General features: G+C 44.8%; 1 protein-coding gene across 3 annotated transcripts; it reads right to left on the bottom strand.

Moving 5' to 3' along the window:
* Positions 1-28216: 28216 nt before the first annotated feature.
* Positions 28217-47827, bottom strand: LOC125539335 (protein argonaute 1B). Of its 3 annotated transcripts, none has more exons than XM_087544666.1 (23): positions 47620-47827; positions 33952-34796; positions 33651-33871; positions 33427-33576; positions 33212-33345; positions 32819-32928; positions 32624-32730; positions 32393-32531; positions 32156-32272; positions 31592-31699; positions 31430-31501; positions 30721-30843; positions 30453-30618; positions 30256-30377; positions 30046-30183; positions 29798-29940; positions 29653-29715; positions 29521-29584; positions 29278-29413; positions 29115-29188; positions 28949-29043; positions 28836-28867; positions 28217-28734 (listed from the first exon to the last, which is right to left on the bottom strand). In XM_087544666.1, the coding sequence occupies exons 1-23, from the start codon at positions 47660-47662 to the stop codon at positions 28532-28534; spliced, it is 3405 nt and encodes a 1134-aa protein (XP_087400792.1). In that variant the 5' UTR covers positions 47663-47827; the 3' UTR covers positions 28217-28531. The 3 variants fall into 3 exon arrangements, with proteins under 3 accessions (XP_087400792.1, XP_048558727.2, XP_048558728.2); XM_048702770.2 differs by lacking the exon at positions 47620-47827 and adding an exon at positions 39511-39745; XM_048702771.2 differs by lacking the exon at positions 47620-47827 and adding an exon at positions 39511-39735 and having other exon boundaries at positions 33952-34799.
* Between the last annotated feature and the right edge of the window lie 24262 nt (positions 47828-72089).

The raw sequence follows: 72089 nt of genomic DNA, 5'->3' as shown, positions 1-72089 counted from the left end.
TACAAACCACATGACTAGTGACAAGAATCTATTGATGGATGCTCCATTATCTCCGTCAGATCTGAAGCATATCATCTTTGCTGACAAAGGCAAAAGTCAGGTATTTGGTCTAGGTAAGGTTGCGATTACAAAGAATCGACACATGGACAAAGTCATGCTTGTTGAGTCCTTAGGATACAACCTTATGTCTGTCTCAATGCTTTGTGATCTTGATATGGTTGTTGTCTTTGGCAAGTACCGTTGTGTTGTGGTTATGGAAGCTGACAATTCCAAAGTCTTCGAAGGCTTTAGGAGAGGAGACATGTATATTGTTGATTTCTCTACAGGACCACAACCAGCCGTGTGCTTACTTGCAAAAGCTTCAGAAGGCTGGCTCTGGCATCGACGACTTGGTCATGCAGGCATGAGGAATTTGCACACGCTTGCGAAGAAGAAGCATGTCATTGGCATCGAGAATGTCAAATTCCTCAAGAATCACCTATGCGGAGCCTGTGAAGCTGGGAAGATGACCAAGGCCAAGCATCCAGCGAAGACTATCATGACCACCACTCGCCCATTTGAATTGCTTCACATGGATCTCTTTGGTCCTAATCATTATTCTGCTATTTCAAATGAAGCATCTCAAATGGCTTTGTTATTGTTGATGATTATTCTCGCTACACATGGGTACACCTTGTTACTTACAAACATGAAGTGCACGAAGTCTTCAAACGATTTTCCTCGAGGGCATCAACCAACTTTGGTGCGAAGATCAAGCACATCAGAAGTGACAATGGCACTGAGTTCAAGAATTCTGGTCTCGGTGATTATCTTGATGAACTTGGTATTACTCATGAGTTATCTGCTCCTTATACTCCTCAGCAGAACGGCGTCGTGGAGTGTAAGAACAGGACTCTTGCTGAGATGGCTCGCACTATGCTTGATGAATACAAAACGCCTCGTCGTTTCTGGACTGAGGCAATTGATACTGCGTGCCACATCATCAACAGAGTATATCTTCACAAATTCTTCAAAAAGACTGCCTATGAACTCCTCACTGATAAGAAACCCAATGTAAGTTATTTCAAAGTCTTCGGTGCTAAATGTTGGATTAGAGATCCTCATCACAACTCAAAATTTGCACCGAAAGCACATGAAGGTTTTATGCTTGGTTACGGAAAGGACTCGCACACCTATAGAGTCTTCAACAACGTTCTTCACAAAGTTGTTGAAACTGTAGATGTGCGGTTCGATGAAACTAATGGCTCGCAAAGAGAGCACCTACCTACTGTGATAGATGAACCAGCACCTGAGGAAACTATCAAGTTCAAGGCTACTGAGGATGTCATTCCTACTGAAGAATCTGCTGAAGAATTCATTCCAGAACATGAAGAATGTCGAGCTAATGCACCTGAAGAAAATGCTGAAGAAAATGGTGCTGAAGAAAACGCTGATCAAATTCTTCAACGGCAACCAGCTCATCCTCGCATTGCAAAAGAAGTGCAAGTTGAAAAGATCATCAATGACATCAAAGCGCTAGGTCCTCTCACACGCTCAAAAGCTTCACATTTGTCTAACTTTTTTGGGCACTATGCTTTTGTCTCTATTACAAAGCCCACTAAGGTAGATGAAGCATTTCTGGAGCCTGAGTGCATTCAGGCCATGCAAGAAGAATTACATCAGTTCGAGCTCAACAATGTCTTGGAACTGGTCAAACGTCCAGATCCTCGCAAGCACAATATCATCGGCACAAAGTGGATCTACCGCAACAAGCAAGATGAAAATGGCCTTGTGGTGAGGAATAAGGCACGGCTTGTAGCTCAAGGCTACACACAGGTTGAAGGAATTGATTTCGATGAAACTTTTGCACCTGTTGCTAGACTTGAGGCTATTCGCATATTACTTGCTTATGCTAACCATCATGATATCACTTTATATCAAATGGATGTGAAAAGTGCATTCCTCAATGGTAATCTTGAGGAAGAAGTATATGTTGCTCAACCCCCAGGTTTTGAAGATCCAAAGAATCCTGACAAAGTCTTCAGACTCAACAAGGCCCTCTATGGCCTCAAGCAGGCCCCACGGCCTTGGTATGATACTTTGAAGGAATTCCTCATGACGAAAGGCTTCAAACCCGGTTCACTCGACCCTACCCTTTTCACTAAATCTTATGATGGTGAATTGTTTGTGTGCCAAATATATGTTGATGATATTATCTTTGGCTGTACTGACCAACGTTATAGTGATGAATTTGCCTATATGATGAGTGAAGAATATCAAATGTCTATGATGGGAGAGTTGAAATTCTTCTTAGGTCTTCAAATTCGTCAACAACGCAATGGCATATACATATCTCAGGAGAAATACCTCAAGGATGTACTGAGGAAATTCGGCATGCAAGATTGCAAAGGCGTCAAAATTCCTATGCCCACAAATGGCCATCTGTGCACTGATGAAAATGGTATTGACTTCGATCATAAGGTATACCGCTCCATGATAGGTTCTTTATTGTACTTATGTGCATCTAGGCCAGATATAATGCTTAGTGTTTGCATGTGTGCCCGATTTCAAGCTACACCGAAGGCATCACACCATAAGGCTGTGAAGCATATTCTTCGATATCTAGCTCACACACCAACACTTGGATTATGGTACCCCAAGGGCTCAGCTTTTGATCTCATTGGATATTCTGACTCTGACTATGCTGGTGATCGTGTGGATCGCAAGTCAACATCTGGTACATGTCATTTCCTCGGACGATCTTTGGTCTGTTGGTCCTCGAAGAAACAGAACTGCGTATCACTATCTACTGCTGAAGCTGAGTACATTGCCGCTGGTTCTTGCTGTGCCCAATTGCTATGGATGAAGCAAACTCTGAAGGACTACGGCGTCAACATGAAGAATGTGCCTCTCTTCTGTGACAATGAGAGTGCCATCAAGATTGCTCACAACCCAGTTCAGCACTCGAAGACAAAGCACATTGAGATTCATCATCATTTTCTTCGTGATCATGTGTTGAAGGGTGACATTTCTATTGAGCATGTGAAGACTGAAGAACAGCTAGCCGATATCTTCACAAAGCCCTTGGATGAGAAGAGATTTAGCAAGTTGCGGTATGATCTAAATATCCTAGAATCTTCGAATGTTCTTTGAAAAGGACACTCATCCTAACACTTATGCAAAATTGATGACTTAGATGTGCAACACATGAAGAAACGTTTTTCTTCAATCAATGAAGAATAACACTCTTTGTGTGAAGAAATTAATGAAGAATTTGATTCTCAGAATCCTACGATAATTGTACGCGGTGTCTGAAATCATCATTCTTATACGGTGGATCACGCCACCACCAGAAGTTGAAATTCCTCAAATTATTCATATTCTTCAACTTTGCATAGTCTTCACTGGTTCCGTCGTTTTTCTTCATTGGCTATATATATATATATATATATATATATATTATATATGAGTTTATGTCCTCTACAGCATTCACTTATTGCTATTTCTTCAAGTTGGTTTTCTGCTAAGTGAATGTGATCGGACCCTTCACCTCTATGCTATACTCAACCCAATCTGTTCACAAATTCTTCATGTGCGTTCTATTTGAAACTCGTTCAAAATCTTCACTGTGTCCTTGTCAGCTGAAGAAATTGCGAACGGAACTTTAAAACCTATCTTATCGAAATTTTCGGCTTTGCCGCTCAAACCGTTTCGCATCCCACGATAAACTTATCCACTCACCCACGATCTAACACGATCTCCACCTCTCACTACGTGGGTGACACATGTCATGCGAATGAGAAGGGTCAGGGGCACATTCGTCCAATTTCTTCGGGCGAGCAGTTTTTCACCGTGGCTATAAATACCCCTCCTTCCCTTCCTCACTTCTTTTACTCCGCTCGATCTCTCTCCAGCTCGAGCTTCTCAAACCCTAGCACCGCCGCTACTTCATCGCCGCCGGTGAGGAAGAGCTTCACTGCCTCGACCTCATCGCCGACGTACTCGCGCCGACCGCGGAAATCTTCACTCCGCCGCCGCCGTAGCCGTCTTCCTCCGCCAAGTTAGGGCGTGGAAGATCTGCACAGACGAACTTCACATCTCCTCACTCCAGTTCGTCGTGTTCTTCATCCAGGGTAATTAAAAGTTACTTTTACTACCCTTGTTGATTCGAATGATTATCTTCAAAATCTTAAAAGGTGTTTTTCTTCATAGATTCACACACTAAACACCTCACAGGTCATCTGTTCTTGATTCGTTTCTCTAAGCCATGTTTTTATTCAAGATTCCTCAAATGTGTGGATTTTTAATCTACACATCTCTGGAACCTAAGACAAAGAACGCTTAGTGAAATTCTTCAAGACTCATCTGGTCAAATTCCTCTAACTTGTTCTTTTTGCAAAACCTTCTGAGAACGCATATGACCTCTCCAAATTCCTCGCAACTATACTCTGTTCACAGGTACACATGTCAGCTGCTGAATCACTAGGTTCTCATCAACTTAACTCATTTGCAGCGTTCCTCGAAGAAAAGTTGCATACTTCTTCAGAGAATTCAATTGCTCATATTCCTCGACTGAAGAAAATGGATGATGGTAAGAAGCCACAGAAGGGAGGAAAGAGGCCTGAGGTAAATACAACGTTTGAGATCCCTGAAGAAAATGGATGACTGGGTACTGCACACCTACTGAGGAAACCAAGAATGAGCGCAAAGTGCGGATCCAGAAGATAGAGAGGAGATGGGCAAGAGAGTGGAGGGAATACAGATATGTCACTCCTAAGTACATGAAGAAATTCGCACTCAATCCTCCATGCCCAAGACCTCCATTGGCACCTGGCCAAATCGCTGATCCCACCAGCCTCAAGCGCGGTGAGTAATATCCTGATGAATGGGCCAAGCGCCAAGCCAAGTTGGCTAAGCAAGCCAGAGAAGCAGTGAGGAAATTCAATGAAGACTCTGCTGCTGATGCTGCCTCTGCTGAGGCCTCTGCTGTCAAGCCAAAGAAGGCTATGTCAAAGAAGCCTGCGCGCAAGCCAAGTGCTTCACCAACAATGCCCTCAAGGCCAAGTTCCTCAGCAATGCCCTCCCGGCCAAAATCCTCAAAGCCCTCACGGCCAATTCCTCATGCTGCTCCTATTCCTCCAAAGTCCTCAGCTCCTCGGCCAAAGCCCTCAGTTGTTCCGACTAAATCCTCAGCACCTGTGCATCTCGCCTCGTGCCGAAGGACTGCAGGCATCTCCATTGCCTCAGGTGTCTCAGCTAGTTCCTCAGCTGCACCAAGTTCCTTAGCTGGCCCCTCACTGCTGAAGACAAAGGCCATTGCTGGACGAGGTCCTCGCCCAAGTCCTCAAAAGAAACAAGTCGTTTTCCAAGTACCATGTGAAGAAGACGAAGCTGATGATGATGAACTTGCAGAAATCATCAGAGACAGGCAAGTCAGGGCCGCTAGAGCCAAAGGATCAGAGGTGCAACTGCTTTTGGATCCCAAGTTGATCCTCGACTACATTGATGTCTGGCACAAGGACCCCAACACTCCCTTGCCTGACTTCAAGCTGACTCCTGGCCAGAGTCACATGCTGACCCACTTCATTCAAGAAGAAAAGTGAAAATTTGAGAAGGCCAGGCAGATCAAGAAAGCGCAGTACAAGAAAGAGCCCTATCTGAAGAAAAATGTTGTCTCTATGACAACTGAAGAACTTGTCACTATTTAGACTGAGATTAAGAAACTTAGTGATGACTTTGATGCATATCGCGCTGATTGGCTTGGAGCCAAGGTTCGTTTTGTGAAACTTGCGGATAACTGAAGTTCCAATGTTGCAGCCCCAACGCAACAGGAAATTCCTCAGGCTGAAGCACCTGCTCAGCCTACTGAAGAAAATGCCAGCACCACTGATGACAATCAGGCTGCTGAAGAAAACGTGAGTTCCAGGGCTGATGACTGCATTCCAGCCACTGAAGAAATTGCCAGGGCACCCACTAGTGGTCCTCCTGAAGAAACTGAATATTCAGGACAACTGCATCAGTTGTGCCTGAAGAAAATCAACCAGATTCCTCAGCTGCTCCTGCACCAACTTCAACTCCAATCCTTCCATCTGCATCGGATGTGAAGAAACCAAGGCTGCAGAGCGTGCTGCAGTGAAGAAAAGGAAAGCATCAGCTGCTTCAGATTCTTCAGCTCTGAAGAAAATGAAGCTTATGACAAGTTCATTTGCAAATCCGATTGATGCTGTTCCCATCTCAACCAGGCCATCAAAGGACCTTGTTCCTTTTGATGAAGAATATGTGATCCCCAACGGATCTGATGAAGAAACTCCTGCTGCTTCATCTGAACCGTTGGATGAAGAAATTGAAGTGGATGCGATCCCTTCAACACCTATCATCTCCTCGCCTATGCCTCAGTTCACAGCTGAAGAGGCTGGCGTTGAAGAAATGGAAGATGAAGATGTGGACATTGGCTGCTCCACACCCGTAATCAGTGATGAATTCTGGGAAAGTCAGCATCCAAACTCACCAATGTTCACCGCTCTACAGCAAATTCCTCAGTCCCCCGCACAAACTGTACATATGGGCTCTGAAGAAACTCATCCCACTGCATCTGTCCATGCGGAAATTCCAGTCACTAGCGCTGAAGAAATTGCTACTGCTGAACAACCAACGACGCAGACTGTCACTGAGGAGGAACCAGAAATTCCTCAGCCTGAAGAACCTGCGATTGAGATTCCTGAGGTCGTGATGCAACTCACTGACACTCCTCTGCCGAAGCCAAAGGACCCATTCTCACGCAAGCAAAAGTTCAAGGCTGATGGTTTCTTCGGCGAGCACGTATTCTTCGAAGATTACAACCCATATAACTCTGGTTGCATTAGGAAGAGGCGTTTATGGACTGCTAGTCAAGCCAATTTCTATTCCTCAGTGTTGTTCAACAAGGAGAAGGTCTTCTACCATGAGCATATTCCTCAGATGGCCAATATTGCACTGTCTCTGTTTGAGCTGAAGCCTTATGCATCTTGGATTATGGGATTCCTCAGGACAAGGTATTCACTCAACTACAAAGCTGATTTCCAAAATCACCTCAGCTACTTGCCCCCAATTGAAGTCCTCAAGCAGACATATTCCTCAGTTGATGGAAAGGGCAAGGCACTAGCTGTAATAGATGAAGGCATTCGTCCATTGGATGGTCAGTTTCGCAAAGCTGCATCTTATTCCACCAATGATGACTCTGCCACACATGACTCTGCCAATGCACCCAAGTCCACTCCTTAAGCCACTGCTCCGCGCGTGATGATTGACCGTGAACTTCTGCTTAGTCTTCACCAGAAGGTGGATCAAAATCACAAATGGGTTAAGCGTCAGTTTGGTTCACTTCTTCACAACATGACTGCCACACACAATGCAGTGAAGAAAAACCACTACTACCTCCATCAAGTCTTCGGTCGCACCTGGGAAATCCTGTCACATCTGTATGGTGAAGAAGATCTGAAGAACATGGGTCTCAAAGAAGATTTTGACTGGTCTGCACCTCCACCGAAGAAATTCAAGAAGGTCAAGGTTCCTTCTCTGGTGGCCAGCTCATATTCTTCATCGCGTGACACTGATGAAAATGAAGACTTGGACGACACTGCGGCAGGCCCTACTACAACAAACGACCCCAACAACGCTGGCGCTCCTTCATCAACTTGATATTCTTCAGGGGCGTTAGTCCTCATATTCGTTCCTTTTGGTCATTTGATGACAAAGGGGGAGAATTTTGAGTTATTCTTCAAGCGGGTCTTTCTATATGGGTGTTTTTTGTTAAGTTACAACTCTCGTTCTTCTGCGACTTTATTGGATCGAGTTGTAAACTTAAACCTGATGGTGCTCTGATACTCTTGATACGTTTTTTTGCATGCTTATTCCTCGTTAATATTATTGCACGCATGCTGAATTACATCAGTCACCATATTTCATCATGCATTTCAAATTCTTCACTGTTATATATCAAATGCGTGTACGAATTACAAGATATAGGGGGAGATCTCCATGATTCAACTCTTCAAGTGTGCATTGCTTCCAAAGCAAATTCCTCACTATGCACATCTTCAGGAGGAGTTCTTCTATATCTTGCAATCAAATTCCTCAATATTAGTAGTTACACTTCATATGTTTATCCCCGTTGAAAACTTAACCTATATTGTCATCAATCACCAAAAAGGGGGAGATTGTAAGTGCATCTGGTGCCCCTTAGTGATTTTGGTGTATTGAAGACTTATAGGTTAAGGGACTAATGTGTTTATGAGTGTACACAGGTCTATAAGTCTATGAGGAGTTTGATATTTACAGAGAAAGTCGACCCCTAAAATGAAGTTCTTCGTCTGAAGACTTTGGTATTCTGAAGACTTTCTAAAGACTTTGAAAGTGGAGAAAATGGTGTGACCGTGAAGACTTGGTATTCATTCGAGGAACATGAAGCGTGAAGACTTTTGTTTTCGTAGTTTCATTTTCTCTTTCTTGAGTCATAGGAAACACCGTACTGTTAAAGGGGGTCGAGGAAATACTAAGGAAAAATTTCCATGTGATGCTCAACTCAAAATCCTACACCTACCAATCCCTTTGAGTGAAGCCATTGGAAATCTCATACAGTTCAGTCAATTTTCTTGAGTGACAGAGGCGAAGTTCTTCTGGTCTCCGAGGAATTTTTCCTGACTGAGGAGTTCGGAATTCGCCAGTGCGGATTTCCTACACAGTGAGGAACATGATAGCCCTGAGGATTTTGCTACTCAAAATTCTGACCGTTGTTGTGCTATGCGCCAGCTGTCCCAAAATATCTATCCACCTAACGGTCATATCATTGAAGGGCATTTATGTCTTATCATGTCGGGCTGCTCCCTAGGCTATAAATAGCCGCGCCCCTACAACCACTAGCTGGTTGGCTGCTCCGAGGGAAACTGACACTTGTCATTTGAGAGCAACCCATCCTCCGAGGACTTTGAGCGAAAATCATCAAGTGAGGAAAAACCCAAAACCCAAACACCTACAAACCCCAAGTGATTGAGCATCACTGAAGAGATTGATCCTGCATGGATCCGACGCTTGTTACCTTTGAAGACTGTGCTTCTTCCAGACGGTTAGGCGTCATGGTCTAGAGCATCCAAGAGGAATTGTGGATCGCCGAGTGACCAAGTTTGTGAAGGTTTGGAAGTCGCCTGAAGACTTACCATGAGTGATTGGACGAGGTCTGTGTGACCTTAGTTCAAGGAGAATACGGTGAGGACTGGGTGTCCTGAGCTGCGTGTTCAGGACTGGGTGTCCGGGACTGTGTGTCCTCGAGTTTAAATACTCAGCCGCTCCAACCAGACGTACAACTGAGACAGCAGTTGGAACTGGTCTGCCAAATCATTGTCTTCACCAAGCTTACTAGTTCTATTCCCTCAACTCTTTCATTTCCTCATAACTGTGTTGTGTGTTTGTTCATATCTGTGTTTGAAGACTTTGACTGAAGACTTTCTCAATTTCCTCAGTTCAATTTCTTCAGTCTGTTTGTCTTCATCCTGTGTTATCCTGTGATTACGCTTCCTGTACTCTGTGCGTGTCTTCATTTCATCATGATGACTATGCTTGTATTCTGTTATGTTTACTTTTGAGTACTTATTCCGCTGCTAGTAGTTCTTCGCTAAGGAATTTCCTCACCGGCAAATTCCTCAGTGAAGAATTTCATAAAAATCGCCTATTCACCCCCGCCCCTCTAGTCGATATAACGCACTTTCAAAACATGGAGGAACAAATTCTTCCTGAGAAGCGATGATATGTTGAGCAAGTAATGAATCGCGCTCCTTCTGAAGATCTTCATAACTCACTCTTAGCTTTTCAAGATCTTGCTTTCTTTGAAGAAATTCATAAGAAAGCTTCTCATGATCAGATAAGAGAGTGTTATGATGACTTTGAAGATTGTCAAACCTAGTCTAAAATCTCTGAAGATTTTCAGTAAAGGCTTTAGTGCGATCCATTTCTTCACCCAACATATCATCACTTTTGTCTAGCATGTTTTGAACCTTTTCTGAAGCCCTTTGTTGTTTTACAGCAATCTTAGCAAGTTTCGAATAGTTGGGCTTAAGGTTTTCATCAGATTCATCCTCACTTGATTCAGATGAGGTATATTTGAGTACCTTGGCACCCTTTTCCATGAAGCAATAGGTGGGAGCATAGTCATCATCCCCTTCATCAGCTTTGTTGGTGAGGTCATTTTGTTCAGTGTTGAAGATAGACTTGTTGACGAATGCAGTAGCGAGAGCTAGGCTCGCCACTCCGGATTCGGACTCCTTAGATGACTCCTCTTCCTCATTTTCTTCAGATTCAGCCTCAGAGTCCATTTCCTTGCCAATGAATGCCCTGGCCTTCTTGGAGCTGCTCTTCTTGTGATATGAAGGCCTTGAGGATTTTGATGATGAGGATTTTGTGGATTTCTTCTTTTTCTTCGCATCATCAGAACTGTAATCCTTGTATTTCTTCTTCTTTGATTCCTTTTCCCATTGAGGACAATCTTGAATGTAATGTCCAGGCTTCTTGCATTTGTGGCAGAGCCTCATCTTGTAGTCACTGGATGAGGAATCACTGCTCCTTGAGGGTCTTCCAAGGCGACCACGTCTTGAGAACTTTTGGAACCTCTTCACAAGTAGAGCCAGATCATGGCTTAGTTCTTCAGGATCACCAAGGCTGCTACCAGAGTCTTCATCTTCGGACTCAGATACTGCCTTGGCCTTCAGTGCACGTGTTCTGCCATAGCTTGAACCATAGAGATCTCTCTTTTCAGCAAGTTGGAACTCATGAGTATTTATCCTTTCGAGAATGTCAGCGGGATCAAGTGACTTGTAATCAGCACGTTCTTGTATCATCAATGCCAGAGTGTCAAATGAGAAATCAAGCGATCTCAGCAATTTCTTCACCACCTCATGGTCGGTGATGTCAGTGGCACCAAGTGCTTGAAGATCATTTGAGATATCAGTGAGGCGATCGAAGGTTTGTTGAACATTTTCATTGTCGAGTCTTTTGAAGCGGTTGAAGAGATTGCGAAGAACATCAACTCGAGAGTCACACTGAGTTGAGACTCCTTCATTCACTTTGGACAACCTGTCCCAGATAAGCTTCGCTGTCTCCAAAGCACTCACTCTACCATACTGTCCTTTGCTCAGATGGCCACATATGATATTCTTCGCTTGAGAGTCGAGTTGCTTGAATCTCTTCACATCAGCAGCATTCAGAGAAGGTGTGACTGAGGGAACACCATTTTCCACAACATACCAGAGATCATTATCAATTGCTTCAAGATGCATTCGCATCTTATTCTTCTAGTAGGGGTAGTCCGTCCCATCGAAGGTAGGACACCCAGCAGAGACCTTGATCATACATGCGGTCGACATAACTAAAACTCCAGGCGGTTAAACCAAAATCACACAGAACAAGGGAGTACCTTGCTCTGATACCAATTAAAAGTGTGTTATATCGACTAGAGGGGGTAAATAGGCGATTTTTATGAAATTCTTCACTGAGGAATTTGCCAGTGAGGAAATTCCTTAGCGAAGAACTACTAGCGGCGGAATAAGTACTCAAAAGTAAACATAACAGAATACAAGCATAGTCATCCTGATGAAATGAAGACAGGCACAGAGTACAGGAAGCGTAAGCACAGGATAACATAGGATGAAGACAAACAGACTGAAGAAATTGAACTGAGGAAATTGAGAAAGTCTTCAGTCAAAGTCTTCAAACACAGATATGAACAAGTACACAACTCAATTATGAGGAAATGAAAGAGTTGAGGAAATGGAACCAGTAAGCTTGGTGAAGACAATGATTTGGTAGACCAGTTCCAACTGCTGTATCAGTATTACATCTGGTTGGAGCGGCTGAGTATTTAAACTCGAGGACACACAGTCCCGGACACCCAGTCCTGAACACACAGCTCAGGACACCCAGTCCTCACCGTATTCTCCTTGAACTAAGGTCACACAGACCTCGTCCAATCACTCGTGGTAAGTCTTCAGGTGACTTCCAAACCTTCACAAACTTGGTCACTCGGCGATCCACAATTCCTCTTGGATGCTCTAGACCATGACGCCTAACCGTCTGGAAGAAGCACAGTCTTCAAAGGTAACAAGCGTCGGATCCATGCAGGATCAATCTCTTCAGTGATGCTCAATCACTTGGGGTTTGTAGGTGTTTGGGTTTTGGGTTTTTCCTCACTTGATGATTTTCGCTCAAAGTCCTCGGAGGATGGGTTGCTCTCAAATGACAAGTGTCAGTTTCTCTCGGAGCAGCCAACCAGCTAGTGGTTGTAGGGGCGTGGCTATTTATAGCCTAGGGAGCAGCCCGACATGATAAGACATAAATGCCCTTCAATGATATGACCGTTAGGTGGATAGATATTTTGGGACAGCTGGCGCATAGCACAGCAACGGTCAGAATTTTGAGTAGCAAAATCCTCAGGGCTATCATGTTCCTCACTGTGTAGGAAATCCGCACTAGCGAATTCCTAACTCCTCAGTCAGGACAAATTCCTCAGAGACCAGAAGAACTGCGTCTCTGTCACTGAAGAAATTGACTGAACTGTATGAGATTTCCAGTAGCTTCACTCGAAGGGATTGGTAGGTGTAGGATTTTGAGTTAAGCATCACATGGAAATTTTTCCTTAGTATTTCCTCGACCCCCTTTAACAGTACGGTGTTTCCTATGACTCAAGAAAGAGAAAATGAAACTACGAAAATAAAAGTCTTCACGCTTCATGTTCCTCGAATGAATACCAAGTCTTCAAGGTCACACCAATTTCTTCACTTTCAAAGTCTTCAGAAAGTCTTTAGAAATCCAAAGTCTTCAGTCGAAGAACTTCATTTTTAGGGGTCGACTTTGTCTGTAAATCTCAAACTACTCATAGACTTATAGACCTGTGTACACTCACAAACGCATTAGTCCCTTAACCTATAAGTCTTCAATACACCAAAATCACTAAGGGGCACTAGATACACTTACACTTTGCCACAAATACAATGTCAACTACATGATCATGCAAAGCAATATGACAATGATGGAGCGTGTCATAGTAAACGGAACGGTGGAAAGTTGCATGACAATATATCTCAGAATGGCTATGGAAATGCCATGATAGGTAGGTATGGTGGCTGTTTTGAGGAAGGTATATGGTGGGTGTATGATACCGGCGAAAGGTGCGCGGTATTAGAGAGGCTAGCAATGGTGGAAGGAAGAAAAGTGTGTATGATCCATGGACTCAACCTTAGTCATGAAGAACTCATATACTTATTGCAAAAATCTACAAGTTATCAAAGCAAAGTATTACGCACATGCTCCTAGGGGGATAGATTGGTAGGAAAAGACCATCGCTCGTCCCCGACCGCCACTCATAAGGAAGACAATCAATAAATAAATCATGCTCCGACTTCATCACATAACGGTTCACCATACGTGCTGCTACGGGAATCACAAACTTTAACACATGCATTTCTCAAATTCACGACTACTCGACTAGCATGACTCTAATATTACCATCTCCATATCTTAAAACTATTATCAAGTATCAAACTTCTCATAGTATTCAACACACTCATAAGAAAAAAATTATTAATCTTGAATGCATAACATAATTAAAGAAAATTACCATGCTGTTTTGTAGGACTCTCAAAATAATCTAAGTGAAGCATGAGAGAACAATAGTTTCTATAAAATAAATCCACCGACGTGCTCTAAAAGATATAAGTGAAGCACTAGAGCAAAAACTATATAACTCAAAAGATATAAGTGAAGCACATAGAGTATTCTAACAATTTCCGAATCATGTGTGTCTCTCTCAAAAGGTGTGTACAGAAAGGATGATTGTGGAAAACTAACAAATAAAGACTCAAATAATACAAGACGCTCCAAGCAAAACACATATCATGTGGTAAATAAAAATATAGCTCTAAGTAAAGTTACCGATGGAAGTAGACGAAAGAGGGGATGCCTTCCGGGGCATCCCCAAGCTTTGGATTTTATGTGCCCTTAAATTATCTTGGGGTGCCATGGGCATCCCCAATCTTAGGCTCTTTCCACTCCTTGTTCCATAATCCATCAAATCTTTTACCCAAAACTTGAAAACTTCACAACACAAAACTTAAAGTAGAAAATCTCGTGAGCTCCCTTAGCGAAAGAAAACAAAACACCACTTCAAGGTACTGTAATGAACTCATTATTTATTTATATTGGTGTTAACCCTACTGTATTACAACTTCTCTATGGTTTATAGACTATTTTACTAGCCATAGATTCATCAAAATAAGCAAACAACACACGAAAAACAGAATCTGTCAAAAACAGAACAGTCTGTAGTAATCTGTAGCTAACGCAAGATCTGGAACCCCAAAAATTCTAAAATAAATTTCTGGACGTGAGGAATTTATCTATTAATCATCTGCAAAAATAATTAACTAAATATCACTTTCCAAATAAAAATGGCAGCAGTTCTCGTGAGCGCTAAAGTTTCTGTTTTTTACAGCAAGATTAAAAAGACTTTCCCCAAGTCTTCCCAACGGTTCTACTTGGCACAAACACTAATTAAACACAAAAAAACAACCAAAACAGAGGCTAGATAAATTATTTATTACTAAACAGGAGCAAAAAGCAAGGAATAAAAATAAAATTGGGTTGCCTCCCAACAAGCGCTTTTCTTTAAAGCCTTATAGCTACGCATAATATTTCAATGATGCTCACATGAAAGACAAGAATTGAAGCACAAAGAGAACATCATAAAACAAGTGACAAAAACATCTAAGTCTAACATACTTCCTATGCATAGGCATCTTATAGGCAAACAAATTATCAAGGCAAGCAAAAACTAGCATATGCAAGGAAGCGGAAAGAAACAATAGCAATCTCAACATAACGAGGGGTAATTTAGTAACATGAAAATTTCTACCACCATATTTTCCTCTCTCATAAAAATTACGTGTAGGATCATAAGCAAATTCAACAAAATAGCTATCACATAAAATATTTTCAACATGATCCACATGCATGCAAAGTTGACACTCTTCCAAAATAGTGGGATTAACATTAACTAAAGTCATGACCTCTCCAAACCCACTTTTATCAAAAATTTCATGAGATTGAACATTCTCCAAATATGTGGGATCGAAAGTTGACACTCTTCCAAACCCACTTTCAATAATATTGCAAACACTATTATCAATCTCATATTCATCATGGGGCTTAAATAAATTTTCAAGATCAAAAGAAGAATCACCCCAATCATGATCATTGCAACAAATGGTAGTCATAGCAAAACTAGCATCCCCAAGCTTAGGGTTTTGCATATCATTAACACAACTGACATTAAGAGAATTTATAATAACATCATTTCAATCATGCTTTTCATCGAAGGAACTATTAAGTATGGGTGCAATAGCAACAATCTCATGTTTAACATAAGGAACTATAGCAAATTCATCTTCATAAATATTGGCATCATGGCCACAAGAATAGCAAGCATCATGTTCATCAAGGGATATTTCAATCAAATCATCGGAATCATAATTATCTATATATTCATGCATATCATCATTTTCTTCCGAAGCAACAGTCATTCTTTCAATAAATTCTTTGACATAGACATTATGAGCATACTTTTCATAGCAATATTTAAGTATGTCAAAAAATTTAGATTCATAGAGAGTAATTTCATATTTTTCAATCAAAGAAGCAACTTCATAAGCACCCTTAAAAGCAACAAATTCTTCAATTCGTTCGATATCGTAGTAACTATAAACACCCTTTGCATAAGAAGATAAGATTTCAATATCATTAAACTCACATAGGTAGGGGAGGTGTTTTTTAGGGTTCTTAGAGCAACAAGTAAAATCACAAATTTCACAAAGATTCCAAGCATAACACAACAATCTGTGTATTTGATTCCATAAGAGTCTCCCTTTTTAAGACAAATGGTGACGCACAAAATGAGCATGCTCATCTAAAGATTTCCCATCAACTAGGCTAGTTGGGGTATCGGCACGAGCGCATAAGGATCGAAGATGATCTAAGTAGAACACTTTAAGTGGATCCATATCAATAGATTTTTAGCAAGCAAAGATGCAAGCAAATAGAAGGCACATGGAAACACAAACAAGGATACATACGGGAAGAAGGCAAATAGGGAAAGAGAAGGAGGACGGAGAGAGAGGGCGAATAAAACGGCAAGGGTGAAGTGGGGGGAGGAAAACGAGAGGCAAATGGCAAATAATGTAATGCGGGAGATAAGGGTTTGTGATGGGTACTTGGTATGTCTTGACTTGCAACGGCGCCACAAATGACTCATTGTCGGGAGTCAAATCTTGACTTGTCTTGCGCAAACCTCCCCGGCAATGGCGCCAGAAATCCTTATTGCTACCTCTTGAGCACTGAGTTGGTTTTCCCTTGAAGAGGAAAGGATGATGCAGCAAAGTAGCATAAGTATTTCCCTCGGCTTTTGAGAACCAAGGTATCAATCCAGTAGGAGGCCGCGCACGAGTCACTCGCACCTACACAAACAAATAAATCCTCGCAACCAACGCGATAAGGGGTTGTCAATCCCTACACGGTCACTTACGAGAGTGAGATCTGATAGATATGATGGGATAATATTTTTGGTATTTTTATGATAAAGAGAAATAAAAGATGCATGTAAAATAAATGGCAAAGGAAATAACTAAGTATTGGAACATTAATATGATGGAAGATAGACCCAGGGGCCATAGGTTTCACTAGTGGCTTCTCTCAAGAGCATAAGTATTTACGGTGGGTGAACAAATTACTGTTGAGCAATTGACAGAATTGAGCATAGTTATGAGAATATCTAGGTATGATCATGTATATAGGCATCACGTCCGAGACAAGTAGACCGACTCCTGCCTGCATCTACTACTATTACTCCACACATCGACCGCTATCCAGCATGCATCTAGAGTATTAAGTTCAAGAGAACAGAGTAACGCTTTAAGCAAGATGACATGATGTAGAGGGATAAACTCATGCAATATGTTATAAACCACATCTTGTTATCCTCGATGGCAACAATACAATACGTGCCTTGATGCCCCTACTGTCACTGGGAAAGGACACCGCAAGATTGAACCCAAAGCTAAGCACTTCTCCCGTTGCAAGAAAGATCAATCTAGTAGGTCAAATCAAACTGATAATTCGAAGAGACTTGCAAAGATAACCAATCATACATAAAAGAATTCAGAGAAGATTCAAATATTGTTTCATAGATAAACTTGATCATAAACCCACAATTCATCGGTCTCAACAAACACACCTCAAAAGAAGATTACATCGAATAGATCTCCACAAGAGAGGGGGAGAACATTGTATTGAGACCCAAAAAGAGAGAAGAAGCCATCTAGCTAATAACTATGGACCTGTAGGTCTGAAGTAAACTACTCACACTTCATCGGAGGGGCTATGGTGTTGATGTAGAAGCCCTCCGTGATTGATGCCCCCTCTGGCGGAGCTCCGGAAAAGGCCCCAAGATGGGATCTCGTGGATACAAAAAGTTACGGCGGTGGAATTAGGGTTTTGGCTCCGTATCTGGTAGTTTGAGGGTACGTAGGTATATATAGGAGGAAGGAGTACGTCGGTGGAGCAACAGGGGGCCCACGAGGGTGGAGGGCGCGCCTGGGGGGGTAGCCGCGCCTCCTACCTCGTGCCTTCCTCGTTGATTGCTTGACGTAGGGTCCAAGTCCTCTGGATCATGTTCGTTCCGAAAATCACGTTCCCGAAGGTTTCATTCCATTTGGACTCCGTTTGATACTCTTTTTCTGCGAAGCCCTAAAATAGGCAAAAACAGCAATTCTGGGCTGGGCCTCCAGTTAATAGGTTAGTCCCAAAAATAATATTAAAGTGTATAATAAAGCCCAATAATGTCCAAAACAGAATATAATATAGCATGGAACAATCAAAAAGACGTATCAGAACACCTTGTGTGCTATCAAACGTCAAAACATAACTGGGTGATTATAAATATGCTCTACAGGTGTCTTCGATGGTGTTTGTTGAGTTGGCATAGATTGAGATTAGGATTTGTCACTCCGTGTATCGGAGAGGTATCTCTGGGCCCTCTCGGTAATGCAGATCACTATGAGCCTTGCAAGCAATGTGTCTAATGAGTTAGTCACGGGATGATGCATTACGGAACAAGTAAAGAGACTTGCCGGTAACAAGATTGAACTAGGTATGATGATACCGACGATAGAATCTCGGGCAAGTAACATACCGATGACAAAGGGAACAACGTATGTTGTTATGTGGTTTGACCGATAAAGATATTCGTAGAATATGTAGGAGCCAATATGAGCATCCAGGTTCTGCTATTGTTTATTGACCGGAGATGTGTCTCGGTCATGTCTACATAGTTCTCGAACCCGTAGGGTCCACACGCTTAACGTTCGATGACGATTTATATTATGAGTTATGTGATTTGATGACCGAAGATTGTTCGGAGTCCCGGATGAGATCACAGACATGACGAGGAGTCTCGAAATGGTCAAGAGGTGAAGATTCATATATTGGAAGGTTATATTCGGACACCGGAATGGTTTCGGGAAGTATCGGATAAGTTTTGGAGTACCGGGGGTTACCGGAACCCCTCCCCCCCCCCCCGGGAAGTTAATTGGCCACACATGGGCCTTAGTGAAGGAGAGATGGCCGGCCAGGGAGGTGGCGCCCCCTCCCCCCTTGCCAATCCGAATTGGACAATGGGGTGGGGGCGGCGCCCCCCCCCCTTCCATCTCCTACTCCTCCTCTCTTTTCCTCTTTGCTATTTCGAAAAAGGAAAAAGGAGAGGGGAATCCTACTTGGACTAGGAGTCCTAGTAGTACTCCCCACACCTGGCGCGCCCCCTTGGGTAGGCCACCTCCCCCCCCCCTTATATATGTGGGAGGGGGCACCCCAAAGACACACCAAGTCTTCTCTTAGCCGTGTGCGGTGCCCCCCTCCACAGTTACACACCTCGGTCATATCGATGTAGTGCTTAGGCGAAGCCCTGCGCCGGTAACTTCATCGTCACCGTCGCCACGCCGTCGTGCTGATGGAACTCTCCCTTGTCCTCAACTGGATCAAGAGATCGAGGGACGTCATCGAGCTGAACGTGTGCAAAACGCGGAGGTGCCGTACGTTCGGTGCTTGGATCGGTTGGATCGGGAAGACGTTTGACTAGATCAACCGCGTTACTAAACGCTTTCACTTTCGGTCTACGAGGGTATGTGGACACACTCTCCCCGCTCATTGCTATGCTTATCCTAGATAGATCTTGCGTGATCGTAGGAATTTTTTGAAATACTACGTTCCCCAACACAAACTTCGATCTTGGGCAGCAGGGACACAACGGGCACAACCTGAAGCTTGGCAAGAGCGGCCTCTACACTTGCCAAAAAAACTCCCAACTCGTATAATGCAATCGTGAAGCTCAAGGTGGAGTAGCTCAGTCTGCTCCACGAGGACGGGATGCAACGCCGCATCAACCGGTGTTGCATCAATAACTAATGCAGACGGTGAGGTGGATGGTGGAGCAGCATGTCGTGGTGTCGTAGTCCGGTCGATGCGGTGTTGTGCACAACAAAAACGCGCTTTCTGGCCAAATCGGAGGCATCCCATGCACCAGAATGGGTCCCTGCACTTGTGAGCATGGTGACCCTTGGAGAGCCACTGGGAGCAACGGTCTCTTAGCCACGCTGGTCGAGCAGTGGACGCAAAGCCACTGGAGGGCATGGGAGGTGGCGAGTGGCGCCCTGATATAAGGTGCCACCCATCCAGACTGATATGTCCCAAACATATCTACTTTTCTAAACATTTTTGCTCTTATTTTGGACTCTAATTTACATGATTTGAATGGAACTAACCCGGACTGGCGTTGTTTTCAACAAAATTGTCATGGTGTTATTTTTGTGCAGAAATAAAAGTCCTCGGATTGGGCTGAAGATTTAAGGAGGATATTTCCAGAATATATAAAAATATTGGCGAAGAGAACTACTGGAGGGGGACACCCAGGAGCCACAAGCCCAGTGAGCTTGTGGGCCCCTGGAGCCTCTGTTTGCCCCAAGTCCAACTCTATAAGTACCGTCTCATGGAGAGAGAAATAGAGAGAAGGAATCATTGTGTTTTATGATACGGAGCCGCTGCCACCTTCTGTTCTTTATCAGGAGGGCTGATCTGGAGTCCGTTTGCGGCTCCGGAGGGTGGAATTCGTTGTCGTCGTCATCACCAACCCTTCTCCATCAACAATTTCATGATTCTCACCATCGAGAGTTAGTAATTCCTTCGTAGGCTTGCTGGACGGTGATGGAGTTGGATGAGATTTGTCATGTAACTGAGTCAATTTGTTAGGGCTTGATCCCTAGTATCCACTATGCTTGTCACTAGGGCCCGAGTGCCATGATTTCATATCTGAACCCTTTATATTTTCATGAATATATTTGAGTTCTTTATCCTATCTTGCAAGATGTATGCACCTATTACGTGTTATGATCCGCATACCCCAAGGTGACAATAATTGGGATTTTCTTTTCGGTGATTATTATAGTACGAGGAGTTCATGTATTCACTAAGTGATAATGCTTTATTACAGTTCTCTATTAAAGGAGGCCTTAATATCCCTTAGATTTCCTTATGAACCCCGCTGCCATGGGAGGGTAGGACAAAAGATATCGCGCAAGTTCTTATTATAAGCATGTATGGCTATATACGGGACACATGCCTACATTACATTGATGAATTGGAGTTATTGTGTATCGCTCTAGGTTGTGAATGGTATATGATGAATATCATCCAACACAAATATCCATCGTTGATCCAATGCCTACGTTTTTCTCATATTGATCTTTGCTAAGTCACTTTCGTTGCTGCTACTGTTACAATCACTACAAATTGCTATTGTTACTGTTCTTGTTATTATTGCTATTGTGCTACTAAACACTTTGTTGCAAAAATATAATTTCCGAGGTGTGGTTGACTTGAAAACTCAACTGCTAAAGTTCATAAATATTTTTTGGCTCCCCTTGTGTTGAATCGATAAATTTGGGTAAAATACTACCCTTAAAAACTGTCGTGATCCCCTATACTTGTGGGTTATCAGCCGCACACGGGAATATCGGGCCTTGCATCCCGAACGAAGCAGCCACGCAAATCACCCCAACCTAGACGTGCCAGAGGTGCACCGTCCCCTTAGGCGGAGTCACGTGGCAGCCGCAGCGAGATCCGAGTAGCAATGGCCAATGCCAGAGGGGCCAATAGCTTGCTGGGAGCAGAGGCCACGGGGGCCATGGCAGCAGGATCCAGGTCCCCTTGGACTGGATGCAGGGACCTGCATGGTACAACGCAGGGAGGTGAAGCAGCTAGCCATTGGAGGGGCCTGAGGTGGCAAGCGGTGGTGTCGGAGTGGTCGCCGCCACATGCAACGATAGGCTCCCACCAGCGGCCGGCTCGGCCGCCATATCAGGACCTGGCAGGGGCGGACGCGACGGCAGACGGACAGTGGAGGCGTCGGCCAGAGGAGCGGAGGGTGGTGGGGTGGTGGGGTCGAAGATGGCATTGTGGTGGGGTCGGCGGGGTGAGGGGCCCATCGGCCACCCACAGGCGGGTCGGACCTACGAAGAGCAAGTGCGGCGGCGGAAGCTTCGGTCATGGTGCGTGCGTCACTACCCAAAGATGCAGCCGCTAGCTTGGGAGAGAGTGTCACCAGGGGCGTCACCAAGAGCCCACCAACCCCAACGGCAGTAGCAGAGTCGCGGACAACCGTCGGCGGCGGCAGGAGCGTGGAGACCCGATCTAGATCCCCCCGATCCTGACTGAAAGGGCAAGGGACGCAGGCTCCAGATCCTCCCGATCTGGACTGGGAGACCTGATCTGGGGGCGGCAACGCGGCCAGCGGCGGAGGCAACGCGCCCGAGGCGGCTCTAGCCAGCAGGGGAGCAGCAGCAGCGATGGACGGCGGGGCCAGAGTGACCGCCGCCGTGAGTGACGCAATGGGTTGCGAGAGCGCTCCCATTTCTTTTCCTAGTATAAGAGACTGATTTGGCTTGTGACATAAAATCATGAATTTACAAAAACTATTACTCCCTCCGATCCATATTACTTGTTGCAACTTTAGTACAAACTTTGTACTAAAGTTGCGACAAGTAATATGGATCGGAGGGAGTAGTGTACTTATGTGAACAATAATCAAAGTTTCACAATGAAAACCATCCTTGTGTCTAAAGAGTCGTCCACATGGGTAAACAGCTTGTGATTGGAACTGAGTTAGCGTGACATATGCCTTCACACCATATGAGAAATTAATGTAATTTCCTTGTGGAAGACAAAATAAGAGCATTGCAACAAAAAAAGAGTTTGGTGGTTGGTGCAATGCGCCTGTCAGCAAAGGAATGTTTAGGTTGAAAACTGCAAGATCCGCTACTGCGCTATCATTCTGTTCCACACGGCCGGCCGTACATAAGAAAAAGTTTCGGCGTTTCCCCGTCATCGCCCTGCAGGCGGCCATTGGTGGTTACTGGTCGTTCGCTAGCTTTGATTATTGCGTGGAAGCCCCTCCGTACTGCGTCGTCGTGTTGACGACGGTGACGCCGGCGGCGACAGGGACAGCTACCGTGAAAGCTCAAGATCGCCCATAAAAGTGGCTGCGATCTTCCAATGATTCTTGGCAGGAAAGGCTGTGATGTGTGGTGACTGATGAGCCGTGGCACTCGCCATCAGCCTTTACTTTTGTCTACGTGTGCTTGATGTTCCATGTTGCCAACAGAGGATACGTCAAAGATAAAGATTGTCAAAGCTACAACTGTTTTCCTAGGATAATAGAGGTTAGGTATTTTGACTAGGTTAACGCAAAGTACTATTATTCTTTAGGGTTTCCTTCGTTCGATTAAAGGATTTATGACATATTCAAATCAAACAAGTCATGTACAAAGAAATTGTCAAACTATATGTTGAATCATGGCGTTGCAAACTATATGGGGAAAAATCATCCTCTTTCACTACATTTCTACTGTCCCCAACCTAAAAGACTCCTATGTTTTTATGGTGCAGTCTCAGACATCATTTATGTCTCTAGTACTACCGCCGTCCGGAAATGCTTGTCCTATAAATGGATAAAATAGATGTATTTATAACTAAAATAAGTCTACATACAATCATTTCTAGGACAAGTATTTTCGGACGGATGGAGTATAGTATTAGAGATGGCATGGCATCGCAGTCTAGTTGTTTACCTTGATGTTTTGATAATCCTGCAAAAGAAGAAGATCATTGTAACCTCCTAATTTTGTTGGTACTCCCTCTAATATAAAACCGGGTGATGCCTCGTGCATTGCTGCAAGAATTGGTTGTAATAAATTTCAATGAGATTTGATTGTGTTAAACATGAATATTTGAATTAATAATATATGAATTAACACTAAAAATGCATGTCGTATATCCTATTTGATTATTGTATACTTGAAAATATTTATTAAATATAAGTAGTGTAATATGATGGAAAAACTTGTCCATGTATGTTGTGATAAACCTTTGATGAGGTGGCATATATGGTGAGGTGGGATGTGTGCATGTTGAGATAAATATAAGTGGTGGGGATCAAATAATAATGGAAAAAAATATTTGATGTGGGCCTCTAATGAGGTGACATGTGTGCATGTTGAGACAAACTACTTAGATATGTGCATATTAGTTTTGCTCTAAATCAAATTATGTAGAGTTTGAGCAAGTTTATAAAAAGAAATATCAGCATCTACAAAACGAAACTTGGTCAAACTTTGTCCTAATGCACATTTGGTTATGTATATGTTGATATAGTTCGCTATAAATTTGATTAAAATTTACCAAATTTGACGTTGGACAAAACTAATATACAGTGCATTTTACAATTTAAATAGTACAAAGGTATTTCCATTGTGGAAATCAATACCAACTTGGTGGCTATTTGTTTACATCACTATTGCTTCTAGCGAACTCGAATCGCAACGCCATTTTCCCTAGCCGCGCCTGATCTGGCATACTCACTTTGGCCCATTTCATCCTCCTCCTCCTCCAATTATCTTTCATCCTCTTCCCCCGTCCGCACCTAGACCGTTTGCTTTAGTCACACTGTAATCCCAAATTGGAGCGGGAAGCCAAGGAAGTTTCTACCTGACATGACTGCAGATCAATCATCCGCCCTGGTTGGTATTATCTTAGTCGTGTCAGTGTGTGACTATGTATTTTTACCTACTATACTCTGTAAAGAAATATAAGAGTGTTTAGTGTTTGTGTGTAGCATTCATATGCATATTAAGTTTCTTAACTTATGCAGAGGATGGTTGTGATTTGTGTGCCTTTGGTGCAACATTTGTAGTTGATAAAACGTCATTTATCAATCAAAGAGAAAAGGTCACTACCGTAACTCTCGTGCAAGAATAAATTGGTAATACGTGCAAAACCCCGGCTATGCAGGGTCGGTCGACCGAGCTGGCCATTGGCCACATGGCACGCGCGCTCTACAGGATGGAGTAGTTCACAGGAGGACAGCGACTGGAAAGCTGTTACTAGCATCCAAGCACACGCATCAAGAGGAGGCGCACATTCACATAGGATTCGTCCTTCCTTTCCTTCCTCCGCCCGCCGGGGAAGTAGCGTCAATGGCACCCGTGACTACTGACCGTGGGCGATATTATGCAAGTCTCGTGGGGGAAGGTTCTCCCCCGGACGGGCCAAACAGGCCGAGACACCGCTAGAGACAAGCGACATCGCGTCCCAACCAATCTCGATGCCTAAAGAAGTCCTCTGATTTGCAATCGCAGCGTACTCCATTGCCCTTTTTTCTCTATAAAATCTATAGGCCTGCTGCCTCTCATACTATAGGGTTTGATGGCGCAGCGCTGTGTCGGTCATGAGAAAGATACTGGACTGTCATGTTCTCGGCTCTCGGGAGGGAGAGCTGATCAGAGTATCAGAGAGAAAGGTCGCAGGAGTTCCCAGGTTACGGACGTGAATATGGTTGGGTTTTTGCGACGGAGCATCTTTGCTCCTGCGCGCGGCATACGCACGTCCGTCCCACGGTTGACGAGAGACCACGGGACGATTAGGGGAAGGGCAAAGATTCTCTGGTCTGCGGGGGAGTACCGATAAACATTCAGAGTTGATTACAGATAAATCGTCAGGGTTCAGATATTCAGGCCACATGCATCCATGCATGCCTCGTACAGTACATACTAGTATGTACGTTGGAGTGAAAGTAAGAAATGAAACACTTGCTTGCTGCTTTGACATCTGCATGTGCACGTGCATGCATCTCAGATTACTACGTACGTACGTGTATACTTATACTACAGTTGGATTTGGTGCGTTGATTTGATCAATGAAACTACCAGAGCAGCTCGACAGCGCGGCCACTGCATGCGTGGAAAACCTCGGCAGAAGCTGTGCGCACCTTCACTGTGTTGTTTCTTTTGCCTAGAAGCATCACGCACACCTTCCAGTAGGACCTGAATGATGTGCAGAAAATAACAAAACAAGTTTACAAGTATAGCCGAAATTTCCTTAAGTTCTTTTCTCCTGTGATTTGCTGATGCGTCCTTGTGTTCTGTAATTGTGTAAAAAAGTCTCATCTTTGTTATGTACTTTTATTTAACTCGGCTCATTTTTCTCTGTGTTGTACTCCTAAAATTTGGCAAGTTTCGAGTTCTAACTTAGAGTGCTCATTCATGTTCTCTTTTTTGTTAGCTTTTAGTTAGCTGAATTGAAGAAGCTAGTAAGCCTGCAGCGGCCGGGATGATCTTGAGGAGACATGATGAAAGAGTTATTTTTGTAGCGTGCCAGTGTTTATTTAACTACAATGATGCTTTGGAGGCAGAGTTGCATGCGCTAATGCAAGGTATGGCGGTGGCGGTGCAGCATGGCAATGATCCTATCATAGTTCAATCGAACTCCTCGGAGGCATTGACGGCCCTAACCGGTGATAATCTGTCCCGATCAGCATACTGGCATTTGGTAGCTGAGATTAAGCGTCTAATGGTAGATTGTGAGTTTATTTCATGGAAACTTATGCGTAAGCAAAACAAGGTAGCAGATCAGTTGGCATTGTATAGTCATATGAAGAGTATTGTTGTATGGCTAGATCATGGGCCACCATGTATTGAGGAGTTGGTGCCTCTCAATTGTAACACTATTCATATAGAATAAAACTCTTTTATCCCCGCAAAAAGAAAACTAGTAAGCCTGAAGAACTGCACAGATTGACATTTATACATCCTGAATATATGACCAAGCAATCTCGCTGATTCATGTGTACTAGTCTGCTCATTCATGTAATATAAATATATTTTATAATAAATATGTTTTCTAATTCCGCGGAAATGTTTGCCATCTATGTTAACCTTCGGTGGAGATTTTGGTTTGTGTTGTATCATATGTGGGCACTGTACTTCAATCTAGACTTACGTGCCTCTATGTTAAATTGTCTTGCATCTTAAATTTCGTATTGCCATGTTTTATAAATTATGTGGGTATGCAGCAGCCCACATAATACAACATACATTATGTGAGCTGCACACTTAATCTCATTTAAATAAGTGAACATATGTGGCACGAAGTACTTCTCAAAAAAAAATGGCACGAAGTGGGACATCCGCTGGTTGTCCCACCTACAGGCTGAGACGGAGAGTTATCAGCAAAAGAAAAACTGAGCTAGACAGGTGAGAAGATATCTGCATTTTTGGGGGAGTTCGAGCAAAGGGTCTGGTCGATGTTCTCGTCGAGACATGACGACATCGGTCAGTGCCTAGCTGAGAGCCCATAGCCCTAAGTTGTGGACTAGAGTTTTCAGTGAACACGGTACTCCCTCCGATCCTTTTTACTCTGCATATTAGAATTCTCTAAAGTCAAACTTCACAAAGTTTGACCGTATTTATATGAAAAATTATCAACATCTGCCATGCTAAATTTATACAATATGAAACTTTAAGTCATGACACATCTATTGATATTGATTTTATATTGTGAATGTTGATACTTTTTTTATAAAGTTGGTCAAACTTTACGAGACTTGACTTCAGTCAAATCTTATATGCGAACTAAAAAGAACCGGAACGAGTAAAAAGCTAAGCATAGTGCTACTGCAGTGAAGTCAGTCTACACTTTTCTCTACTCTTATAAAAAAACGAGTTGGTGATGATGGTGTGCCTACCATCTTCCAATATAGACCGTTCGATCTATATCTGACGCATAGAAAGCAAACTATGGTAATTTTGCAAAAAGATACTCGCACCTCTCTTCACATTTGCAGATAAGGCCTCCCCTCGTTCATCCTTATCTTCCACAACCTCATTGTTGTGCAATTAAAAAAATGAAGCCTCTCGAACAATCTGGCATGGTTGCCACTGCCAGCGTAGTCCATCCCCATGTCTCCTCCTTACCTTATCTCGTCTCTTTCTTGAGATATCATTAGTTTTTACACATGGGATTACTCCCGCATGGGTCAATCACAAAACATGTTTTGTAAAAAAATGCACCTTGATGTTCCGTGCAATGCACGTGCATCTTGCTAGTTATCCTAGATTTCACTGTCGGTGCCTACTTGGAATACAGCCAAAGGCTCACCCATGTCAACGTTGTAGTTGCAGATAAGCAGTAGAGCTGAATTACAACGCAGACTTGGAAGAATGCAAATCATCAGCTTGGAACGCAGGAGGGCACAAATGATAGGACTGGTGTACACTTCGCTGTATGCAACCGCCATCCACAACTAGAAACAAAAGCTGGTCAGGTAGAAGCAGAAGCTGAAACTAGGGGGGCTTGCACAGATTCTGAAGCAGTAGCTGCAAGTATGGATCGCACAATGCGAGGGAAAAACTGACCTGGGTCGCCGTATCATTGAAATTTAAGCAGCAAAACTGGAAAATAAAAAACCACTCTGAGGATTATTAGATTTCAGCAAAGGCTAGTCCCCATGTACTCCCTCCGTTTTTATTTACTCTGCATATTAGAGTTGACTGAAGTCCAACTTTGTAAAATTTGACCAAATTTTTAGAAAAAAGTACAAACATTTCCTATAAAAAATCTATATGATGTGAAAGTACATTCAATAATAAATTTAATGGTATAAGTTTGTTATTGTATATGTTAATATTTTTGTTTATAAATTTGATCAAAGTTTATAAAGCTTGACTTTGACTAAAGCTAATACACGGACTAAATAAAAACGGAGGGAGTATGATGCAAGTCAACAAACGAAAGGACCCCAGCAGATGGCTACCATAAATACATACGGAGTAACATTTAGCGTCATTAGATCCCAACATGATTATAGACTTTTAAAATAACAGGCAGAAGTCCTTCCCAAACTAGAAATGATTTCAGGGTAGTTCAAATACGACCACAGATAGGTAGACGGTTACAGAGTTTCACACTGCGCAACAACGAAAGTTTTTGCATGGCGGAGATCTCCCAGTGCCACCAATGCAGTGCGGATACTTTTAACACACCCAAACTCAGTCGAATATCTTCAGGTTTGCATAATAGTGTAAACAATGACCATCCGACCTTAACAGTAAAACATGACCCGCTTCACGTTTTCTTTCAGGGCGGGGAGGGGCCTGACAGCAACGTTCCCAAACGGCCTGGTATTGCGTCCACCCTGTGGAGGGCCACGGGCACCGCTTGCCATGGACCCACTGTCAGAGGTATCCGGTTCCATGTAAAACCGAGCCCGGAAGGCTGCCAAATGAGCATAATATGCCGGGGGCACTGCAAGCAAACGCAATAGTCAGAGTCAAATTTTCAAACATTGGTAGTGCAACGCAAGTTTTACGCAACACTGATAGCGTGAGAATCGTATTGTGACTTACCAATTGATACAGAGCGGGTGCACCTAGCATACCTGAAACAGTAGAGATTGTCTTCAGTTGGGGCCAGTTAAACAGAACATTTTAAACTAAAAAAGTTCAAGACAGTAAATTACGTGTAGCACAAGTTGTTTGTTAGAGTTTGCAACTCATCAGCAGTGAATTTGTTCTCGTCCCATAGAACGTGATAATGAGCAGGACGGCTTGTTCCCTGAAAGGAATTAAGAGGTAAATCAGCAATCAGAAATTCGACAAAATGCAGACTGCAAATAAAGTACCAACCTGAATGCCAGCGTGGCTACACAAGTAGAAATCGAACTCGGTCGGATGGCAAATCTTTGAATCAACAACAGTGCCTAGAAATAGATAGAGGTCCATTCCACAATCGTCAGATTCGGAATTGAGTAGCAAAGCAGAAAACAGCTTGTGTGTACAAACAACTAACCAGGCAGTATGTTTCCGCTTCTATCAACAGTACGCTGATCATTGTGGTTATTAGCAAAAAGCCTGGTGTGATGACGCTTCTGGACGACTACAAAAGTAACTGGAGGCTGGTAATTGGGCTCCAAGGACGCACATGCCTACATGTAGTTAAGAAATAACAGTTAGAGATATATGCTGAATATTGCCAAACAAGTGTGGCTGGTCAGAGTTTATCAAGAAAAAAGCATGAACGAAGCAATTCTACCTTTCTAATGGCATCAAGTTCATACAAAAGAACTTGATAGAACTGTCCCTCGCTGACACCATCCCTGAAAATACTAATTGTTTAATAACAGACAATTGTGTTTACCAAACATGCCCAAGCAAGGATAAGAACCTGTAAAATATGATTCTCTGGGGTTTCTGTCCAGTTGCCCTCTTGAAAGAAATGAGAAGCTCCCTGCAATTTAACAGAATTTACACTGTTAGCAGCAATAGATACTAGAGGAGTGATGTGTATCATGAGATTACAAAGATCGTACTTGATCATGCCACCAGTCACAGTTCCTCTTTGGGGATCTTGCCATACTTTGAAAAGATCCTGTATCAACTCTTGCCTATGGGCTTGGGCGCTAACTAATCCTGCATACTTAGTGACCTCAGGCCAGTCTTGGGAAGCAACCACCTGAAGGAAAGAATATTGCACGCGATTAGCTTCCAGTACACCTAGCAGGTCCATTGTATCATAGCAGAACTTCAAAAAAATTCATAGTAGCAATAAGTCACTTACAGCAGCAATGGAAGGACTGGAATCTTCTCCAGGATGAGGGTGTGTAACATCAGCACCAAATATTATTGTTGGTCTGTCACTGACAAGGGGAATCCTCCTTGTCAAGGCATCCACAAGTACAGTATTCCTTCCACCCACCTAAAAAGTAGGTAAACATATAACAACCAAGGTGCACAATAAAGATGGAATGGTTGAAGCACAGCGAAATACCTTAACATTAATCTTCAGAGCTACATTTGCAAGATACTGCTTGCTCATCTTAAAAACATGTTTTGTCAGACAACACTGAGATACCAATCCAAGATCAGTCTCGCAAATCCTTTTGAGGTCCCCTGGGAGGGAAAGAAAGATAATAAGCAAAAATATCATCCAGGCAATCTTTAAATGTTGTTTGGAAGAGATCATACCATAAAGAGAACCATTATTGTCAGGCAGTATTACAATTAGCAGGTCAAGTTCTCTTCCCTGGGGTCTGATTATATTCATGGCATCTTGATAACGCGCCTTTAGTGCTCTTTCTACATGTTCAGGTCTCGCAGTAAGTGGGGGCAGCACAGGTTCAGGTGCAAAGTCCTAAGAAAGAGAGAGAAAGTAAGAATTTTAACACCAGAGAATACAACATAAGAGAAGTGAACAGATATATTATGGAAAGCTAGTTTGATGACTCGATCATACCATTCCAGATATTTGGCACATTATAGCAAGCTCATGGCAAAAACCCCTGGCAGCACTATCTTGCACATTCCGAGAGAAGTTTATACATGCCCAGTGACTGACCCTACCACCGTTCACCATTTTCTACCAATGAAAATGAACACATATCAGAACTACATAAAACATAACAAGACTAACAAGACAAAAGGGGGGATATGCAGTAAAACTACAGCCACTAGTACCTAGAAAGTAGATGTAGGTCTAGGTTTAAGAAATGCTAACATCAGAGAGATACCAACCAAAATAGTATATGGTTGGTTAAGGTAAATCATGCAGACTCTTAAAATGTTCACATGTGAAATGCAAGAATATGAAGTTAAATAGCATCAATAAAACTCCTTAGTGTAGTATTTAGCAAAGTTGTGTGTTGCAAAGAAGCAGACAATCTAGGTACTGTATGTTATTTTATCTATCTAGCATAATTTTGTTCCAAATTTCTTGCAGTACGATTCTCCACTACTGTTCCCAGTATGGAAACAGGTAGCTGAAGGCCTTTACAAAAATGATATTACCTCCGTCCCAAAATTCTTGTCTTAGATTTGTCTAGATGAGGATGTATCTAACACTAAAACGTGACTAGATACATCCGTATCTAAAAAAATCTATAACAAGAATCTTGGGACGGTGGGAGTAATATTTTAATTTCTGGTGACATTTTATCAAGGTGTACCTTGTTCATCATGTTCCATTGGCCGATCCTGGGCAAGACATCCTTCTCTCTGCCACTATCGTGGTATTTAAGCTAATAAAAAAGGTGTAGTCAGTTGCTACGCACAACATATGTCCAATATGGTAAGTCAACTGCTGTCTAATCAAGTCTGAATAGACTTACTCTTGGCGGAGGCAGAACACGAGCTTCAACCGATGCAAGTCGCTCATCAATTTTTATGCCAAATTCCTGTGCATATGGATCTTCATAGTATGCATTGTGATGCACTGTCTGGTCAAATATGAAAAGCGAGAGAAGAGATTTAGATAGTCCAGTTTAAATGTATAAAGCTGGTGCAGATTAGAGTGAATCGGTGGGTAGTGTACTAGTGTGTATGAATAATACAGACAAAAGAACAGTTCAGATAAATGGCTCATAGGTCATAGCCTCATAGATAGTTGTCTTCCCAAAAATTATGGTTTTGGCCTTAACAAAAATCTCATCAAACAACTATCATCTTGTAAAACATGCTTGTGGAGGAATTCCAAGAACTTTATAACTTTATAGATTATTTGATTGCAATAGTGTGGATTGAATACATCGAAGTGGAAATTTTTTGTCAAACTGAGGAGAACGCCAAGCAGCACCGCACAAAAAATAGCAAGTGATAGGCACAGCATGTCATAAGGCAATTTTGTAACAGCAGTTATAACAGCTTGCATCAGAAATAATATAATGAACAATCACCTGCAAGATGTCCTTCTCACGCTCTTGAGGGCGCTGGCAAGTCACTTTCAGTAGAGCAGTTATCTGTTTCTCATTCAGTCGTTTCGAGTAACGTTGTCCTTCAACAATCTTACAAACCTGATATTTCAGAGTGATAAACTCATTGAACAACTCGACAAGATGCTGAGACTGGATGTAGCACATAGATGAGCATATCATTTTCAAATCAATGCAAGCGAGATTGTTCAAGATAGTAACCTCCATAGGAAGATAATTAGGCCTTTGCTGATTGCCCACTTGCAAGCAAGGTAGAGTGGTGTGCTGAATATTAAAACCATAAGTCTCCAGGAAGTATTGCACCACAGTCTTCACAGTACCACGATCATCAACAGGGAATCTACCACATGAAACCAACAGGAAATCAAATCACCCACGAACGTACAAGAGCATAAAGATTTCGGTGTATAAAGCGAGGGAAGAAGCACATACGATAGCTCTCGTGTTGCTTGTGAAGTTAGTCCAGATATACGGTATTTCCTACGCATGTTTCCTCGATGTGTAACCTCAACCTTTACACCTCTTAGGGCTTTTTTAATCTGCAGGAGGGGGGGGGGGGGGGGTAATTATGGTAACTCTGCATAAAGCAAGTCCGTTAAAAACAGTGAAACAAGTGGTGAATCAAACCTTCACACGATCTGAATCAGATAAGGGTCTAACTGAGATGTCTCTGCTCAGAAGCTGAGCAACAAAATCAATCACAGGAAGAGGCTCAATAAATGCAGTAGAAGACATATCTGCAAGAATAAACATCATATAAATCATTATGTCAGCAAGACCACTCCCAATATGTAACCTCCACTAAGATGCTCTGTAAAGTGGAACGTTATGTACTCCCTCCGTCCCAAAATAAGTGTCGTTGATTTAGTACAACTTTGTACTAACTTTATACTAAATCAGCGACACTTATTTTGGGACGGCGGGAGTATTACTTTGGGCCACCCACCGTTCATCACAACTAACAAAACAACAAATGAACAGTGACACAGAGGTAAAAAAAACATGAGAGGGATATCTAACCAATATTCAGCGAAAGCCCCATCTGTGTAGGTCTTATACTTTGGTAAAATCCACGCCAGCTTTCCAAACCATCACCAAGTTTCTGACGTCTCCCTAAGTTTGGAGAATAAAATGATCGGCCAACTGGAGAATACCTACAGAAGAAAAACACATGGAAATTATAACCCATACAGCCAGAAAAACAATAAAACAAGACATGGTTTGCTAAAGGATACCTGGCAGTAGGCAGTTCACGCAGCACAATGTCAAGCACCTGAAGAGCTTCTTGAGGTGCATCGGGTTGCCTTCCAGCTAGAAACATAGCCAAATGGTGGAGATCAGCACGAGCAGCAAATTTGATCACCACCCTGAATTGTCTCTCATGCCTTAAAACAAAAGGAATGTCAGTACAGAACTACTATGAACACAATGAAGTACAAATGTCACAGCAACAGCATACCTTGGTGCGACTTGACCACCAACAAGGCTTTCTTCTTCGTCATGCAGAGTAATTTCAAATGTCTTTGAAGGAAATGGCAATGGCCCAGCTGTATATAGGCTCTTCCTTCCATCATACGCAGGTAGGCGTCCATCCAATTGAGAATGTCTATAGAGCCTAACAAGTTCTGCCATCACAGCACGATTGACACCACGTGATGTAATCTCTGGAGTTATGGAGACCTGACAAAACAAGATTGTCGATCAAAAATTACAAAATAAAAACTGCAGTGGGGAAAAAGAACTTCATGTAAAGGGCATACATCATATTGGTGAAGGTCTTTATCAGGGAGCTCAGCAAAGAAATGGTTTGCCTTCACAACACACCTATCTCCATGTGTACCCTTTCCAGGGCGCAATGGAAATCTAACTGATTTGCTTGATGCTGGTGCCAGTTGACTGGATTGGCTTGTTGAACTTTGATCAACAATTGCAAGTTTCTGAAACTGTTGCTGGACTTGTCCACTGCTCACCTCTGACACAGGCTGAGAGGATGAGCCAGCTCCCGATGCGGATGGTGAAACCACCGGGGCTTGATATTGGACATGCGGGGCTTGGTGCAGTTCGGGAACTGTTCTTGATGGACCTGGAGGAACGTTACGTCCAGCACTACCTCCCCTATGCCCGCCATAGTATGGCTGCGGCACTCCACCTCTGGGGCGCGGACCACCACGTCCCTGATAGTCACGTGGTTGATATTCAGGTGGGCCACCCCCCGGATGTCCACGCCCCTGATAGTCACGTGGTTGATATTCAGGTGGGCCACCCCCCGGATGTCCACGCCCCTGATAGTCACGATGTTGATATTCAGGTGGACCACCACCTGGATGTCCCCGCCCCTGATAGTCACGCTGTTGATATTCAGGTGGGCCACCACCTGGATAGTGTGAAGCTGATCCTCCATGGCCCTGATAGTGCCCACCGCGGCCCTGCTGTTGCCCCCCACCACGGCCATGCTGTTGAGGTGCCAAACCACGTCCTCCACCATGCTGTTGAGGAGCTCTCTCAGCTCGCTGCGAGGAACCCTGCCCAGAAGCTCCGGAAGCTTCCCCAGAACTCTCTCCAGGGCTGCCAGGACCAGTTCTTTTCTTCCTAACCATGATGGCCGCTGCTAAGACAAGAGAGCACCAAAATGTAAGATCATGAGAATGTAAAGTATCAAGACTAATACATAATCCCTCCGTGCGAAAAAGCTTGTCCCTCAAATGAATGTATCTAGCATCAATTTAGTGCTAGATACATCCATTTGAGAGACAAGCTTTGGACAAGTTTTTTCGGACGGAGGGAGTATCAAGTATAACTTCATGTAGAATGATGGAATATTAGAATCAAGCATAAACCTAACAAGAGAAACGGAATGGGTGCATTTCTCAATTTACACTCTAGGAAGTGCATATACGACATCACATAGTCTAAACATGTAATCCAACACCTACAATTTGACTGTATCCTCTTATCGCATATACTTCTACCTCACAAACAGGAGCAGCTTATCAACCAAGACATGGTATTAGTCAAGTCTTAAAAAGAAAAAGAAATGGAATGGGTGATGCACAATAGGGTTTGGGTACACATTACTATAATTTGTAAAGAAGACAGCAATAAATTTTCGGTTAAAAGTTGGCATAACTGATGCTTCTAGGGCCAAAGCAAGGCACAAAGGGGATAAAGGAAATCGTGCAACATAATATTACAGAAATACTCCCTCCGTCCCAAAATAAGTGTCTCAAGACACTTATTTTTGGGACAGAGGGAGTAGAAGATAAGCTGTAAAAAATTGCATAAGACTATTGCTAACTGATCAAGTTATCCTAACATAAGGTTGACAGGGCACAAACAATAAAAATATGAACTATATTAATAGGAAGTAAAACTACGCTTATATCAATGAAAACAAGAAGGCTAGGTTAACATGCGGCCATAACATAGTAAAAAAAACTGCTGACAAATGTTAAACAGATTCAGATTGTAAATTAACAATCACAATAAATAAGGTTTTAAAATGTGGTCCATGGCATTCAGGGGTAGGAATATTCAATTGGAAATATTGCAGCTGTAGCTGGCTATCGCATAATCTATGCTAGATGTTGTTGTTTTGATATAATACTTATTTTGCCATAGCAAAATGAGAAAATAGTGAGCTATATTAATCTATAGAGTAGGCACGTAATACACACACGCACGCAAAAGCACACATATATATGCATACAAAAAACATTCTAAACTCCTGGTAGTATGATCCGCTTCTCATATACCTCATAGATGAATTATACCTCTTTATTGCTTTATTATACTCCCTCCGTCCCAAATTACTTGTCTTAGATTTGTCTAGATACAGGTGTATCCAACACTAAACATGTCTAGATACATCCATATCTAGACAAATCTAAGACAAGTAATTTGGGACAAAGGTGATATTTCATTGGTAATTACTCCCTCTGTAAACTACTATAAGAGTGTTTAGATCACTACTTTAGTTATCTAAATGCTCTTATATTAGTTTACAGAGGGAGTACTAGATGCCCCAAAATGGGTTGGAGAGAATATCACATGGAAGCCAAGTTTCAAAGAAAACTTCATGGAAACCACTTATGAAAGTTTGGAAAAAAACTGAAAAAATATGGGATGTTAAGACGGTGATGTTCTATTGGCAAGTGAAATTTCAAGTTCAAACACATTACCATTTACAAGCTATGGGAAAAACAAATTCAGCCATGAATAGTGACATTTACTGGTTGACACTATTCATTGCTGCTTTTGCCTTTTTCATACCTCGTAAATGGTAATGTATTTGAACTTGAAAATTTCACATACTAATAGAACATCACACTCTAAAGACCTTGTATTTTTTTGAAACTTCGAAACATCATTTCCACGTGGTTTTCACCGCTTTCCACCAAAACTTGGTTTCCATGTGATATTCTCTCAGTGGGTTATATGGAGAGAAAAAAATGAGTGTGCATACTTAATATAATTTGCTGATATACTTAGTTTTGGCATATATACTACTTTCTGTGCATAAAAAGGGCAAAATGCATAAACTAAGGATGAGTACTGATTTTCTTCATACTACTAGTATGAGGTCCATAGCAATCACAATAAATAAGGCTTTAAAATGTGGTCCATGGCATTCAGGGGTAGGAATATTCAATCAAGAATATTGCAGCTGTAGCTGGCTATCGCATAAGCTATGCTAGATGATGTTGTTTTGATATAATACTTATTTTGCCATAGCAAAATGAGAAAATAGTGAGCTATATTAATCTAGAGTAGGCATGTAATACACACACACACAAAAGCACACATATATATGCATACGGAATTGATTCTACACTCCTGGGGAGTATGATCCGCTTCTCATATACCTCATAGATGAATTATACCTCTTTATTGCCATATTATATTTCATTAGTAATTACTAGATGCCCCAAAGTGGGTTATATGAAAAACAAATGAGTATGCATATAATATAATTTGGTGATATACTTAGTTTTGGCATATAGACTGCTTTTTGTGCATAAAAAGGGTAAAATGCATAAACTAAGGATGGGTACTGATTTTCTTCATACTACTCGTATGAAGTAGCTAAGAATGATTAATGAGTTATACTGAGAATGATAAAGAGGTAGGTGAATCGATTATATCTCTTTATTATTTTTAATATATTTCATTTGTAATTGCTACATGCCCAAGAATGAGTTCGCTTATTATTTTAAACATATTTCATTTGTAAGTACTAAATACCCCAAAGTGAGTAGTATGGAGAAAAAAATGAGTGCATATATACTGATTTTCTGTTCATAAATGCAAAAAGAAAAACAAGGATGTATATACAGACTTTCTTCATACTGCTCGTATTTGAGGTATCTAAAGATAATTGATGAGTTTTATTGAGAATTATCTAAGAATAATTAAGGAGTCCTCTATATATAGCAAACATCGAAATAAACTCAGAGAAGGAATTTGAACCACAGCTAATATTATCAACAATAAATAATAATAAAACTTGAGTGGAATAAGCGAGAACAAAAAGTTACAAATAAATAGCGTACACTAGAGTCAGTATCGGTTTTGGGTTTCTAGCTGTTATGGTGGGATAGCCTCCAACCATGGAATATGTGATGTATCCGTTTTGGGTTTCTAGCTGTTACGGTGGGATAGCCTCCAACCATGGAATATGTGATGTCCAGAAATCTAAAAAGGGGCAGCCCCAGTGCATGTAGCTCCCGCTTGCGCAGGGTCTGGGGAAGGGTCCGACCACTTTGGGTCTATTGTACGCAGCCTTTCCCTACATTTCTGCAAGAGGCTGTTTCCAGGACTTGAACCCGTGACCTCATGGTCACAAGGCAGCAGCTTTACCACTGCGCCAAGGCTCCAGAAATCTATAACAGATTATTTAAATACTCGCCAGACAGGAGAAGAAAAGGTTACCAAAGTGAACGCAATAAAATATCATCTAAGTCATAGCTGCCTCATGTTCCCCTATTTTTTCTAGAATGGCAGGGTGGGAGCCCCACCATGGTTTTATCGCTAAAACAAAGCAAGACAGAGTTCCGCTCTGAAAGAGAGGTACTGCTCATAGCAATTTCAGTCGTAATTGCAACATAACCGTCCAGAGTTAAAGTATTTGTTTCAAGCCTTTTGGCAAAACCAAATATCAAAATTATTTAAATCATTTCTCACTATTTACTGACAAGTTGTATTATCCAATCCAAGTGATGTTCTCAAACACGTGGACACATAATGAAAAAAACAATTGACTGCCTATACAATAACAGAAACAACCATACTTTCATTTGAACCTCTGTGTTAGCCTGGCTAGCTGAGAATAAAATAACTTCAGCAGATTATATCCTTTGAATAAACAGCAGCACCACAAGAAGTGGGCAAATGAATAATGAAGCTGTATTAAAGCCCAGAAGCATCTATACGAAAAAGGAAAACAGTTTGTGCAATAGATGAAATATGTAGGAATTGATATTGAACACCACCACTACAGCACATAATGAGGACATTCTTATTCTTAGGACCATAAAAAATTATGATTGTTTTGCTAATGTCATTTCTGGGACAACCTCCAGTAAGTTATCAACGCAACGCACCACGAACACAGATTTTCCCAATATTCGTAGGAGATGCTATATTCTTTGCCGTCTAACGAAGGTACAGGGTACAGCATCCCACTGGGAAACACTTTGCCTCAACCTGGAGTCTAGAGCAGACACGCGTTCTTATGAGGCTGCAGTTCATCCCGACTTGATGACGCGTTTAAACTAGCCACACGATCAGTTATGCTTAGTAACTGAAAACAAGAGCAAAAACAACCCGACTTGATGACGCGTTTAAACTAGCCACACGATCAGTTATGCTTAGTAACTGAAAACAAGAGCAAAAACAACCGTCTATACGCCGATTAACAACACTATGCAGAGCTACAGCAATACAGCATTAAGCACGCGAATAACCAGTCTGAAATTGTCGCATGAGCAACGATATACAGAACCAAACAAAAGTGTACGAGCTCCAAAATTAAGGGGAAATGTGGCACACATCGCATGCCGCATGAGAGCTTAGCGGGGGCGAAAAGCAGGGGATCAGATACCCCAAGCTAGATCCGCTCGAATCCGGCGCCAAACACCACCGATATCCACCGAAAACCTCTCAAATCCGCTTCCAACAAAAGCCTCTCAAAATTCACATAGGCACCGACACGGGCGCGATTCCGCAATCGCCTCCCAATCGACGGAACACGGACGCGCCCGCAAAAAAGCTAGCGAAACGAGCCGGAGAAAGGGACCGATCCAGAGAGCGGGGGTCGCTACCTGAGCAAGCAAGTCCGGCGAACGGCGGCGCGGGAGGAGGCGGTCTCCGGAAGCCCTAGGCCTCGTCCGAGCTCCCCCACTATCGCTCGCACTGGCGCTGCTCCTCCCTCTGCCTCCGCCTCCAGTCACCACCCCCCTCGGCTGCTTTTTTGAGGAGGGAAAAGACGACGGCCGCTTGCGGTTAACTAGCAGCAGTGCAGCTCGCTGGGGGGAAAGAGCCGAAGCGATGGCGCAGCGTCAGGGTGGAAGCCCGTGTCATGTCCCGGGCGCGCAACGCGGGGCCGGCGGGTCTAGACCCGGTAACCCCGAGCGGACCCGTTTCCAAGCGAGTTCGTGGTGGGGCCCGGCGCGTACGGACGTGGAGGACGTGGGGGGTTGGCGTATCAATGACAGCGCGGGCCCCGGCGCGGGATTTGGGCCGGATTTGGACGCGAGCGCCTCGGACGCGACGCGCCGAGTGGGGGATTAATCGGGTCTGCTAAACAAAATTAAACTAGGATAAGTACTGTACTGAGGTGCAAATGGCGGGGCGAGATGTCAGGAGTGGATAACTGCGCGCTCTGCCGCGGCTCCCCAGGGCCCATAGACGTTTCGGCACCGGATTGGGCGCGCCCCGTTGTGCGCCTCGTGCGCGCCGCACCTTGGCCATCATGGGAGCGCACGCGCCCGGTCGCTCGGCACGCTCATTGCCCCGTCGCGCCGGTGTCAGTACGGGCGGGCAACAGTAATCCCCTCCTGCCAGGAAGGGCATCACGATGCGAGGCAGGCTTTTCCCCGGCGACCGACGGTCGCGCCCGGCGGCACTGGTACTACGTCTGCGCATGCACCGAAGAGGGAATCCGCGGAGGACCGACGTGCGAGGGCGCGATGGGTCACTCGACAAGACCTGTGGGGCCGGGGCGCAACGGGTGGTGCGCGGTACGGTACGGGGGGCGCGCCGCTGCCGCTGTCGCTGCCGTCCCGTTTTGGTTACGAGGGGAATGGGTCAAAGCGCCGCTCGGTGCGTGAGCAGGGAACAGTGACGGGCCTCTGTTGCACGCCGAGGCTACAGCGACAGGGTACCGCGCCCTAGTGGCTGGAGCTACTCCTATGTCCTACCGGTTCAGTGGCTCGGGTTGGTTCCGGCTGCGGGGCGCACGGGCCAGTGCGTGGGGGCACGCGCATCGCCGAAGGCAAAGGACGATAGACCGTCCTCAATGACGCGATGGCCCCACGCGTCGCGCGGTCCCGCTTCGCAGTGGGACGCTTCGCCGTGGCTGCTGTGGCCCGGGTCCTTCTTCTCCCCGGTGTTGCGGGCCGCGGGGACCCATGTGGGGGCCGTACCGGCCGGGTGCGCTCTCTGCTGGGCCCGGGGCCCGAGGTGAGAGGGCTGCTGGGCGGGGCCACGTGAAATGCCAGGCTCGGGGCTGCCTCGGGCCTGGAGACTATAGAAAACCAACAACGGCCTTCTCTGGAGCTAGAGAGAGGAGAGCGGCTACTGCGCAGAGCCCGGACAACGGGCTCTCGCTCCTGGCTGCAGCCCCCATGCTGCAGAGTTGCAGCAGGCTTGCAGCAGAGTTGCAGCCTCGCATGCCATGCACCGAAGGGGCTACTCGTAGGCAGTACTGTGCGGTTTCGTAGGCACGAGACACCGGTGGTTCTTGTGCGGTTTCGATGCTCGGTGCTTCGGGACGCCACGACGGTAAAGTTCAGCTCATCCGGCTCTGCTGAAAGCCTGAAATGATAGTGTTGCGTTCGGCGGAATCGTTTGGTCCGAAAGGACGGCATGGACAATGGGAAAGACAGGCAAGTTCTGTCGAAAAAAAGGTTGGGAAAGGGGAATCGGTTGAAACATTTCCTGGTGATGTGCTTTTACGAAGTGATGGAGGAGGGATGAGCTACCGCATTTCAGTGGCAAACCAACTATTAGAGCAAGTATATAATAAGCTTATGTAAACAGGCTGTAAGGGTCAAAATATTATTTTTCTGCAGGTATGCAGGGGAGACAAGAGAAGCCGGCTACAAAATAAGAGCCAGCTGCAGCACGTGCTCCTAAGCACTACTACTCCCTCCGGTCCTTTTTACTCTGCACATTGGTTTTGTCGAAAGTCAAACTTTGCTAAGTTTGACCAAATTTATATTAAAAATTATTAGCATCCATAATATCTAATAAATATAATATGAAAATATATTCCAAGATGAATCTAATGATATTGGTGTTGTTATGTGAATGTCTATAATTTTTTATATAAACTTGGTCAAAGTTGGATGAGATTGACTTCAGACAAACCTAATATGCAAAGTAAAAAGGACCGGAGGGAGTACATCCGTCCTGGTTTATAAGTCTCCATTGTATTTTGTGTCAAATTTTTGACTGTAGATTTAACTAACAAAATATTAATTCATGTCATAAAAAATTATATCGTTGAATTCGTATTCAAACATAGTCAATTATATTGTTTTTTATGACATGTATTTACATTTTGTAAGTTAAATTTAAGGTCAAATTTTGGCACATAATTCAAAATGGACTAATAAACCAGGACGGAGGTAGTACTAGTATGTGAGAGTGGGAGGTGAGCCATGTACTATTAATAAAGTGGCACATGTTTGTATCTTACTATTATACTTGAAGGCTAAAAGGTTAGCTATAGATGACATGAGAATGTCATATAGCCATCAGCTGGCTGTACTATTAACCATGCTCTTAGAATAAGTATTATTTTTTTCTATAAAAAATAACAAGTACGAAAAACAATTGTGATAGAACCAGCCCATCCGAAATTAATCCCTTGACTTGGCACGGATGTTCACATTTTCTTGAATCTATTTCAGGTTTACAGGCGATATTCATCCAGTACGAGGCATTTGTCATGACTTTGTCAATCCCAATGTTCATGTGCACGTATGTATGCATTGATGTTTGTATTGTGTTTCTAGAATAAAAAATAGGTACTAGTATAATTGCATCAATTAAAAATATGGTTGTTGAATGTGGGAATGACATAGCACACACTATTCCCATGAAATAATAAGATGCCACGTGCCATGGTTCTTGGTTCTTACATTTTCAATATGATGTATTTTTTGCGGGGGGTAAACTTGTATTACTCAATCACAACGTCTTTACAATCATCATACTGAAATCACCAATTACCACCCATGGAAGATCATTGACATTTATTATATTTTGAAGTTGATGTCCAAAATTTTCAACGTGAGGCTCGCCATAAACACACGTGATCCTCCTTTGCTCCGCACCCTCATGCATTTAGATCAGAGCATCAATTTACCGCTCTTCCTTGTCCACAATATCCAAAATGCAAGATTCATGCCAAAAAAGGGCTAGATTGCACTCATTCAATTACTATTCACTCCAACAAAAGGGTTCTGACCAAGCTATTATGTGGTGAATTTCACGTGACATATTGTAATAATGTTTATTTTGACTTTCACGTACATTTGGCTTGAGATACTATGTGCCAGATCAACAATAGGCGTTTCCACTTTGGTTTGATGTGTCTTCGACATGCGTGATCAAAATTGATTTGGTTCTATCATGTTATGGTTTTATAGTCGTAGTTGTGCCCCATTGAACACAAACAAACATCATATAAGGAAATGCATTGCAGGGAATTTCGAGTTTAAACTAAATGGTATCTCTCCTTAGTCCATAATCATTTTATGACTCTGGGATGATCAAGCCTTGACGGTCAAAACAAGAAAAACATAAAGAATCGAACATGGTAGTGTAACACAAAAAACTCACACCGCTCAAGGATACACCCGAGCAGTATCAATCTTGATAAGCACCATTGCTATTCCTAGTTTAGGTCTCATCTATTATTTCTCAATACTATGGTGAGCCTCGGCCTCCGTGTTTAGATATCATCTAGATTGGTCTCCACGGACGGTTGCAAATCCTTGGATTATAAGACATGATGCATGATTACCCATCTCAAATAGTTGAACATAGGTACATTGTCTCTTTCGTCTCTGTAGTCACACATAAGTTGTTCGATAAGGTCCTCCGGTCGCTTACTCACCATACTTTCGACATGTATACCCTTACACGTAGGATCAACATAATCAATGCGTCACTTGTTAAGTAAAAAGGTACAAATGTTCGCCTCACAACAAAATCCAAATTATTTATTATCACGTTCAACTTCTAAGGAGGAGCAAAAATGATTTCGTTCCAATAACAATATAAAATGAGCATTGAATGTGTTTATGATTTTGGGAGGAAGGTGCATATAGGCAGATATACCCATGCTATAGTAAAACGGGAATTGGCGTCTATAAACTTGCATAAATCATGCAACATAGTTGAAACAAAAGGTGGTTTTCGCAAGTTGTTGTGCAAATGTGGATGAGCCGCCAACATAGTATCGAGGTTCTTAAGAATTCCGATCACAACTTCCACACTCGTATCTATGAACTACAACACATGAGTGCAAACTACTGTCAATCGAGCCAAACCCTGAAAAACATTGACCGCCAATATTTTCCTGGGCTGAATATTCATCCTTATATATTTTTTTACTTTTTTGGAAATTACATGCAGACATTTTTTAATGAAAATATTGTATGCATAGACATTTATTTTTTAATTTAGGAACATTCGGTGACAATATACAGACATTTATGTCCGTATACAAAACCATTTATTTAAAAAACATGAGCATTTCTAGTGCTAGAAATAAAAGCATTTTTTTATACATGTATAAAATACATGTTCTGGCAGTATTTTAATATAGAACATTGTTTTTCGAATGTCAGGATACATTAAAAAAGTAAAACTAAACTAAAAGGAAATTTATGTGTCAAAATGCCTCAAAGGGCCGGTCCAGCGACCGAGCCCAGGTTCACGGTACCTGCCCCCAGAGGCCGAGACCACGTCCAAGGACCCGTGAACCTGCCTGCTGGTGGGCCAGAGCCGCCTCCACGTGTCGGCAGGCGCAGCGCAAAAAATCTACGAATAGTGTCCCACTGAGGCGCGCGAGGCGCCCACCGGCCAGGGAGCCCCTATAGGGCGCCTTCAGCGCCGGCTCGAGGGACTGGCGCCCACGCGCACGCGAACTGGGCCGGCCCAGCTCGCCTCGTGCTTGTTCGCTCGTCCCGCACTCGTCGATTCGCTCGCTTGTTACGCACCGCACGTCGGGTCGTCGCCCTGGTTCAGTCGATCGCGTTTGACCGATCAACCGTTAACTTTCGGAAGAATAAAGGCAAAACATAAAAAAAATTCAAAAAATCAGAAAAAATGTGAATTCGAATATGTTAACGATTTTTTAAAGAAAGATCACAAACTTCAAAACAGTTCATGAATTTTAAAAAAAGTTCATCCATTGCTAAAAAAGTTCATCGAATTTGAAAATAGTTCATCAATTTGAAAAAAAGTTCACCGATTTTGAAAAAAGTTCATCGGTTTTAAGAAAAATGTTCACAAACTTAAAAAAAGTTCACAACTTTTAATAAAAAATCATCAAAATTGAAAAAAAAATCATCAAACTTGAAAAAAAGTTCATCAAACTTGAAAAAAGTTCACCGATTTTAGATTAGTTCATCGGATTTAAAAAATAGTTCCTTGAATTTGAAAAAAGTACATTGAATTTAAAAAAAGTTCATAGATTTTGAAATAAGTTCATTGATTTTAATAAAAGTTCATTGAATTTGAAAAAGTTCATCCTATTTGAAAAAAAGTTCATGAAGCTGATAAAAAGTTCGCGCATTTAAGGAAGAAACGAAAATGAGAAAAGAAAAAGGAACAAGATAAAAAAGTCCAGAAACTGACCAGCGAAGGACCTAGATAAAAGATTAAAAGAAGAGAAAGAAGTTTATGGACACGACCGCGTAGTTAACCTGATGGTGAGTGCGCTGCACTTCAATCAAGCGATCTATGGTTCGATCCCTCGTTGCGCATGATAATTTTTGCTTTGTTTTCAACAGGAAAAAACGTGAAACGGGCCGGCCCAGGGTGGCGCGGGCGTGCGGCGGTGGTGTGCGCCCGTTTGCGCCGATGCCTGTAACTGGCGCAACGGGCGCCGTTTAGGAAATGCCCACCGGCCACCTGCACGACGGCGTGTACGTCGCACGCACGTTGCGACAGCGCCACTGCTCCATGTCCCTGGTCCACAATGCCGTGGGCCGACGCCTCCTCCGCCCGCAATTAGCAACGCCCGGTTGGCCCCATGGATTTGGCCGCGCGGCGAGCTAATAACCGGCTCTTGGCGAAAACAACGGGCATGTTTCTGTTTCGCGCCTCAAGTGCGTGCTATCCTCTTTATTATCTCAAAATTTCCATCTCTTTTTTGACGAAGTTGTAGCCAAATCCACAATAGCAGCATCAAACGTGTTAAAACATCTACAGCCGGATCTCTCAAACCCGGCTCATACGTCCGGACAGGCCGTCCGGTCACTTTTTTTTATCCAGACGGACGTCTCAAAAACGTCCGGGCTGACCGGCACCCCCATATCCAGCCTAAATATAGGGCGGATATGGGGCGCTCGGGCACGCCTGCCATGTAGGACTGACGAAGGGGTCTTAGCCGGAAACGCCTTCAAACCCGGCGGTCCAAAGCTCGCCTCCTCCGTCGGACCGGTTGCGCGGCTCCGGCAGGCCGCGTAGTGCATTGCCTGACTATTTAAGTCGACCGGTGACATCGAAACCCTACCATGCATCTACATTTTCCTTCTTCTATCCGCCGCTGCCGCCACTTTCCACTCCACCCGCCCCGACTAGTAGTCATGCCCCCACGCCGCCGGGTGATGAGTTAGCCATTTCTCATGCCGGAGCGCCGGCTCGAGCTCCTTAAGCAGATACGGGCTAGGCGCGAATCCCGGATCGATGCATGGCTACCTTCGGATGCAGTGGATCGGGAGGAGGAGGACTTTGAGGAGGAGGGGGATGAGCCGGAGGAGGAGGATGTGGGGGACGCTGGCGACGGGGATCTGCAGTCGGAGCAGCATGCCATCCTCGATTCCCTCCGACCGGAGTCGGCTGCGAAGGCAAGACACCATCGCCGGTAGGAGATGGAGGTGCAAGAGGCTGTGAAGGAGGCGGATTTGCAGGATGAGGTCGAACAAGAGGAGGATGAGCCGGAACCCTTCTATCCGCCGGTCCAGCCAGCGCTCGACACCTCGTCGTGGACATCTCCGACGGCGAAGAGTAGCTATGGTAGTACATAGGAAATTTTTTTTGCATGCTTTATATAAATCTAGGGAATGAAATACGAGGAGCCGGATTTACAAAGTTCGGTTGCAGGTGCTCTTAGCCTCGCCTATGTTTGTACATGCGAGACAAGGACAGGTGTGATGAATGATACAAATGCTCGCTCGATCGTGCACCAACCAATGCACTTACGGTGGTAGCACAAAAGGTGACAGAGACTGTACCGCATCGATCGTCTTACCACGAGCACACACAGTGTGCCATACGCTCGGCTCCAGTCGTTTTTTTTTATGAGAAGGTGTGTGACTCTGCATACGCTCGTGAGCTCGCTCGTTCATGCATACGCATGATCGTAGCGTGTGAAAAAGCACGGCGCATGGACGTCACCAGAGGAGTGCTGTTAGACGTTCCGTCGTGTAGCTTCACTGCTGGCAACAGTGACAATATTAACCAGGCCCTCGAGACTGCTATACCTATACGTGTGCCGGACTCCACCACAGTGAGCATCTTTTTGGCATGTATCGCGGTTGCTATGGCTCACATCACCCGGGTAGTAAACTCAAGGGCTCGAAATAGAAAGATTCCACGAGCTGCTGTTCCTCCAGGTCGAGGGGCCGAACTGAACCGCTGGCTGTAGGCATACATGCTCGGTCAGTCATCCTCAAACAGCGCGCCACGCCTCGCCGATAGACACTACAGGAAACCGACGCGCATGCGTGCGATTGCACACGAACAGTCCCCCGGAAACGCACAATCGTGTGCACATGCATATGCATGTGCATGCACGGACGCACGAAACCTCATGCATATATACTGTAGCAACCTCGCGCGACGACACGCACGAAACACATCCGATGACGATGAGAGGAAACCGCTGGGTACGGTGATGGAAAACGGAAGGCAAAGGTTGCCAAAGCCGGGAGGGAGGCGAGGGATGGGGGAAAGGCGTGCGTGCGTACCTGGTCGATGAGAGGGGTACCCGTTGTCCACGCGCGAGGCCATGCCGAGATCACCGCGAATCCTTCTCGTTCATGCGCGCGGCAGAGGCCCCGGGATGCCTGCAGCTTTTTTGGCTAGCCAAGGGAAGAAAGGAAGGGCGTGAATGGTGGAACGGGCCAACGGGGAGATCCACTCGAGGTGTTCTTAACCAGCGAGGAGAGGCCGGAGGACGAAAGCGAGGTAGGTGGCGGTACAGGTCGCGTGGGCCGTGGGCGGAAGATATCGGTGATGTATGCTCCAAGATACGCACGATTATTTGTGCCTGCCGGTGAGATGGATGTACTACCGTGCTAGAAGGAAATAAAACGAGCTGTACGACGATGGCTGCTGTTTTGCTCCCTGGGGGGCCCGAGCCTTCGAATGATTATCCACTCGTGCCTGCCATTCTTATTCTAGGCATATATCCTAGCTACAAAGGATGTACAGTGGCTACGTACAAAAGAGACGAATCCTAAGCGCATCCCCAACGCTCAAATTTGCTTCGGCATTTGTATAAAGACAGAGACCAGTCCACGGACATTGATACGAAAACCGACCATCCAACGCCATCCGCATACATTTCAATCACTATTTAAACTAATCGGACGAAATTCATGCAAACACGAGGGAATTCATCAAAGTTCAGATAGAAAAATAGTAAAAATCATTCATACATAATATGCAAATAAGTCTAGTTCAACAATCACTACAAAAAAATATACTTTCGTGATGATACGTATTTGTCACAGTAGGTCGCGTTTTTTGTCATGCATGTAAATCCATGACAAATTTATGACAGAATCAAGATAGTCATACCTGTGCTGTCGTAGAAGTGTTCCATGACATTACCAAAATTATCATCACGGAAGTGTCCACTTCCATGACGATAAATCGCGCGTCATAGAAGTGTTTTCATCAAGGGTGACCGACACGTGGCATCCATCGTAACGGAACGCTGTTAAGCTATCGGGTCCGGTTTTGGATCCGATAACCCGTTAACAGCCCCGACCAATGGGGATTTTCCACGTGTAAAATCATCATTGGCTGGAGGAAACATGTGTCAGCTTGCCGTTGGGACAGACGTCATCCACTCTGGACCCAAAGCGCCTATGATACGTCGACACGTGGCATGGCCCAACAGAGGCCCATTCCTGTGAAAAGGCTGGCCCGTTTGACTTGGTCAAAAGGTGGCGGGCCGGCCCACGGCAAGCCTGTTAACTGCCTGTTCGCATATAGCCCATTTACGGCCCGCTAACCCAGGGCCCGTTTACGACCTATCCGAATTAGGCCCAGTAGCGTCATCTGGGCCGTCCAATATAATTCTAGCCCGTTTTAACTTCCAGCCCATGTATGGCCCATGACGTCTTTTGGCCCATATGAGGCCCTTAGTAACCCTCGGCCCATTAACGACCCGTGGTAAAACTGGCCCGTAATGAACAGTGTATCACTTTATACCCATTAACGGCCCATTATTTTGTTGGGTCATTTCCAGCCCATGTTATCTTTCGGCATTCTTAGGGCCCATTTATTCTTGAGCTCATTTTCAGCATTCGTTTACTTTCGGCTCGTTACTGTCATTTTCAGCTTGTGGGCCAAATACAGCCCGTGGTTACAGTCGGCCCGTTTGTGGCCCGTTAATACGTTGGACCGTTTTCATAGCATCATCAAATACGACCTATTAACGACGGCCTGTTATGGTCGGCCCATGAACGGACGATTTCAACTCTAGCCCATTTACGGCCATAATGTGGTATGTTATTGGCCCATGTTTGGTCAACCGATCATACGGCCCGTAGAAGGCCCATTGTGTCTACGCCCTGTAGAAGGCCCATTGTGTCTACGCCCTGTAGAAGGCCCATTGTGTCTACAGCCCTTAGAAGGCCTATTGTTTCTACGGCCCGTAGGAGGCCTACAGTAAATATGTAGCCCATTGTTAATGTGGCCTAGTTTAAAAAAATAGGTTATCCTGACCACTACCAAACCGTGGAAAAAGAACTGCACTGACTACAAGAAAACAAATAAACAAGACAACAAAAATAAGTAAGCAAGTAACTTACGCTAGGCTATCAGGCTATTACACATATTACATCCATTGGGCATCAAAGTTCGCCACCAGTGCAAATATAGGGAACAAAGCAGCATATAAACGCCGCAGCAAAACAAGTCCAGAACTGAAACCACTTCAGAAGAGTTCAAGAAACAATATCCTGGGTACCCATAATGCTGGCAAGATGCTTAGCAAGCTTATTAACTTTCTCTTGTTTGGAGCTTAAATCCTCCAGCACTTGTTGTTGCACCAGAAAGTATGCATATAAATTCTGCAGGGACTTCCTCAGTCCTTCGGCTTCCTGTCGCATAACATCTGATCGATGTCTTTCAACTTGAAGTTGAGACTCAAGAAGCTGAACTGATTTAGGCAGCGAGTACGAAGAGCTGGTGCAAGCAGTAGTAGCCAGTAACTCGAACACTACATCAAGACAGGACTTTGGGATTGTCTCAGTGCCTTCAATATAGTTTTTATCAGCTTTATTGGAGAACAACAGGGATGTCTCACTATCTTGAACCTGATCTGCATTACTTCCTTTACCATTGCATAACGGGGTACTCTTCTCCAATATTTTATCCGCATTCTAAAGAAGAAACAAACAAACACACCACAGGTTTACAATGTAGTATATGAAACTCATTTTGGTAAACCAGTTCAGTAGTAAGGTGGACAGGATAACAGCATGAAACAAACATATATCTATGTAGTATGGTCATTGTATGGTATATATCATTCTAGTTTATGTTGCCAAATCAAGATAGATACAGTTCGAATCATATCTATTTAAGACAAAGCAGCATAGACAGAATATAAGTGTGGGAAACTACACAGCAATAACAACACTTGTAATGTGCATGGCATGAGAACATAACTGTTTATTCAATTGAAACTGAAATCAACATAGAGCAAGTTACAACAGCAAACACGTTAAAGAAACAGGTTTAAAACATACCTGTTGCGCCATTGGAGTTTCAATTGCATCCTTCAAATTTGAAATTAGTTGGTATGAGTAAATACAGTGATGCAAGAGCAAAGTAGTATGAACCATAGCTACGGAACCTGACCTGAGAACAATTCTTCTTTTGCTTTAAGCGTTGACTTGGGGTTCGGAGTGGTGGTCCTCGTGCTTTGGGCACTGCAGTTTCCTTACTAACTGCTCGTGTTTGGGTGCTCTGTGGTGGAGACGGTGATGTGTCAACGGAAACTGGGTTACTATCTGCTGGGGTTGGGGTTAGAAGGGGTGTAGCTGGTTCTCTGTCCAACTGGGTAGGGTTACAATCCGCGTGAGTCTGGGTTATGTGTGGTGGGGCTAGTTCTTGGGCAAGTACAACCGTGGTTCTATCTCCATCGACAGGTAGCACGATCTTTTCTGAAGACCGTGTTTTTACTCCCACAGATACTGCCATCACCCCCTCCAATTGAAATGGCTGATAAATAAGAAAAGTAATTGAATGTACGGACACTGTAAGATAGACAGGTGCAATGGATAGTAGGGAAGAAAACATGGCAATTGACATTTATGTTGTCTAACCAAATAGAATAGCAGGACATAATTTCAAATATATGATGGGTAATTAGACAGGATAGCATGACACAATTTCACATGTATGATGGCTAACTAAACATGATAGAATGACATACTTCAAAATATGATGACTATGTAAACAGGATGACATGATATAACTATACGATGTGTCTATTAAAGTGGTTGGCATGCCGTAAATCACAAACATGCCGTTGATGGAAACATGATGGCATGATATAATTCACGGATAGAATGACATAATTCAAAATATGATGACTATGTGAACATGATGAGATGATATAACTATATTATGTCTTTAGAAAATGGGTTGGCATGCCATAATTCAGACAGATGCTGTCTATGTAAACATCATGGCATGATATAATTCAAATATATGATTTATATACTAAGGAAGTGAGCAGAGGGCAATCGCATATATGATGTGTCAACTAAGGAGAGGACATTCAACATCGTGTATATGATGTAAAAACTAAGCATTGCAATACAACATATGCCTGATATGAGTAATATAACCCTGCCAAGTTTGAGCATACACCTCAGGGGGATAATAGGACTGGTCATCTGCCTCTGAATCCTCCTCTGAATAGCTATCTATAACCAGCAACATATCTGCTTCACCAGGTAGCATTGTCTGCTCTGAAGACCTTGTTTTCACTCCAGATTTCTCCATCACCAATTCAAATGGCTGATGCACAGGAAGAGCAGTTGAATATACAAAAATTATCGACAAAAGCAATGAGAAATACAAAAAAAGGAAGGCATGATATAATTCACTTATATGACTCTTGGCTAAACAGCATGGCATTGCATAATTCACATATATAATGCCTTGCAACAAGATAGCATTGCATAATTCACATATATAATGTCTTGCAAAAAGATGGCATTGCATAATTCACATATATGATAATTAGACACTAAACAGGTGGCATTCACACAAATCATGTCTAAACTAAGCAAATGACATAGCAATGCAAGATACCATACGCACTATATGAGCAACATAACCCTGCCAAGTTAGAGCATGCACCTCGGGGGGGGGGGGTAGGACTGGTCATCTGTCTCTGAATCCTCCTCTGAGGAGCTATCCGTAACCAGAGAGATATGCGCTTCGTCAGATAGCATAGTCTGCTCTGAAGACCTTGTTTTCACTCCAGAATTTTCCATCATCGTGTCAAATGGCTGATGCACACGAAGAGTAGTTGAATGTACTAACATTGTTGACAAATATAATACATAACAAAAAAGGATGGCCTGATATAATTCACATATAAGATGACTAGCTAAACAGGATGGCATTGCAAAATTCACATATATGATGCCTGGCTAAACAAGATGGCATTGCATAATTCACATAAATGATGAATAAACTAAACAGATGGCATTCACACAAAGCATGTCTAAACTAAGCAGTTGACATATTTGATGTATAAAGTAAGCAATGCAAGGCACCATATGCATGATATAACCAACATCAGCATGCCAAGTTAGAGCGAAGACCTCATGGGGTAAATAGGAGTGGTCTTATGCTTCTGAATCCCCCTCAGAATAGTTATCTTCCTCTTGATTACGATCTGAAATGGGTGGAGGGGGGGCTGCCTTTGCGCCCACCATGGAGCGATGTCTGCATGAAATTTTATTTCCACGCAAGGCTCGTCGCTTTTGCTCTACATGTTCAGTTCCATTGTGTACAATAACTGACATGCATAGGAATAAAACATAGTGAGATTATGTAAGGAGTGCATGCACAAATCCAGAGTGATGGTAGCAAACTGTGGATAGACCCAAAACCAATGATATCAGGTAGATAATAGCTTTAGTTAAAAAATACAGATAATGGCTCCTTTAATGTTTGTTTGCACCCAACATGAAATTCATAGTAGTCACCCGAGATTAACCAGATAGTAGACAGATAGTACTGATTGCTGCCCCAATATGTACCCCACAACCATTTAAAAACTCAAGTTTCAGCATAAGTTTGGACCTGACTTGGAGTCTAATAGGTGAACACGACGATAAAGTAACATGTCATCATATTAAGCGATGCATAACGTAAGCAGACACGGAAGAGTGCGACCTCTCTTGCGTGTAGTCCTCAAGGTCATCTGCTCAGTTGATGATGGTAATACAGTTGTCGTGGCTGCCGGCGGCGGGGAAGAAGATCTGAGGCGGGGAAGACAGTCTAGAGAGCGCATCCCTGCTGTGGTGAACTCTTCCGTCGTTGGAGCAGCTGAGCTGGGGTGGAACACAGCACCGCAGGAGCAGGACAAACCACACAAGGTTTTCTTTGACACATATCTGTAACAGAAGTAATTGTGTCAGGGCTTGTTTGAATTTGAGGATTCTAACAATGCAGGGATAGGAAATAGACAGGAATAGGATAGGAATGCACGTGCAAAACAAAGAATTTAAAAACACAGGATTTCTGCCAATCTGGGTGTTTGGTTCACAAGAATTGGAAGATCACAGGATGCAAAGAAGTATGGTGAGATTAAGTCAAACCACAAGAAGTGTACAACCTCTTTGGCGAAGCCATGTCGATCTCAGCGTGATTGGGTTGGCCGGTGAGGATGCTCCGGCTGACTTGGCTGTTGGAGGAGGGGAAGAACATCTTAGGCGTCTGGGGATGGAGCCCGAGGTACTACTCCGCTGTGATGGAGGGTTTCGTCGTTGGAGCAGCTCCGGTGAGTTGTACGACGCCGAGGCTGAAGCAAGACAAGAGAGACACCGTTAACCTGAGTGGAATTGTAATAGCATCTCCAATAGATGACGTAAAATACATAACCACAAAGTGCTAGATGTATACATCAGCCGCTCATCTCTGAACTTAACTGTCGAAACTGAATGTAACTGTCGAAACTGAACTTAACTGTCGAAACTGAATTTTGCTGACGAAACTGAATTTTACTGTCGAAACTGAACGCACTAGAGGTAAGGCTACACGCCAGTCGACTGACTTTTTCATCTCTGGTCAGTCGATTTTGCAGCCGTTGGATACGAAATTAAGGGCATGCAGTTCATCTTCAACCTCCACCCCCTGAGCCGCCAGCCACCATCGACCAAACAGCCGCCCCGCCCGCCCCGAAAATACTCCCCACCGCTGGTCCGCCGCTGCCCCGGCCATCCCTCTAGGCCCCCCGTGCCGAGTTTTTCTCCGGCGATCCCCACGCCACCGCCCCACCACCGTCACGACCACCGCCCCACCCTAAACCCTAAGATAGATAGTGGGGTACTTCTCTGGAGAGCCCCCCTCCCCGCTGTGGCTGGTTCTTCCTTAACTCCGGCGAGCCCTCCCACCCCCTGAAAATCGACTGACCCAAAAGTCGATTCAGTCGACTGAAGTGTAGCTAAATCGGAGAAGCATCGCAAGCAAGAGCAAGAGCGAGAGCAGCAGCGCGAGCAAGAGCAAGAGCAGACCAGGTAGGGGACCGAGAGCAAGAGCAGAGCAGCAGCACGAGCGAGAGCTAAAGCAGCAGTAGCTCCTACTGATGTGGACGTCGCCGCTGAGGGAGTGACGTCGTGGAGGAAGTGGCCGGCGACGCCACGGTGGATGGAGCCACGCCGTGTCGACTCGGGACCGAGCGTCGGCAGCACCGTGAGATCGAATCAAGAAGAAAATGTGGCGATTAGTGTACAACCTCTTTGGTGGCGCCGATTAGGCCGCAGCTTCATCCGAGGAAACGGTGATGTTGATGCTCTTCCGATGGTGTAGGTGAAGACGGTGGTGTGGGAATGGAGGTGGCGTGAAAGACGAGGGGAACGTCGGGGCAACTCCTTAGAGGTGGAGGACGGGACGGCTGAACCGGCGGGACGACCAGATCGACGACGGATCCTCATCCAGTACGGTGGATGAGGGACGTCGAGGTGTTGCTGTGGACGATGTCGTCAGGGAAGAGGCTCCGGCTGGGTGGCGGACGGAGGAGGGTGTGGGGCTTCACGGGTTTTCCCGGCCTCAGTGTACGAATGGGTGGGCGGATGGGATGGGAGTGGGGAACCATGGCTTAGGGACGCGCTTGTTCGAAATGTGGGGTAAGTTACGAAAGTACCCCCACCGATTTGAGGCGGTTCTTTCGGTTCAGGGGTATCACGGGCATTTCGCGTGTCAGGATTTCACAGGAGGTGGGAGTTTTCGCGCGCGTTGTAATTTTGGAATAGAAAGGCGCGGGTTGAGATAGAGGGAGTTGTCGGAGCACAACGAGACAAAGATATATCTTAAATATTTCGGGCTAACAAGGCGCGGGTTGAAATTTCCGGACAAGCCTAACGTGTACTGTACCAAATCAATTCGCACTACAAATGTCATTCAAAACTTTGAATTCATGTTATGTTCAATTAAAATATTTCGCTACGTGTATAATGCATGCAACCTAGTACTCAAATGAACGTTTTAGTGCATTCCAAACGTATATACTACCGCGTCAATATGAACTAAATTTGAATTCGTTTCTCTATTTGAATAAGATCTACAATAATGATTGTTGTGAAGTCAAAGCGTTTGAATTCATTTCTCTGTTTTAATAATATCTACAATCGTCATTATTGTCAAGTTAAACCATCGTTTGTGTATTATCTTCACAGCACACCACATGATTAGTCTCGAGTTACATATGAACTATGTGTACTATATGAACTCGAACTCGATTTTTTGAATCCACTTTATGTTGATTTCAAATTATAGTACATTTCAAGCTCTAGCTAGATCTTCACAAACTAAACCATGTCTCATATGTATAATGTGTTTATCACATTATGTATGGTGCCCCGCCCCCTACGCCTACAAGTATTTAGATGTGAGTTGCAAACACCACACATTACCACAAATTCAAATAAAATGTGAGAATGTTCGATATATAGTATTGTTTAGATTGTTCGATATTTAGTTGTAAGCTGCAAACGCCACACATTATCACAAATTCAAATAAAATGTGAGATTGTTCGATGTATGGTATGGTTTAGATTGTTCGACATTTAGCTGTGAGTTGCAAACGCCATGCATTATCACATTATGGTATAACATGTGCAAAACTGCAACACGCGTATCACCGCTATATTCATGCATGCATATGTTTAAAAACACTATGATCTCCTATTCAAATATATGAATCCACTTTCATATCAAATTGTGATCTTTGTTAGTCTCTTACACCCACACAATCCTCTAACCTTTGTAGATACCACTAACTTTCTCTCGTGCATGCACACGCCCTCCTCGCCCTCCCCCTCCCTCAGCATTCTATCCATCGCGCACATTCATTTTTCTTCTTCTTTAGGTCGTTCTCCCACAGTCTCCACAACTCCTTTCCGACACACACCGATCGATAAACTTCTCCAGTGATGTCTGCCTACAACATACACACACACCTTCAATCTCCTCCTTTATGTGTCCTTGCCTCGTGTCTCTCATATGGTCCCACTCACGTGTAAACTCTCGCCCCTCTTTTCATTGATCTCACAAACCGCACACTCCTCCCCCTATCTAGCTAGTAGCTGGGCCTCTCGCACCACCTCCTAGCTCCATTCTCTCTGTCTATCCGTCTCGTCAGGCTTATTTGCCTCTAACAAATGGACGTACACCGACCAATCTCCCGCTATACATATAGCTAGCTAGGTCCTTATAACTCGTTTTTCCCCACGCGTCGATCGATCTACCTCATTAGTTATGTCTCTCCCTTCCTCCGACAAACAAAAAATTGATCTACCGATCTAGTTAGGTTTGCTTACCAAACACATGGTTCCCCTTCATCATCCATGGATGTGTCTCGACAGATCTATCACGCACAGGCACACACAGAAACACATCCCCACTCTTATTGATATTATTGCAGTTCCACCCTCAGTTTGTCTAGTAGGACTCTCCCACCATCTTCGAGAAGCAACTCCATCACCCATCCAGCACTCTACCCCTCTCCCTCCCTCTCTCTCTCCTCTCTCTCTGCCCATCCTATTTCCCGTCCTTCAGTATGTACGGATGTCAACCGATCTCCCTCAAGACATAGCTGGGTCTCTCCTTCTCAACACATATACGACTCATTCTACCTCTATAGTTAGGCCTCTGCCTACCCCTCCCCCACCCCCTAGCACACACACACACACACATCGATACATCGAGCGCTCTAGTCATGTCTCCCTGCCGCACACAAACTTGACCTGTGCCCTCTGACGTTCCGGTAGCTAGGTCAGTCGCCCTATGTCTTTGACTTGCACACACACACACACAATTTCGATGGCTCTCTTCATCGATCTCGCACCCACCCACTTGATCCTCTCTTCGACTCTATCGATATCTATGACCCCTCCCTCTCTTCTCGTGGATTACCCGACCCTCTATATATGATATGGATAGGCCTCCATTTCACACACATTGCATGCAAAATTTTGTTTGAGATGTCATTGACACATATTCCCACAAATACATTCACGAAATCAACCTCCCTCCCCCCAAAAAAAAACAAAAAACACTCACGAACGCACAAGCCATTTGTCTAGGTTTGTATCTCTCTCACACACACCCACGTAGGTGGGGGACGTGCACGAAGAGAAGAGGTGCACGCACGGTGCACGTACTCCCGTATCTTTCCCAACCACACCCGCGCGGGTACACGGTGGAGCTCATTTCTGTACGAAAAGGCAGCCCACGTGGTGACTTGACACGTGTACTGGTTGTCCACTAGATGGAGGGAGGATCGTCTACCACGGGTGAACAAACAAATTGCGACTTGACGCGTTATGTTAAAAAAGAGGCAAACCATATGGGGCCTACCTTAGAGGTAAGGCTCTATACACTGGAGTACTTTTGATGTGTCCCGTCAACTCGCAGAATGAGGAGAAGCTTGCTTAGTACGCCGTCTCCCCCGCCCACGGGCGCGGTGGCTCGCAGGATGAGGTGAAGCTTGCTTACTATGCCTTACGCCCGCTCCCTCGCTCACGCGCATGGTGGCTCGCAGGACGAGGAGAAAATTTTACTAGTACTCCCTTGGTTTACTCCTCGTTCCTACTACCTTGGTTAGAGAGATTATCATATTGTTTGGAATATATGTCCTTTAGTAGATTTCAATACGAACTACTAGTACATACTCCAAACACTGATGTATATAGACGTATTTTAGAGTGTAGATTCACTCATTTTGCTCCGTATGTAGTCCATATTAAAACGGACGTAATAGTACGCACTCTCCCTCGCCCCTCGACCCTCGCCACGTGGTGGACGTGCAACAATTTATTTGGTCTCATATAGCCAGAACGATATATACTGCAGTACCATTATTGCTCGACTTCCTGAAGAGGCGAAGAGCCAATCGCAAGGTTAATAGTTTGGAGATGCCAAGCGCAAGGTTTATAGAAGAACGAGTAGTAGGTGCCGCGTCATTTATAAATAAAGTTTTTTTTCTTCAGTGGCACATACGCAATATAAATAGGTTGATATGGAGAGAAAAGGAAACCGCTCCACTATATACATAGGCAGGATGAGCCTACACAGTTGCTTGCTGGGGTTGCTCTCTTCAGTTTTCACACTCTCTCGCATAAAACCACCGTGGCCACATCTCTAACATCTCGGCGGATCACGTCCGCCGGGGGAAGGGGTGGGTGCTTAGTGTAGATGCGGTCGCCATCACCGATGGCGAAAACCCACTATCGGCACGTCCCGATCAGGGGTCCCTGCCATTCTCTCTCACAAAGCCGGTGAGGTTGCCTTCGTCCATTGCTCACTACCGCGATGTGGGTAGTTGCCTCCTCCCTCCGCCCTCCTCTAGGTTGATCTACGTCCCGACATCCCTCAGGTACAACTCCCTTTACAACTGGCTTGCACCACTGCTCCAGCTGCCCACATCACTCCATGTGGATATTTCTCTACTTCTTTGCCCCGCACATACCTCTACTGGCTTCTACGTACTGTATTTGTGATGAATTTATATCTCATCAACTAGTCCTAGTAATCTTATTCTAATCACGCTTCTTCAATTTCTTTGCCACAGGGATGCTCATCTCGATTTTGGTGAAACTGCACAAAATGATCCGATGGTTAAAGGGTTGCAGACTTCATTTCTTAGGAAGCGCCGACGTCGCCAGCAAATTAAAGCCTGGTTAGGGTTTACGGTTCAAGGGCTAGGGACTGCATGGATCGTTTTTTCTTTAGCTGTCTCTGTTTCAATGGCTAGGGACTGCATGAGTAGTAGTATTGTACGCCTTACGCCCGCTCCCTCGCCCACGCGCGCGGTGGCTCGCAGGACGAGGAGAAAATTTTACTACTCACTCCGTTTACTCCTCGTCCCTACTACCTTGGTTAGAGAGATTATCATATTGTTTGGAATATATATGTCCTTTAGTAGATTTCGAACTACTAGTACATACTCCAAACACTGATGTATATAGACGTATTTTAGAGTGTAGATTCACTCATTTTGCTCCATATGTAGCATAAAGTTGAGACACTTATTTTGGAACGGAGGGAGTATATATTTGCTATGATCTGTCAATCATTGAGATGCAACATCATGCATGTTAGTCTCCTTTGTATTTGATGAAATGTTGCAACGGACAACCTTGGACGCAAGATACATGTAACAGAAGCTGGAAGCTTCATAGCATTGTACTATCTCGCTGATAAATTACAGTACGTACTATACAAGTAGTACTATGTAAAGAGTTAGGTGTCGCACGATGTCCAGAAAATATGGTGATAGTGTGAGGTGGGCCATGTAATCACTGAGCCTGCGTGTTTTCACTGCTCTTGCACTCCTCCGCCGTAAGAATGAAGAAAAATGTAATCTAGTAGTACCTCCTTTTGCCGAAAGCGTGGGACATCCAGCAGTCCTACCACCTCAGTAATAATGACCAATGAGCCGTCAAATCACATAGACCCAGCAGTAAGTTGGACGGACGAAGCAACCATCACTCTTGAATCCGCTTCTCCCTTCAACGCAGGCGCCAGTGAGAGGCCGCGTCCGCTCTGCCCGGGCATGAATGCGGCACCGATTCTTTGGAGCGGCACTGACCGTTTCGGGCGGGAAGCGCACGCGGGCGATGGAGGGGCTTTGGGTGGGCTAGGCTGGTCAGGAGCGGGCGTGGTAGCTGTCCGCCTGTCCCTACCAGACGCCCGGAAACGAGAGGATGCACCGAATCTCACGGCTAAAATCATACACTACACACCATCTCTCTGTAGGAGTAGGTCGATCTGTCGCTCTCTCTAACACACACATGCTGTTAAACACACACACACACACACACGCACACAGGTTCATAGAATAGGAAAATCGTGTGAGTGTGAAGCCACAGGAAGTGAGATACAAATGGAGTACGTACAAGAAGAGAAGAGGCATCTCTTAGTTGTTTGGATTAATTGTTGCGTTTAGAGACAGAAATCAGGGCTTTGATTGGAGGAATGACCGGTCAAGTTTCTCCTTCTCCTCCAATCTTCTTGCACCTTGGTCCCGATGCACCTTCTAACGTGACTTATTACACCTAGACGGAGGGAGTCATTCGAGATACGGTGGCACACTGACTTAGGTCGAATACAAGTGCCCAAAATTGTGTGCATGTTATAATAAGGATTCACTTAAAATAGTACGTGAGCGAACACAGGGATCAATTGGACAGTGTTCCCGAACAGTAGCGAGATGTGTGAGGTAAGATACACCGCTGGCGCTTTTAATTTTTCTTATTAATTTGTTTGTTTCACCCTCTGACTGGTTGGACCCAACGTACTATGTGGAGAGAGGTAAGGTGACTAAGGCTGCATTATTTCTGCACCACTGTGGATAGTCTTACCACCAAAGCCACATGACACGATTATGATTTAAATCTCAATGACCCCGACACACAAAAAAACATGGCATGCTTGTCACACGAATGCAGGAATGTATAAAAGGTTATTTTCCTCTCATTGAACATAACGGGAGGGTTGTGTAGCTGGTTAGCCTGTTCGCTCATCAAACTTGAGGTCTCGGGTTCGATAACTACACTTGAGCATAATTCGTGCCAGGAGGATTCTTTGACTGGTCAAAATGGATGGATACGGAGCTATACGATCTCGTAGTGACCGTATAATCACCTCATCACGTATAAGCTGCAGCCTCGGCACTTGTTTTCTAGGGTTTGCACTCTTCACACTCTCTCCAGTATATATATACACGCTGGAGCTTCAGCGGTTGTAGTTGCTCTCTTCACACTCTCTCACCCTCTCCGGATCTAAACAAGACTTCGTTGGCCTCTCTCTCCCCTCACTGCTGGTCTGCTTGTAGTTGCTCTCTTCACACTCTCTCACCCTCTCTAGATCTAAACAAGACTTCGCTGGCCTCTCTCTCTCTCCCCTCACTGCTGGTCAAAGAGCCGTCCGATGGGAAGGGAAGGAGGCTTAACGCTGTTGCCGTCAGCAAGGGAGGGAATCCACTACCAGCGCAGCTGTTCACTTTCACCCATCGGCGGCGCGGGAGGGCCTCCGACCCCTTCTTCTTCGCCACCGTACATAGTGTGGGTCGAACGGCCTCCGGTCGCCCACTGAACCACACCCCAAGAACCTTAAGGTATAATTTACTTATTCCACATGCATTGCTCTAGCTGCATGTGGGCTTTTTCCGCTTCTGCACTTGAATCTAGGTGTTAGATCAAACAGGAAAGTAGTGGGGAAAGTTGTATACCATGAATCTAGGACGTGGTTCAAAGAGGAAAGGAATGGGGGAAAGTAGTGGGAAAAGTTGTATAACATGAATCTAGGACGTGGTTCAAAAAGGAAAGGAAGGGGGAAAGTAGTGGGGAAAGTTGTATCGCATGCATCTAAGACGTGGTTCAAAGATGACAGGAATGGGGGAAAGTAATGGGGAAAGTTGTATATCATAAATCTAGGACGTGGTTCACAGAGGAAAGGAAGTGGGGAAAGTACTACTCCCTCCGTTCCAAAATATTTGTCTTTCTAGACATTTCAAATGGACTACAACATACGGATGCATGTGGACATATTTGAGAGTACAGATTCACTCATTTTGCTCCGTATATAGTCACTTGATGAAATCTCTAGAAAGACAAATATTTAGGAATGGAGGGAGTAGTACAGACTGGCTATCCAGCACCTACATTGGTCGAAAAGGGAAAACAATGACAAACGCAGTACACACATCTGTAACGAACTGATCTTTTGTTTTGGGGGACAAGGCCGTAGAGTTTGAGCAGGACTAGATTTGCTGCGCTCACATAGGGAAAGGTGTCTAAAGATAACAAAACTGGGACCAACATAAATATGCTCCTTGGTTGTTTGTTCTTTGTTGCAACAGACTGTGCATCACTCCAGTACATCGTTAGATGCACATGGTGCTGGTGCGTCCACTGTCCCGTGCAACTCTTTAGCTGTTGTTAATCTAAGGCCCTGTTTGGTTAAAAACTCCCTAGTCCCTACCTGCTTGGTTCCAGGGACTAAACATGGACTAGAGGTTATTAAATGACATGCTAAAAGACCATGTTACCCCTAGTAGTGAACTAATAGAGACAAGGTGCGATGTGTGGCAGGGGCAACTGTTGGAAAAAGTCCCAAAAAGACTCCCTCGGGGTCTTCTTTATTTAGTCCCAAATGCCCACTTTTAGTCCCTAAAAGTCCCTCCTGTTTGGTTTAGATGGGACTGACACGGAGTTTTTTTAGTCCCTCCACCAAAATGACCCTGTAAACAAACACCCTCTAATAATGCCGCTGAAAAATTGATGCAATGCCACAGTTAAAAGCAAATTACATGTTTAACGAATTTTATTGTTAATATAATCTCTTTGTTAATATTAATCAATGCCACCGTTTGAGAAATGCTACTGTCTTGCTTTCTTTCCCATTTAGATAAGGTAGATGCTTCTTTTTGTTGGCTTCTGTGTCATCCACCGTTATTGACCACTAGTTGTTTCCTTTGCACCTCTATGTAAACAGGGTTATCTACTTCACCTCGTTGCCATTGTGACCTTTTGTTGCACTGCACAAAACACTTTTGTTTTAAGAGTGTTTTGTGCAGTTCAACCAAAATATCACACCGACAATGTTGCTTGATTGCTTAATCTTAGTGGAACTGCACAAGAGGAGATCTTACTTCCTATCCGTGTTGGAAAATTTGGTTCAGATCTTCTTCTTGTGAGTTGTTTGAATTCCGCGTCATGAGAGGTCGGTACTAGCCTTCTTTCACATGATTCTGCAGTGTGCTTTCATATGTTGTGCTACTTGTATGGTAATGTTGCTTGATTTTAGTGAACTGCACAAATGGAGACAAGAGTTCCAATCTGTATGTGCATCGTAATATCCCATTGAGGTAAGATAAGGGTATTTCACAACTGTTGGCCTGTATTTTGCCACTTTCATCAGAAAATTAATGTCATTGTTTAGTGCTATACTTGTGCAACCTAATTGACATGCCAAATCTTACATTGAAGGCGAAGCTTGTCTGTTATTGAACCAAGTGATGAAGGGAAAGAACAAGCGGAAGAAAAACAAAAATCAACTCCTGGTGCTGTAATGAAGCACTGGAACTGTGATGACACAAGTAATGATATAGTTTTGCATCTTAATTTATTGCTATGGCTGGAACGAGCAATTGTTTTGCCACTGATTTGATGCCACTCTTAATGTAATACGTAATTATCTCTACTTGTGCAAACAGGGATCTTCTTTGAAGATACCATATATTTTAGTGGAACTGCACAAGAAGATGTTGGAAACATTAATCTAATCGAGGATCGAGTATATAGTAAGCATGGCCACCACAGTAGATAGCAACAGATGGTTCCAGAGAAGTGCTTCATCTGTATGCTCTACACAATAAGCCTCCTGACAAAGGTTGGTACTCGCCCACTGATTTCATCCATATGATTGAGCTTTGTCATCTCTATTGGTGTTGTGCTACTGTTTAGATGCTATCATCAAAAAGTGGTATTGTCCTCGAGAAGTGCTTCATCTGTGTTGTTTTAAATATTCCCTTTCCTTTTTTCGAGCAAACAGGGATGCTAGCATTTAGTTATCCTATTGTCTTTACACAACAGGATCACCCTCCTCTGAAGAAGAATATGGAGTACGTGAAGTGACTAGTTCCGATTATGCCAGGATGAAGAACCCTGTCTATCTTCTCATCAGAAGGAGCAGTTGAAGGATGGTTACATTACCCCCCACAAGACCAAACTAACTTCAGCTCAGAAGGACTAACAAATCTCCATTTTCTTGCTGTGATGCACGAGTACAATGTTGTTCTAGGATTCTTTCCGATGAGTTCCATTTTTGTAAAAGTGTGCTCTACATGGACCATGTAGGTGCCTATTTAAACTGTCAATTCATAGTACAATTTTCTTTATACTACTCACTTTTTTTGTATTTGTGCAAACAGGGGTGCTCAGCTTGATTTCAATGGGAACTGCACAAAATGTTCATGAATACATCGAGTCATTCATTTCCACCACAAGAAAGGAGGTGCCGATAAGTTCAAGGCGTTGCAACATATAAGGGCGAAATCATACAAGCTACGCGCGAATTTGGTTGATTTTGGTGGAACTGCACAAAAAGAACAACTGGTTTGTTTAGCACGAGGTGCCATGTCAATGTGCGAACTGATGGCAAACCCTGCCCATTCCACAATCGTAGGCATTTGATATTTTGGAATGGGAAAACCTTGTCAAATTTTGATCATTGATTTTAGCAAGAAGACATGCGTTTGATATTTACGAATGGGACGCCCTTTGCGGTCAGCAGCGTCGATCCATTTTTTCTTTATTCTTTAGTTGTGAAGTAAATATTGGCTCTGCCATGTGAATCGCTGAGATGCATAATCATCAATTGTTTGGAATGTTGTCTATGACATGTGAATCGCTGTGATTGCAATGTATAGGAACGCTAAAAAGCTGCTCAAACTCTTTGTACTCCTTCTGTTCCTTTTTACTTCGCACATTGTCCGGTAGCATACAACTGAAGTGCTCAAGTTCTCTAGCAAATGACTGTATCTCATGAGCTTGCTCAACCACGGAGCGCTCTTCAATCAGCCTGTAATCATAGAATTGTTCCATGATGTACAACTCAGTGCCAGCAACCGGAGGGTAGCAGCGGTGGCCTTACTTGGACCCGAGCGGCGGCGACCTACCTCGCCGAGCTGAGCAACGACAATCAGATGATGGACGTATCTTCCGACCATGAGCCGGCGCCACTGTCCAAGCCGGTTCATGCCGTGTTCACCATAGAGCAGGTGCGGCCGCACTTCGACGCCCTTATGGCGGAAGAGCTACCAGCGCATGAGGACCTGTGCTGCAACCTCTGTCTCCTCAACGAGCACCGGTGAACAAGCGAACGGCAATGTCGTCGCGGACATGTGGCCCTATGATCCTAGCTTCCCGAATGAGCAGCGGGTGCTGTATCAGACCATCCATAGGGCCCGCGAGGCCCTCTTCGTCGTCCTTCGAGTTGTTGCGCTCGCCGTGGCGCCGCCATCTCGCGTTGTCAACATGTTCAACGGACATGAGGATGAGGAGATGACTTTACTTGGAGAGGGTGATAGCAAGTGCCTCCTTATTAGTATATAAAACTCTAATATTTTTTGCTTCCTCCTGGTTTCCTGACATCATGGTCCCACACCATTGTGAACCTATGTAGTCATTAAACGAGAGAATTGCACAAGAAGCGTCCGACAGCTGGGACCAAGCAGCTCAAGCAGTATTTGTGTTTTTGAGGTGTGAGCACTGCAGAGTTTTTCTTGAGCGATGTTTAGCCCAGATATTAATTTTTCTCCTCTGAACAACAACGAAAACATCGTTGCAGCTATTAACTGGGCGGGCTGTGGCCCGTCTAGCCCAGGCCAGATATCCAGCCCAGATATTAATTTTTTTCAAGCTAAAAATGGCTAGCCCAGCTATACTTTTTTTAGGAATACCCAGGCAAGGTCAAGTTGTTATTCTCCGCCCCGCTGGGCTGCAAATCTTTCCTAGGAGGGATGCATTAGGCTTAACAAGAAAATGGGCTTTAAGAAATAATAAATGGGATGTAATTATAAAATTTGGGCAGTAACTATAAAAAATGCACCAAACACGTAATTACTTTATAAAATGTTATTTTTGGATATTGAAAATTTTAATTTCATTAATTGTTGCGTGTGCAATGTTTCGTTGGATTTTTACGTAATATAAATTTATATTGAAATTGTATTTAATCTGACTAGAAATTTTGGGATAAAAATATTTCGGATCCCATCAAAATGTGGGAAATTTTATTGAATTCTGTTTTGAACGGTTGGTTGAAATGGGCTGTACTTTTAACAAACTGTAAATGGGATGTAGTAAATTCCATTAGAATTCAAAAATTGGCTGTACATTCTTACAAATCACAAATGGGCTATAAGTTCTCTGCCACACACTTATGGCCTTACTAAGTTGACGTGTCCCCTAAAAAAAAGAGTTGACGCGTATGCAAGGCTTTGTCAACTTATAGTCAACACACGGTTCTAGCAGCTGTGGCCGTTGGATGTCCATCCAACGGATGCCGTGCTTCTTCTTCAATCTCGGATATTCTAGCTTCACCCACCCAAAAAATGATTCCTCCCCCTAACATCTGGGGCACACCGTTTCGGAAGCTGACCTGCGGGCCTACTAACTTGACGGGGACGAAGTGCTTTGTCAACTTAGTCAATATGAACGATTCTAGCTTGAGTGACCGTACGATGTCCATCCAACGGCCGTAGTGCTTCTTCAACCTCTGGTCTTGTTGCTCCAGCCGCCCAAAGCAGCGCCGGTCGTGCCACATGCTCCTGTCTCCCGTGGCCGGCTGTGCTGCTGCGGAGGCCTCACCGCCCCCTACTACTCCCACCGCTGGCCAGGCCCTCCGGCGACGGCAGCCTCACACCGCAGCCGAACCAGTGAACCCTCGTACTCCTCTCCGCGCGGGCTTCCACTGCCGCGTCTTTCCCGGCTCCGCGTCGTCCCCTTCCTAGGCCTCGCCGTCGTCCACCGCCCTGGTGTTCTCGGCGTGGCGTGGTCAACGTGGTCAAGGAACGACTTCCATCGGAAGAGTACTGTATGTGGAGAGGCTGACAGCTGGGTCCACGGCCGCAGCAAGGAAGTGCCTCCTTATTACGCGCAAAATAATTATTCCTCCACCTGACAGCGGGGACCCATCGGACGGGCCACCGTATTTCGCGAAAAAAAGTTTGCCCCCTGGCTGCTGGGACCCACCGGACGGGCCACCGTATTGCGCAAAAAAGACGTTCCCCCCGCTGTCAGCTCGGACCCACCGGAAGTGCCTCCTTATTACGCACAAAATAATGAATACCCCCCCTGCTGGTTGGGACCCACCTTGGTGGGAGGCTGACTTGTGGGCCTACTAAGTTGACGGGGATGGAGTGCTTTGTCAACTTACTCAATATGAACGATTCTAGCTCCAGTGACCGTACAATGTCCATCCAACGGCCATAGTGCTTCTTCAACCTCTGGTCTTGTTTCTCTAGCCGCCCAAAGCAGCGCCGGTCGTGCCGCATGCTCCTGCCTCCCGTGGCCGGCTGTGCTGCCGCGGAGGCCTCACCACCCCCCTACTATTCCCACCGCTGGCCAGGCCCTACGGCGACGGCAGCCTCACACCGCAGCCGAACCAGTGAACCCTCGTACTCCTCTCCGCGCGGGCTTCCACTGCCGCGTCTTCCCCGGCTCCGCATTGTTCCCTTCCTAGGCCTCGCCGTCGTCCACCGCCCTGGTGCTCTCGGCGCGGCGTGATCAATGTGGTCAAGGAACGACTTCCATCGGAAGAGTACTGTCGTGGAGAGGCTGACAGCTGGGTCCACGACCGCAGCAAGGAAGTGCCTCCTTATTACGCGCAAAATAATTATTCCTCCACCTGACAGTAGGGACCCACCAGACGGGCCACCGTATTTCACAAAAAAAAACGTTTCCCCCTGACTACTTGGACCTACCAACTACATCTTCGCACGCAAGGAAGTGCGTCCGGGCAAAAAACAAAAAAAAATGATTCGCCGCCCTGACTACTGGGACCCACCAGCTACATCTTCGCAGGCAAGGAAGTGCCTGACAGTCGGGACCCACCTGGTCGAAGCGTACGTAGCGTTGTCATTCTGGTCGCGAACGTGTACGTACATACTGGTCGATGTAGAGGCGTGCACGTGTCGTAGTAGAGGCGCGCACGTAGCATGTACACGTACATACAACGGCCAGGGTGCAAGAAAGTAAATACGGCCACGTACGTACATACGGGCGGGGTCTCGAACACCTACTCACGCGTACGTACGGCCAGGGCTCGTGTACATGGCTTGGTCGGAACGGAGAAACAGCGTTGTCGTCGTGTTCATGGGGAGGCAACGGAATGCGTCGTGTTCATCGGGAGGAAACGGAACGCGTGGGAGCCAACCGGCTTGGACGGAACAGCCGATGGAAATGAGGCCTGGCGTACCGCAGAACGGAGGAAACGGCCTTGTGTTCGACCGGCCACGTTCGAAACGGGATCTTGTTCATCGGGAGGGGTCTGGCGTACCGCAAAACGGAGGAAACGGACCTCCTACGGTCGAAACGGGGGTCCTATTGATCGGGAGGGGTGTGGCGTACCACAAAACGGAGGAAACAGACTTGTGTTGGAGCGCTACGGTCGAAACAGGGGTCCTGTTCATTGGGAGGGGTGTGGCGTATCGCAAAACGGGATTCCACGGGATACTGTTCATCTCCACCGTCGACCCCCCTCCAGCCTCCACGGGCTACTATTCATCCACCGTCGACCTCCTCCAGCCTCCACCTGCGACTGTTCATCCACGGGCTCCTGTTCATCCAGCCTCCACCGCGCGCTACTCCACCGACTACTGTTCAACCAGCCCTCTCCACGGGCTCCTGTTCAACCACCCCTCCACGGGCTACTGTTCATCCAGCCCTCCACCGTCTACTGTTCATCCTGCCCTCCACGGGGTCCTTCATCCAGCCCCAATCGGCTCGAACGATCAGGGTCCTATTCATCCACCCCCACCCGGACTGTTCATCCAAACCCCCCAGCAACGCTCACTGTTCATCCAGAGGCAACGCCACGGGCTCCTGTTCATCCACCCCCACCGGGAACTGTTCACCCCCCCCCGCAACGCTCACTGTTCATCTAGAGGCAACATCGATCGGCTTCAGTTAGCAGCAGTAGCGAAGGAACCGCTCGATCAGGTTCAGTTAACAGCCATCGATCGATCTCTCGGGTTCAGTAACGCGTAGCCTGCAGTGCAATCGCTCGGGTTTAGTTAGAGCCCAACACCTCGCTCGGGTTCAGTTAGAGCCCAACGCCTCACACACACGCGCGTACGTATGAGAGAAATGCGCATCGCTCGGCCCCCAACCACCCACCATAACCGGGGACTCCCAGATATTTTCCGTGCCCTCGGTTCTACCATGGTTTTTTCCGTCATGGACGGCCCAACGAATGTCATGTAGCTGCGTCTCCGGCCCACCCAGGACGAAAAGCCCATTTTCTGTCATGATTTTTTGTCATAGAAGTAGGACCCCACCACATCTATGATGATACCGGGTTTTATCACAATTATCGTCATAGAAGTGTCATAAGTATGACAGAAAAGATTTTCGTTCGGCCCAAAATGTCACGGATGTATCTTTTTTTGTAGTGAGTAGTTCAAATTCAACAAGATTAAGCGGATACTCAACAAGTTTTTCATGAATGGATCATGTCGTCCCACGCATACTGTCCATTCAGATTCATCCAACAGTGTACAGACCTAAATGATCTATCATGTGGTACATCACGACAATGTCTACGGGGTACACAATGTGCAATGTATAGAGCAATATTAAATGAATGAATGAATCAATCAAGAAGTTGAGCAAGAAGAAGCAAAACTTACGATCTCTTCGGCTGCAGCGGGCAATGACCACCTTGCCTCCAGCATATCAAACATGCCACATAACATGGTGACGCTGGTCTGGATGGCGTACCATCGATACGATAATGACCTCACATTGTGTTCATGGATAATGTTCGTGTCTTATGGCGCAATGTGCTTTCGCGCGTGAAAGAAATCATGCACGCCTTCCAGAACGGCCCCCGCTCCTCCTGCCTACTAAATCCGTTGATACAGCCAACCATGCATGCACAACAAACTCATCCTCCATGGTTGAGTACCCTTCCATCCTTCATACTCTAAAAAATGACACGACGTTCCAAAATAAGCTCAATGGCATTTGTCTGAACACCTAATGGACGTGGTGATCGCCATGGATGAATTTGACAGGGGCGTGGTGTACATGCCTACGGAGGGGTCCTAGGTGGATGACACCACTATAAAAGGCAAGCGGGCATGTCGGTGCTAGTTGTGAACGTCCGGCCGTGCCTGTGTGCCGACCGGAGAGGTACAACAGAGTCGGAGGAAGAGGATGCGAATGCAAAGTAAGGGGGAGAAGGGGTGGGTTGAAAAAATGAGACCGAGAGGGGATTTAGTGGGCCAAGGTGTCGGAGTCCTACGTGACTGATGTCCGGACTTCGACAAAGCCCCCAGCTTTGTCTCTGTTTTGCTGGAAAAAGTGTGTTTTGACCGCTCAACGGGCAGATACAGCCTACGTTGAATGGCACAACATGTTCGAACCGCGTAGTCCAGATGAACAGTTTATTGTCAGCGTTAGAGATGCACTAAATAATGAGATCCAAGCTAGCTAACATGATGGTCTGAAGGATTGGAGTAACCGAACAACATGACGCAGAGAGCAGGTCAAACTTGTGCGTACGCAATGTCCGCACGGATCATGTAGTAAATTGGCATCCTCTCTACATTCAGATTGACATGTTGGTATTTTAATGGACTAAAAGCTATGCCGCGTATAACGATAAAAATGGTCGTTGTTGAGGATTTGAGCACTGCTAGTGCAGGGTTGTTGCTGGAAATTCTTCTGGAGAAGTCAGCACATAAGTGTTAATGAAGCTAAGAGCATCTCCAACCGTTCGGCGCTCTCAAGGACTGAAATAGCGCCTCCTAGAACTAGCCGACGCTATTTTGACCGTGGGGGCGGTCGGGTTCCCAACCACCGCCCCAGGTCGACCCCCAATTGAAGTTCGGCTAAGTTAAACGAAAAAGACATGAATTCGGCTAAAATTCGGCGGGTTTCATTCATATTCGGTGTTTTTCATTCATATTTGTACATAATAAAAACATTAAAAAAATTACGCCGCCCGCCGCCGCCCGAGCCTTCTACATGTCGAGGAGCTTGTAGAAGGCGATGTAGTCACCGCCGTCATCATCATCCCGCACACCCTGCCACTGCTGTCTTTGCTGCACCCCTGACCTGTGACGCCGATGCGGGCAGGGTTGGTCAGCGCCTTCGCCTATTTGTCGCTGTCGGAGAGCACGTCGCCGCCGCCCTCATCGCGGCCGCGATGCCGCATGGCAATCTCCTCCAGAGCACGGTGCTGGCGCTCCATTTCCTCACGAACGTAGTCCTGGCATGACCACGCCAGGTCATCCTCCAGGTCGGCGGCCATGGCCTCCTGCTCCTTCTTCACGGGAAGGAGCGCCGGCTCGGTCTTTGGATTGACGGGGTGGGAGGAGGGAGGAGAAGGGACACGGCCGCCCTCGTTGATGACGAGGGCGCTGCCGCGGGTGTGACGCCCGATTGGTGTCTCCCGTGGCTCCGGCTTGACGGGGAGGAGCGGCGACCCAGATGAAACGGAGCCCAGCGATGTCGTCTCCATTCGCCTCGACGTCCAGGAACTGCTGCGGCGGCGAGAGAAGGAGGGGGCCGCCGGGTACTCCATCCGCGGCGAGTTGTCAGCCTCAATGTGCTCGCGAATGGCTTCGAGAGTGCGCCCGAGACGCCCCACCATTGACGCCGCCCCTCGGGGTTGTGGCGCCCGCGGGGTTTAGCGCCGTTCGTGGATGCGAGTTGCTCGGCGT

This window comes from Triticum urartu, chromosome 2A, assembly GCF_056163025.1.
Source record: "Triticum urartu cultivar PI428250 chromosome 2A, HENAU_Tu73, whole genome shotgun sequence".
NCBI classification, from domain to species: domain Eukaryota; kingdom Viridiplantae; phylum Streptophyta; class Magnoliopsida; order Poales; family Poaceae; genus Triticum; species Triticum urartu.
Note: the sequence above shows the minus strand (reverse complement) of the source record. Positions and strands in the feature narration are given on the sequence as shown.

Bases quoted from the DNA above. Each gene is read 5' to 3' on its own strand.
- LOC125539335 (XM_087544666.1), bottom strand. From the start codon at position 47,662: ATGGCCTCGCGCGTGGACAACGGGTACCCCTCTCATCGACCAG. The intron at 30,378-30,452 runs GTATGATCTCTT...TTTCCCTCCCAG, and splicing joins CAATAATGGTTCTCTTTATG to GGGACCTCAAAAGGATTTGC. The intron at 30,184-30,255 runs GTATTTCGCTGT...CCTACTTTTTAG, and splicing joins CTCTGAAGATTAATGTTAAG to GTGGGTGGAAGGAATACTGT.